This window comes from Rattus rattus, chromosome 12 (genome assembly GCF_011064425.1).
Source record: "Rattus rattus isolate New Zealand chromosome 12, Rrattus_CSIRO_v1, whole genome shotgun sequence".
Lineage (NCBI taxonomy): Eukaryota > Metazoa > Chordata > Mammalia > Rodentia > Muridae > Rattus > Rattus rattus.
Genome location: NC_046165.1, coordinates 67785148 through 67842248, shown reverse-complemented (window position 1 = coordinate 67842248; position 57101 = coordinate 67785148). Strand labels below are relative to the sequence as shown.

The following is a 57101-nucleotide window of genomic DNA, read 5'->3' as shown; positions in this document are numbered from 1 at the left end:
AAAAGACATATACTAACAGACTGGATAACTAAAGAGAACCCAGCATTTTGCTGTATACAGGAAACACACCTCAGTGACAAAGACAGACAATATTTAAGAGTAAAAGGCAGGAAAAAAGTTTCCAAAAGAATGGTCCCAAAACACAAGCTGGAGTAGCCATTCTAATATCAAATAAAATCAACTTTCAGCCAAAAGTTATCAAAAAAAGATAAAAAAGGACACTTCATATTAAAAAAATCTACTCTCAATTCATCTATGCGCCAAATATAAAGGGCACCCACATACATAAAGTAACTTTATTAAAGCTTGAAGCACACATTGCACCTCAACAATAGTAGTGAGAGACTTCAACACTCCATTCTCATCAATGGACAGATCATGGAAACAGAAAGTAAACAGAGACACAGACAAACTAACAGAAGTTATAATCAAATGGATTTAACAGATATCTATAGAACATTTCATCCTTAAAAAAAAAGAATATACCTTTTTAGCACCTCATGGTACTTTCTCCAAAACTGACCATATAATCAGTCACAAAACAGGCCTCAACAGATGCAAGAAGATTGAAATAATACCATGCATACTATCAGATCACCACGGACTAAGGCTGGTCTTCAATAACAACAATAATGACAGAAAGCCCACATACACATGGAAGTTAAACTATGCTCTACTCAATGATAACTTGATCAAGCAAGAAATAAAGAAAGAAATGAAAGATTTTTTAGAACTTAATGAAAATGAAGGTACAACATACCCAAACTTAAGGGACACAATGAAAGCAGTGCTAAGAGCAAAACTCATAGCTCTGAGTGTCTACAGAAAGAAACAGGAGAGAGAATATATCAGCAGCTTGAAGGCACACCTAAAAGCTCTTGAATAAAAAGAAGCAAATACACCCTAGAGGAGCAGATGGCAGGAAATAACCAAACTCAGAGCTGAAATCAACCAAGTAGAAACAAAAAGGACTATACAAAGGATCAACAAAACCAGGAGCTGGTTCTTTGAGAAAAGAAACAAGATAGATAAATCTTTAGCCAGACTAACCAGAGGACACAGAGAGGGTGTCCAAATTAACAAAATCAGAAGTGAAAAGGGAGACATAACAACAGAATCTGAGGAAATTAAAAAAAATCATCAGATCCTACTACAAAAGCCTATACTCAACAAAACTAGAAAATCTGGAGTAAATGAACAATTTTCTAGACAGATACCAGGTACTAAAGTTAAATCAGAATCAGATAAACCATCTAAAGAATCCCATAACTCCTAAAGAAATAGAAGCAGTCATTAAATGTCTCCCAACAAAAAAAGCCTAGGATCAGTTGGGTTTACTGGAGAATTCTATCACACCTTCACAGAAGACCTCATACCAATACTCTTCAAACTATTCCAAAAATAGAAACAGATGGAGCACTACCCAACTCCTATGAAGCCACATTTATGCTTATACCTAAACCACACAAAGACCCAACAAAGAAAGAGAACTCAGACAATTTTCCCTTATTAATATTGTCTCAAAAATACTCAATAAAATTCTCGCAAACCGAATCCAAGAACACATCAAAACGATCATCCATCATGACCAAGTAGGCCTCATTCCAGGAATGCAGGGATGGTTCAATATATGGAGATCAACATAATCCACTATATAAATGAACTCAAAGAGAAAACCAAATGATCATCTCATTAGATGCTGAGAAAGCACTTGACAAAATTCGACACCCATTCATGTTAAAAGTCTTGGAAAGATCAAGAACTCAAGGCCCATACCTAAACATAGTAAAAGCAATATACAGCAAACCAGTAGCCAACATCAAACTAAATGAAGAGAAACTTGAAGCAATTCCGCTAACATCAGGGACTAGACAAGGCTGCCCACTCTCTCCCTACTTATTCAATATAGTTCTCAAAGTCCTAGCCAGAGCAGTCAGACAACAAAAGGAGGTCAAAGGGATACAAATTGGAAGGGAAGAAATCAAAATATCACTATTTGCAGATGATATGATAGTAACTTAAGTGACCCGAAAACTTCCACTACAGAACTACTAAGCCTGATAAACAACTTGAGCAAAATGAATGGATATAAAATTAACTCAAAGAAATCAGTAGCATTCCTCTACTCAAAGGATAAACAGGCTGAGAAAGAAATTAGGGAAACAACACCCTTCACAATAGTCACAAATAACATAACATACCTCGGTGTGACTCTAACCAAGCAAGTGAAAGATCTGTATGACAAGAACTTCAAGTCTCTGAAGAAAGAAATTGAAGAAGATCTCAGAAGATGGAAAGATATCCCATGTTCATGGATTGGCAGGATTAATATAGTAAAAATGGGCATTTTGCCAAAAGCAATCTAGAGCTTCAATGCAATCCCCACCAAAATTCCAACTCAATTCTACATAGAGGTAGAAGAGAACAATTTGCAAATTCATTTGGAATAAATAACAAAAAACCCAGGATAGTGAAAACTATCCTCCACAATAAAAGAACTTCTGGGGGAATCACCATCCCTGACCTCAAGCTGTATTACAGAGCAATAGTGATAAAAACTGTATGGTATTAGTACAGAAACAGGCAGGTAGATCAATGGAATAGAGTTGAAGACCCAGAAATGAACCCACACATCTATGGTCACTTGATCTTTGAAAAAGGAGCTAAAACCATTCAGTGGAAAAGATAGCATTTTCAACAAATGGTGCTGGTTCAATTGGAAGTCAGCATGTAGAAGAATTCAAATTGATCCATTCTTATTGTCCTGTACAAAGCTTTAGTTCAAGTGCATCAAGGACCTCCAAATAAAACCGAATACACTGAAACTAATAGAAGAAAAAGTGGGGAAGAGCCTCAAACACATGGGGAAAATTTCCTGAACAAAACACTAATGGCTTATGCTCTAAGAGCAAGAATAGACAAATGGGACCTCATAAAATCGCAAAGCTTCTGTAAGGCAAAGGACACTGTCATTAGGACAAAACAGCAACCAACAGATTGTGAAAAGATCTCTACCAATCCTACATCTGATAGAGGGCTAATATCCAATATATACAAAGAACTCAAGAAGTTAGACTCCAGAGAATCAAATAACCCTATTTTAAAAAAATGGAGTATAGAGCTTTTCCTCAGAAAATTAGACATTGCACTCCCTGAGGACCCAGCTATACTTCTCCTGGGCTTATACCCAAAAGATGCTCCAACATATAACAAGGACACATGCTCCACTATGTTCATAGTAGCCTTATTTATAATTTCCAGAACCTGGAAAGAACCCAGATGTCCTTCAGTGGAGGAATGGATACAGAAAATATGGTACATCTACACAATGGTGTACTACTCAGCTATCAAAAACAATGACTTCATTAAATTCATAGGCAAATAGATGGAACTAGAAAATATCATCCTGAGTGAGGTAATCCAATCCCAACCCACAAACCCAGACAATATTGATGAAGTCAAGAAGTGCATGCTGACAGGAGCCTAATATAGCTGTCTCCTGAGAGGCTCTGCAAGAGCATGACAAATACAGAGGCAAATGCTCACAGCCAACCATTGAACTGAGATTGGGGTCCCCATTGAAGGAGTTAAAGAAAGGATTGAAGGAGCTGAAGGGGTTTGCAACCCAATAAGAACAAGACTACCAACCAACCAGAGCTCCCAGGGAATAAACCACCACCCAAAAAAACAGAACACCTGGAGAGACCCATGGCACCAGCTGCAAATGTAGCAGAGGATGGCCTTGTTGGGCACCAGTGGAAAGAGAAGTACTTGGTTCTGCCAAGGCTGGACCCTGTAGGATGATGTCATTATACAGGTGAAGGCAGGTATAGGATAGAAGGAGGCCTGTCATTGGACAAGAAGGAAGAATAGATGGGAGAAAAGTTTTAGAGAGGGGAGGAGACTGGAACAAGAAGAGAAGCAGCCGAGTGAACATGGAGGTGAATGTTAAGATTCTTCTCTACACATTTAGAGGTTGTTATGAATATTCTTTTTTTTTTTTTTTGGTTCTATTTTTCGGAGCTGGGGACCGAACCCAGGGCCTTGCACTTCCTAGGCAAGCGCTCTACCACTGAGCTAAATCCCCAACCCCTTGTTATGAATATTCTTAAGGAATGGATGTGTACAGGGCTTTGTATGTCTAGATGAGCAAATTATATATTATCAATTGAATCAGAGATTATTGTGTTGTGTGTTCTTTCATGTGGCGATTTAAGTTCAAGAGAGGGTGTGGTGGCTAGAAACCCTAACCAGCCACGGAATTGGGATGTGTATGTCTCGTATGGTGGCAACCTGCCTCGGGAACTAGACAGATAGAGAGATTGTTGTCAGGCTAAAAGAGTAGTCATTGGCAGTGTGATATGGGATGCAGCAAAGCAGGAGAGATGCTTTGCTGACTGAAATGAAGATATCTACCAGATATCTTGGGGCATTACAGTGCCAGACCTACAGCGGGATAAAAGACAGCATTTTTTTTATAATTTTACAGCAACAGTACCCCCTAGTGTAGGGGAAGGTCAGTGTGGGGAGGTGGGAAGGGGTGGGTGTTTGTGTGGCTAAACACCCTCATAGAAGTGGGAGGGTGACCAACAGATTGGGAAAAGATCTTTACCAATCCTACAACAGATAGAGGGCTTATATCCAAAATATACAAAGAACTGAAGAAGTTAGACAGCAGGGAGGCAAAAACCCTATTAAAAAAAATGGGGTTCAAAAACAGAGAATTCTGGAATGCCGAATGGCTGAGAAACACCTAAAGAAATGTTCAACATCTTTAGTCATAAGGGAAATGCAAATCAAAACAACCCTGAGATTTCACCTCACACCAGTGAGAATGGCTAAGATAAAAACTCAGGTGACAGCAATGCTGGCGAGGATGTGGAAAAGGGGAACCTTTCCATTGTTGGTGGGGTTGCAGATCACTAGAAATCTGTCTGGAGGTTCCTCAGAAAATTGGACATTGAACTGCCTGAGGATCCAGCTATACCTCTCCTGGGCATATACCCAAAAGATGCCCCAACATATAAAAAAGACACGTGCTCCACTATGTTCATCGCCCAGAAGCTGGAAAGAACCCAGATGCCCTCAACAGAGGAATGGATACAGAAAATGTGGTACATCTAAAATGGAATATTACAGCTATCAAAAACAATGACTTTGTTAAATTAAATCAAATGGTTGAACTGAAACTATCATCCTGGGTGAGAACCTAATCACAGAAAGACATACATGGTATGTACTCATTGATAAGTGGCTATTAGCCCAAATGCTTGAATTACCCTAGATGCCTAGAACAAATGAAACTCAAGATGGATGATCAAAATGTGAATGCAGATCGCTCCTGAGAGACACAGCCAGAATACAGCAAATACAGAGGCGTATGCCAGCAGGAAACCACTGAACTGAGAACAGGACCCCCGTTGAAGGAATCAGAAAGAACTGGAAGAGCTTGAAGGAGCTCGAGACCCCATATGTACAGCAATGCCAACCAACCAGAGTTTCCAGGGACTAAGCCACTTGAAAGACTATACATGGACTGAATGGACTCTGACCTCGAGGGTTGCAAATGAATATCCTAGTAAGAGCACCAGTGGAAGGGAAGCCCTGGGTCCTGCTAAGACTGAACCCCTAGTGAACTAGACTGTTGGGAGAGGGCAGCAATGGGGGGAGGGGTGGAGGAACACCCATAAGGAAGGGGAGGGGGAGGGATGTTTGCCGAAACCGGAAAGGGAATAACATTCTAAATTTAAATAAGAATTATCAATTTAATAAAAAAAAAAAAAAAGAAGTGGGAGGGGTGTATGGGATAGTGGGTTTATGGTCAGGCCACTGGGAAAGGGGATAACATTTGGAATGTAAATAAAAAAATGTACAAAAAAAAAAAAAAAGATTGGGGAAAGGCGTATTTTCCCACCTCAGAGTTCTGGACCAGAAGTAGAACTTTCCCCTTTAAGTGATTAAGGGTGCCTAGACATTTGAGACTTCAGTTAATTCTAGATGTAGTCAAGTTGAATGCAGTCACAATGTCAACCTGACTGACAATCATATCACCACAGGTCAGGATTGATTTTCAAAATAAACAATAACTGGTTCCTTATTAAATCTAAAGTCATGTAACTGTTCCAGGTGGAATGGCAAATATATATTTGCTCTTGATATTATCTTAGTATCTGACACTTAAATGTTAAGTTTTCTTATTCTCTCAATTGATATTATATCCCCCAATCATAGACAACTCAATTTTGAACCCTTTTCTGAGAATTCGGAAGACTTGAGAGTCTGTGAAATGCTGACCACGAGTTCTCTAACCTGAGGGAGAGAGAACGAAAGAGCTGCTGAGCTGGTGTGGGGAAGTAGAGGCTCCCCTTGTGGAGTAGGGTCTCAGTGTCAGGAGTCTGGTGAACACAGAGGGTACGTACACAGGAGGTGCCAGGACCCCCCAAAGGTAACCTCCACCATTAAGTACCACATCCCCTGCCTCACTACACTTAAGGCCTCCACTGAAGTGACAAAATAAAACATAAGAAGAGACTTATGCCATGGAAATCTATTTAATTTCCTATTTTCCTCTAAGGAGATGGAGAAATTGAGTATCCATAGAGTGCTTATGAGTTTGAGGGTTTTAGAGAAGAAAAAAGTCTCCACATGTCCTCACTAAGGACGTGGACTGCTGGGGTTGGGATTTAGCTCAGTGGTAGAGTGCTTGCTTAGAACATGCAAGGCCCTGGGTTCGGTCCCCAGCTCGAAAAAAAAAAAAAAAAAAAAAAGGACGTGGACTGCCATCACAAGTAGAACACAATGGATAGGTGTCATTTCAGGCATACCATCGGTAACCTAGTGAATTCTGACTGTACATCATCAGTGATGGGTTCCCAGGAAGCTGTCCAGAGGGTATAGATGTGGCGGAAACCCAAGGCTGTTGAACTGGAGATGGCATCACCATTGGAGGTTGAGGGTACATGGACACCATGGGGTTACCAGACCAATCATACAGAGCACCTGAGAGAAGAAAAACAAAAAGAGAGACCTTGAAAATGTCACCCTCACTCTCCCTGACTCACTAAGTAATTGCCTGGCCTCTGGGTCAGAGTCACCTATGAATAGGTCCAAATTCCATTGACTTTGGGTGACAGAGAAAGGTACCCACACAGAGCAGGGTGCTGTGTGAAGCAAAGGACTATGGTTAAAGGACTTCCCTCAACTGTGTGCTCTGCCCTATGTCCAGCTGATGTTACTCTCTGGGACCTGAAGAGTCCTCTCTACATAGGACACTCACCTGGGATGTGGTCTCTCTGGGATCTGTAACCCAAGATCCTGTACAGTTCTGATGCATAAGGAGAAAACAAGGGTTCAGACCTTGGCCTCTCAGTACAAAGAATTCTGTGCAGGTCCATCATGGATAACATCAATTGAAGGCAGCTATTCCAGCTCTTCCTCACACCGCTTGTAGTGAGGCGCCTGGAAAGGGACTTGGCCTTATTTTTGATCCTGGCTTGGTGCCCCATTTCATATTCAACCACTTCCCACTCTTGTAGGAAGATCCAGATTTCATGCTCAATCCACGGGCTCTCAAAAGGACCTGGTAGCGACAGAGGGAGGTGATGAGTATATCATAGGTCACACACATGTACATGCCACCTTCTCTCAGAAAGTCTGGCTGCACATTGATTACCTAAAAATGACTTCATTCAGTTATCAAGTGTTTATGTACACTGTCTTGCCAGCCCTGTTACAGCACCTACTCTGTTCTCAAATGAACAAGGGACACTCACTGGGAAAGCATATATCTCTACAGATTGAGGGAAGATATCTCAGAATTCAACCATATCCACAGCATTAGCGCTCCCAGGGAACGTTATACCTGCATAGACTCATGAGCACCTGCACTACAGGGAGACACTCAGAACCTTTGGCTCTTCTGGGTGAAGGGCAGACATCAGATAACCCTGAGTACCAGTCTAACCTTGCCACAGATGTCCACATCTGGTCTCTTATCTCTACTCTCTATCACAGAACAAAGAAACACAATAACAGAGTTTAGGGTTAAGCACAGATTGGACTCTACATACCTGAGGACCTCTGGTCTTCCTGCCTCGGCCACCTTGTCCTATTGGTTTCTTCAGTGTTTCTCACACTTTGGACTTCGTTTGTATCTCTCTGTGAAGAAATGAATAAATCAAATATTAAAACAGGTTCCATGATACAGGAATCCATCTCCAAGCTGTGAATGGACTCAGGAACCAGCCTTCTGTGGTATTACCTAAGCAATGGGCCCTTACTTCCTCATCCAAAGCTGCTGGTCCATTCTCACCTAATCAGAACTTGGCTGTGAAGTAAAGCAAGGAAAGTGTCTAGAGTGACCTGGGCAGTTGCCCTTGATCAAGTGGAAGCTAAGGAACAGAAGCACCTTTCCTTTGAGAAGACCTCATCCACTCTCTCCAGCTCACTTTCTCCCCATTATCTGCAGAAAAAAATCCCTTTCAAAATCTCCTAATAAACTCCAGCAGTGTTTCAAACATTACAAAACTGTATGAAACTATACTTTTCTGTTTCATATGACAACACATAGGTGTCTGGAAGGTGTCCATAAGGCCATTCATTCCTAAGAGGTATGGGTGTTCTCAGAAATTCAGCATAATTATTGGCTCAATCGTTGGTTATGGGTAGCCTTGGATAATTACGATAGAGACTCAATAAACTAAAATCAAGAAACCCAAGTAAAACTACATCTGATTCTTGTAACTCTGCAAACTACAGATATGGGTTCAAATTCAAGGTAGTTAACTACTTAGCCATATGTTGAGACACAAATATTCCAACTATCCAACAGACAATACGAGTGGATTCCCCCCATCTCACCTGCATGTCCTTTCCTGGGCTTCCTTGGCTGAACACAGTGAGGAAGCTAAGGTCTGCTCTGCTCTGGTGTTCACAAGAGCCTGGAGTTGGAGTTGGGAGTCTGCTTACTTCTCTGGATTACTGAGATTCTGAGAATCCTGTGTAAATGTAGTCCTTTATAAAGCTCTTCTGTTTGGTTGACTCTGTCCCACCCAACCTGTATGTGAAGGGTGGGTCAGCAACCTTAACCTGGGACATTTAATCCCACTTTGCTGAGGAATCTCGTAGGCTACTTAGCAAGGCTCCACAGTCTCCATTGAAAACTATTAAAGACACTAAGCAACACCAAGGGCAATTAATTAATTTAATTCCTTTTATGAGGCAGAGTTTATACACATAGTCCTGGGAATTGTTCAACTCACTAAAACTGAGACCAAAGTCTGGTGCACAATACACTGATCTCCCTGCCTCTGGCTCTCCCTCTGGTACCTGGGATTAAAGGTGTGGCTCAGACATTAACACATTTGCTAAATACTTTCATTTCATGTAAACGTAACCAGAAACTGAGGGGAACCGAATTTGATTCTAAGTCATTATTTGTAAATGAAGATCATCTCTTAAAACTCTCCCTAAGTCATAGTAAATGGGAATGTAGATCTTGGAAATATCTTCCCCTAGGAGCAGGAAAAGAAAAAGGGAAGCAGAAAGGAGATGGAGGAAGCAGGAAGGCATGGCCTTTGGACAAACAGGAGTGGGACATGGGGGCTTGTGATGGAGGCCACGCTAGACATGGAACTGGCCCAGGCCATAAACCTGCTGTTCTTCATCCCTTCTCATGACTCCTCAAGCCAGGAGGCCTGGGTCCTGAGGGGTCTCTGATCTCCAGAAGTCACAGTTACCTGGTCTAGCACAGTCGCCCCTCAGACTGTGTGTCCTCCTCCTTGATGGCTCAAATGACCCTTTCACAGTAGTCACCTCAGAGCATGAAGAAGACATATGTTTACATGACAACTCAGAACAGAGTAAAACACCAGTTATACAGGACCAAGGAAAAGAGTTTTGTGGCTGTCAGTCACCACTCCATGAGGAACCGCATACATCATGGAAACATTAGGAACCCCAGGTCCAGCAGATAAGGTGGAACGTGATGTTACTGTGTTTACAGTACTGCAAAGGGAATGAGAGATGATGCAGAGGGCTGTATGCATCAGGAGCCCTTATAATTGTCAAGGCCTGTCCCCCTGCATTCAGTAAACCATCCCCCTCTGACTGAAATTCATTTTGGTGTCCTTTGTGGGGTAGCTCCTGGTCCCCAGCAGTAATTAACTTTCAAGGGCAGGGAAACCTTGATGCTCTTTGCTTTCAAGTTTTCTTCACTGAGTTTGCAGACAAGCTTTCTAGGTATCCCAAGCTACCTCCACCCTATTCTGAAAGCCAAGGATTAGCACCTGTATATCTCTGACTTCCTTTGTTATCTACACATTAATGCCATGCCCTAGTGGATGGAAAATCTTGGCTGATAGAACACAGCAGAGATGAAGTATACGGAGACATTTCCCTGTGGATTTAAGCACCAGGGTAGAGAAAATCAACTGGAAGTCATGCTTGGGAAACTTTGGTGCACCCATTTCTTTTCTTCTTCCTTTAGAGACAGGCTTTTGATTCCCAGGGCTGGCCTCAATCTCCCTGAATAGCACAGGATGACCTTGAACTCCGGATGTATCCAAACTAGTTTGGGATCTTTGTGTATCCATAGGCCCAGACTGTGCCAAGTCCAATCGGAAGGAGTTAAGATTTGAGCCCTAAATCAGCACAGCCTTCCTAGGTAGCCAATATCTCATGAAAGCCCTGTATTTTCTGAGAATGAATACCGTGGGTTTCTACTAAGGCCTAATTAGGCTTTGGATTGAAGGACATAGATATGCCTAGTGCATTATATTCACAGCCTATGGAATGGATATGTGGGTATGTAGCTGCATATATATGTATATGTGCAGATGTAGAGGTGCTAAAACACAGACTTTTGGTCTGGATCTTGAGGGTCAGTGGCCATGAAAAGCTTAGGCCCAGGCATGATGCTACACACCTTTAATCCCATGAGACAAAGCCAATTACAAGTCTTAGTAAATGTCTAGCCTGGGACAGAGCAAGTTCAAGGGGAAGAAAAGCTTAAGTCCAGCTGTGGTGTACATACACACCTTTAATCCCTTCCTTCAGGAGAGAGAGACAAACAGATCTCTGAGTTTAAGGACAGTGTATAGAGCAAGGTCCAGGACAGCCAAGTTGAGGCAGTGAATGAAAGAATTGAAAACAGAAAACAGGAGGTGATGTAATAACACCTGGGGGCCGTGGTCCAGCCCCAGCAAGCAGCAGAGCTCAGCTGAATGAGCCTTGAGATCCTCACTTTAGAGTCAAGAATAGAAGGGGTTACCAGAACAATGGGTCCTGGTTAGAGCAGCTAAGAAATTAACGGTGATTAACAGGAGACCAGCATCACTGAGGTGAAGTCTTCTGGGAAGTAATTGCTGAGAGTACAAAGAAGCTGCATTCCAGGAATAGTCAAAGTTGTACCTCCTGCTGCAGCTGGACTTGATAATGTGTAAGAATCACTCAGGAGTTACTGGGTTTTAAGATATAAATGGGTCATGGAGAGCAGCTGAGCCTTGGCCCTGGAAAAGCCCAGGAAAATCTTTCTTGTGGTTGACATGGTTGTTCTTCTTTGCTGTTGGTTTGTTGGTTGTTTGTTTGTTCGTTTGTTTTAAAGTCTTTCTTTCCAGTGTCCATGAATTCGTGGTGCTATTGACCTGCTCAGGTCCTACTGGATGTGGAATTTACTGTCACCTCTCCTGCAATAATGGCAGGGTTCCTTTGTCCTCTTTTCTCAAATAAAATGAGTTAATTTCAGTGGACCTGTATGTTGCCACCTACTTTCCCGCGAGAATGGCGGGGTTCAGGTGTCCTCTTTTCTCAAATGTTTTAACTTCACAATGTATTCTTTAATTCGTCGATATCACCAAGGTTGCCCCTCTAATCCCTTCTCAGTGGGTTCCTCCATTCATCCCCTTCTCCTTTGCCTCTGAGAGGGTGGTTTCCCTGACCTCTATCCTGGAACAAAAAGTCAATGCAGGATTGAGGTGATCTTCTTGCCATGTGGCTAGACAAGGAAGCCCTCTGCTACACATGTGCTTGGGACCTCAAAGCATCCCTTGTAGTGCACTTTGGTAGGTCAGACTCTAGGCGCTCCCAGGTTATCAGTTTAGATGAGACTTTTGGTCTTCCTGTGAGGTTGCCATGGCCTTCAGGGCCTATGGAAGGCCATTTGTGAAGGTGCAGCCTGAGTTGCAGGTGATCCTCCAGGACTTAAGGGGTCATGCAAGAATTGGGGCCTAGGCTGAATGAAGGGAGCCTATGGGAGGCTACGGGTAAAGTCCTGCTGCAGCAAAAGGACCCAGTGCATGATGCCCACCAAGAACAGCAGCAGCAGTGGAGTGGGTCAACCTGAGCATAGAGTGCTATGGAGGGCTGAGCCGAAAAAGTGACCCAAGTTCTTAGGAGGAGCCCAGAAGATCATGTGTAGATCCCAGACATTCCAAGAAGAAGCTGGAAACTTTAAGTTGCCTTGGAGACCCCAAGATGTTGGAGAGGCCAGAGGCATAGATAGCCTGCCCAGGAATGATGTTAAAAAGGAGCAAACTATTAAAGAGAAAGAACTGGGTTTCAGTTGAGAAGAGTGAAAGGAGTTGGGGATCTGAAGATTGCTGTGACACATGGAGATGCAGGGTTTGGAGTTTGCAGGTTGGATTGTGGTCTTGCTTTGGTCCACTATTTCCTCACTATGACATTTTGGAATAGAAATGTCTATCCTGTCATGTTGGAGGTATGTGATGTGCGTTTGGATTTTGATTTTTTATAGCAGTACAGTTACGTCATTGGATGAAAACCAAAACAGATGTTGAACTTTCATAGACTTAACATTTGTTAGAGTTTTATACGGTTTAGGGACTTAAAATTTTTTTTAAAATATGGACCGCTTCCCGAATTTGCGTGTCATCCTTGGGCAAGGGCCACGTTAATCTTCTCTGTATTGTATGTGCTGCCAAAGTGAACACGGACCAAAACTCTTAATTGGTAAGCCAGCCCCAATTAATTGTTGTCCTTTACAAGACTACGTGGTCATGGTGTCTCTTCACAACAATGGAAACCCTAACCGAGACAAGAGGTTTGTTCTGTTATCATCACCATAAGAAGCATAGAATTCCAGCAGTGATGATGTTGGAGAAGGAGCTCAGACTTCTACAACTTCATCCCCAGGAGGAAGGAGACTGTGTGCTCAACTGGACAGGTGTTGAGCACACCCACAGTGACATACTGCCTCCAATAACCCCACATATTATCTAATTAACAGTAACCTCCTAAGAGTGCTACTTCCTCTAAGACAATGAGTCAAACACATGAGTGGCTGGGGTCTCTTCGAATTCCTACCATTGCATGTTATTCAGAGCCCCCATAGGCTTGTAGCAGTACCGTTATGCCCAAATGCATTCCTTCCGACTTCTAAATGCCTCTTATGTTACAACAGTGTCCATCCTGATTAAAAGTCCAAGGTCTATCCTAAGACTCAGACAATCGCATAAGAATTATCCCTGTTGAATCAAAATCAAATTGCACACCACATAATTCCAGCATATAATGACCTTGGATACACATCACTATGCAAATATGAGGAGGGGGCATTTTGGGGAAATACTGAAGCAAAACAAGATTGAAAACCAGTGGGGCAAATAGCAGAACCTGCATCTCCCTTTGTGCTGTCAATGCACTGCTCAGATCTCCCTCTCCCTCAGACTGCAGTGCACTTCTCTCGGGGTCAGGTTGAGCTCCCAGTTTTAAGCCCTGACACTTAGCCCAAGGCTCTGCAGTGTCTAACGACTTAGTGTTCCCGGAGCAGTTCATGCTTTATCTTCACAGATTCACACCACAGCTTTTCTAGGCCTCCGGGCACTGACACCGCTGCCTTACATCTGACCTCAGTGGGTTTCTTTAGGAGCAGAGGGAGATTCTGTAACCCCTATCTTCTATTCTTGACTCTAAATCCAGATCCAAAACTCTGAGGCTGCCAGGCTCTGCTGCATGCTGGGGCGGGAACCATGGCCTACTTGGGCAATTACATCTTCACCAGCTTTCGATTTACCATGGTTTCCTTCACAACCTACGTTTGCCTCTCCTGGAATTGACCAGGCTGACCTTGTAGTCAGAGCTCAGCTTGCTTCTGTCTCCTGAGTGATAGAATTTTCTTCTTCAAAAATCTCCAGCCACACAAAACTGATAAAATGCTGTAGGTATTAAGAGAACTTATTGGAATGATTTACAGCCTGGAGTTGAACTAACTCAACAATCAGCATATGTCTGAGGGAATATCAAGAATTTAGTTGTTGCTCAGTCCCAGGAAGTTAGGTGTTTCAGACGGTCTTGTGGATAAGATGGAATCCTGAAGAAGTCGGATCCAAGAGATGGAATTGTCAGGACAAGTAAGTAAAGAAGAACGAATGGCTCCTTTTCCCAGGGGAATTATGTGGTCCTGCACTGGATGGTAGAATCTGGATCAAAGCGGTATGCAATGACACAATTGGAAACAAGTTGTTCTTAGAATTTATCCATTCCCAGTCTAATCTGACTGCCTTGAAGGCAGTGATCTCTTTACCTCTGTGCTCTAGGATGAAAAATGTGAATCTTTCATGGTCCTAAGACTTTCATGGCCATCATGCCTCATGGCTATGATCATAGCCTGTGTCTTTCAGCCTCAAGGTCTGAATCACAAGTGTGTCCTCCAAACTTGCAATGTCGTTCCATTCATTCCAGATACAGTCACGTTGACAACTGAGAATAGCCATCAGAGGAATAAAAGCCAGAACTACCGTACTTGAACCTAAGCAGCTCATTAATTCCTTTTCATGAACTGGAAGTGTTGAAGGTGGGGTCTACCTGAAGTGTCACAACTTTCATTCTACTTATTAATCTGTTTATCTCCTTAAACATAGGACTTTCCCCACATTCCCCTGCTTCTTGTCCCATTCCTCGTCAATCTCTCCTCTTTGTCTTTTTCCTTACCCAGTTTGCTTCTTTTTATCAAAACAATTTCATAAGAATGACAAGTGGCAACCACACAACACAGTCTAGACTGCTGCTGTAAGATTTCCTCTGATAATGCTGTTAATTTAAGTCTCTTCAGTTTAGCCTCAGGCACTTCTCGCAACAGTTTCAAAATCAATCACATTCCTTGCCAAAATATTACATGAATGTTCTCTAGGCAACATACTCATATTCTACTCCTCGGTAGACTCTTGTGCCAGGGTCCCACAGTTCAGTCACTCTCAGCAACACAGTCTTCTATGGTCTTATACTATGGTTCATTAAGCAGCTTTTAATTCATGCTAATTCTTTCCGAATACAATGTCCCAAAGTCCAAGGGCCTCCAAAAAATCAAGGCCGGGCCTATCATAACAATACCTAGTCCCTGGTAGCAATTTGTATCTAAAGAAGGCTTTCTACGTCTGTGAGCAGATACTATGGCTAAGGCGACTGTGATAAAGGAAAACATTTCACTGGGACTGGCTTACAGTTGTTCCATTATCACCATGGTGGAAATCAAGGTACAATACAGAGACACTTTACTGAAGAAGGGGCTGAGAGATCTACATCTTGAACTCCAGGCAGCAGAAAGGCACTGTGGACAACATGTGACATAGCTTCAACATAGGATAACTCAAAGCCCACCCTGCCTCTCAGGGACACATTTTGTCCAACATGTACACATATTATTCAGAAAGACCACTGCTTCGAATAGTACCAGTACTGTGGGCCAAGCATGCAAATATGAGTCTGTGGAGGCCTTCCCTACTCCCACCACCTCAATTCCTGTTCAAGACATTCATTTATGTTGTCCCTCAGTTTCCCTTCCCCATTAAAGTCAGCAGGAGCAATGACTTCCATCATATATCTTCAAGATGAGTGGTTTCCCAACCCCATATCTGAAGTGATTCATGCAATTCCTCAGGTTTTTGTAACCATAAAATTGCTGTCCTTGAGACTTCATAAAAGTTTTCTTCCTAATATTAAAAACCAGAAGGCAGATATCTGATACTTTTGATATCTTTAGGTGATTCCTATGTTACATTAGCTCCATTAACTCCAACCACATCACGGCCAATAATGAACAATCTCTCCTCTAACCACAGTAAGTGGATGCACTCTCCAGTGAGTATGACATGTGCAGGCTACAGAGAATTTCCTTTTTCTGTGTCCTTCATATAGACTTGTAGCAGGAAATGTGACCCTGACGAGAGGCTACTTTTACCACCTCTAAAGATCAGGGAAAAGTATATTTTCCCATTTCAGAGATCTGTACCAGAGGTAGGACATCTGACTTCAAGTGATTAAGCTAAACTCCTCAGAAGGATGCCTAGGACTTTGAGATTTAGTTAATTCTAGATATAATCAAGTTGAAGGAAATCACAATATCTGTTGGGAGCTGTGTCCTTAAACCCTCCATTATTGATGTTAATATTATAGTTAGAGTTAGGTATGACTGGGTTCATTAAGAGGTCAGGACAATGGAATATCCCCAGCCAGCTGCAGAAAGCTAATACAAATTTGTTGGTCAGGATGCCTAATGATATGACAAACTTGTGACCTTTCTGAGAAACCAACATCCTCTTCATGTCAACCAATTGCCTGAGGTGTTGAAGTCAGATGATTTCCTGAGCACAAGAGCACAGTGTCTTTGGCCTGTGTAAATGTTTCCCGATTCCCCCCTCCCTCTGTTATCTCCTCTATGGTATAAATTCCACCTTGGGAAAAAATAAAATTTTTCTCCTTGATCAGACTCTTCTCTAGGCCTCCTTCTTTGTGTCTCTTGTCCCCATTCTCTCCTAGGTGGTCCCCAACCTCGGCTGACTGACCTTTAGGACAGGGCACACTGGTGCCCAATGTGGAGCCCTGGAAAATTTTTGGAGGGGAAGGAGGAACAAAAATAGGATTAGGGGCCATGAGGTCTGGGGATGAGGAATGTACAGGCTCTTTTAACAATTTTATGCTAAATATAATCCCTGTATCAGCACCTGATTGAAGAATTCTAAGGCCCCAAGTATATCCACGTGTCCAATCCTGGTTTTGACCCTAATAGGTAAATTTAATATTTAGGGGAATGCACCAACACCTTGTTTTAGAATTAGAACCGTCACAATGGGAATCTGGGACACACATAGTAGTAGGACGGGAGGTATTATATATCAAACAACACAGTGCATTAGGTGATAAAATTCTTAAGAGAAGGGGAAAGTGGCCAGCAAGAAAGCTAGGGGTGTCCAGGTGAGAGCTGGAGGAACAAGCAGGTCAGGTGACAAATACCATTCAGTCACACAGCTAAACTAGGAAGCCTTCTTGGGATGAAAAGGCCAGTGCAAATAAGGAGCACAAGCTTTGTGCCTGTGAAACAAGAAGGCGAGAGGAGGGGCAGCTGGAAATATCAATCTGACTGACAATCATATCACCTCAGGTGGAAAGACCCTCACTCAAGTCTCAGGATAGCGCGCTCCAGGAAACTCGAGAGACCTTCTTGATGCAAAAGGAAGAGGCACTTTAATGACAGAGCTCCGGGCCAACACGTGTCTCATGCAGGAGATAGAGGAGTCGACCCCGAAGCTCAGAAATCAGGGGTTTATATAGGAAAAGTTAGGGAATTTGGCGCAGTTACACATAATTGGCTGATTCAAGCAGTGGCGGGCTAATTTTGGCCCTCGATTACATCAGCGAGTAGTACCTGTAAGTTAACATTCCGGTGACGTGGTAGGGCAGTTTATTTTGGTTAGTAGGCAGTCAACTTAACCTCAGAGAGGTAGGGAGGAAGGGGAGAGTAGGCGATTCCAGATGGTCCACGGCCTTGTGGAGATTGTTTATCCCTTATGGTCAGCTATTTTTTTTGATGACTTGGCAGCCTTATTTCAGGCTTGTTCAGGCATGTGCAGGCCTACCTCTTTCTGTTTCTTTCCATTTCCTGCTTGAGTATAGATTTTGTGCTTTTTAACTACAGGTACTTAAATTTTAACTCCTTCAAGGTCAGGATTGATTTTCAAAATAAACAATAACTGGTTCCTTATTAAATCTAAAGTGATGTAACTGTTCAAGGTGCAATGGCAAATGAACTATGTATATGAAACCAGGCCACGATTAGACCTACCATGATATAACAATCCCTCTTCCTTCTATAAATGAGTTACAAATTTAGGATTGTGGCAAAGTACCTTGACAGACATTCTTTGGGTACCGAACACTTAAATTTTTCATATTTTCTCAATGGTTATTATATATACTGTGTTATATATAATAGACAACTCAATTTTGTATCTGTTTTCCTTGTATTCTGAGGAATTTGAGTCTGAGAACAATGGACCCTAGTTCTACAGCAAGAGAGAATGAATCACTGAGCTGATGTCTGGGAAGTAGAGGTTCTCCTTGAGGAGCAGGAGCCAAAGTGTTGAGAGTCTGATAAACAGAGGGAACATTAGAGGTGCCAGACCCCATAAAAAGGAACCTCCAACATTAAGTACCACATCCTTTGCCTCTCTACACTTATGGCCTCCACTGAAGTGACAAAATAAAACGTAAGACAGTTATGCCATAGAAATTTATTTAATGTCCTATTTTCCTCTAAACACATACAGAAATTGAGTATCCATAGAGTGCTTACTATGAATAGCATCCATAGAATGCTTTTTTAGAAAAGAAAAAAGTCTCCACATGTCCTCACTAAGGTCTTGGGCTGCCATCACAAGTAGAGCACGGCAGCTGAAGGTTGGTGTCTCCAGGAACAGAGGCAGGAAGTACAGGCGGAACTGACAATGGATAGGTGTCCTTCCAGGCATACCATCTGCAATCTAGTGAATTCTGATTGTACATCATCAGGGATGGCTTCCCATGGAGCTGCCCAGATGGTATAGATGTGGCAGAAGCCCATGGCTGTTGAACTGGAGATGGCATCACCATTGGAGGTTGAGGGTACATGGACACCATGGGGTTACCAGACCAATCATACAGAGCACCTGAGAGAAGAAAAACAAAAAGAGAGACTTTGAAAATGTCACCCTCACTCTCCCTGACTCACTAAGTAATTGCCTGGCCTCTGGTTCAGAGTCACCTGTGAATAAGGTCCAAATACCATTGCCTTTGGGTGACAGAGAAAGGTACCCACACAGAGCAGGGTGCTGTGTGAAGCAAAGGACTATGGTTAAAGGACTTCCCTCAACTGTGTGCTCTGCCCTATGTCCAGCTGATGTTACTCTCTGGGACCTGAAGAGTCCTCTCTACATAGGACACTCACCTGGGATGTGGTCTCTCTGGGATCTGTAACCCAAGATCCTGTACAGTTCTGATGCATAAGGAGAAAACAAGGGTTCAGACCTTGGCCTCTCAGTACAAAGAATTCTGTGCAGGTCCATCATGGATAACATCAATTGAAGGCAGCTATTCCAGCTCTTCCACACACCCCAAGTATTGAGGCGCATGGAAAGGGACTTGGCCTTCCTTTTGATATTGGCTTGGTGCCCCATTTCATATTCAACCACTTTCCACTCTTGCAGGAAGATCCAGATTTCATGCTCAATCCACGGGCTCTCAAAAGAACCTGCTAAGGACAAAGGGAGGTGATGAGTATATCATACGTCACACATATGTACATGCCACCTTCTCTCAGAAAATCTGGCTGCACATTGATTAGCCAGAAATGGTTTCATTCAGTTTTGGAGTGTTTATGGATGCTGTCTTGCTAGACTTGTTACAGCATGTACCCAACTTTTAAATGGATGAAGTACACTCACTGGGAAAGCATAGGTGTCTCCCAGATTGAGGGAAGACAGCTCAGAATTCAACCATATCCACAGCATTAGTGCTGCCAGGGAATGTTGTACCTGCCTAGACTCATGAGCACCTGCACTACAGAACGACACTCAGAATCTTTATCTCTTCTGTGAGAAGGGGAGATGTCAGATAACCCTGAGTGCCTGTCTAACCTTGCCACAGATAACCAAATATGGTCTCTTACATCTACTTGCTATCACAGAACAAGAAACATAACAAAAGAGTTTAGGATTAAGAGTGAATTGATAGAATCCCACAGTTCCCTGTACCCAAATCCCATGGTAAAGAGAGCTGAACACCCAGGAGTGCAGACATCCTGAGACCGCAGGACAGACTGCCACCTCTGCACACCTCAGCCCACATCCCTGGTCCAGGGGGAAACTGCACAGTGCCTCCGGAAACAGGGATATAGGAACAGAGAGCCGCAGGACCCATGGTTCTGTTCTGTGCCCAGGACTGAACTGAACCAGCCAAACAGCTCCCTGCACCCAAATCCCATGGGGGAGAGAGCTAGACCCTCAGAAGTATAGATACTCCTGAGAAGTCAAAGGAGACTACCCTCTGCCCACAGTCCAGACCCAAGAGGGAATCACCTAGTGACAACTGTGCCCCCTGGGTGCAAGGACCTAGGAGCAATCAGGGGCAGGAACCTTTGTTTCCTGCCCACACCTAGAGCTGAAAGACAGTCTCCAGCAGTGCCATCACACCTGTAATCAGAGCACCTGTTCTCAGGAAAGGCTGAAAGAAAACAGGAAAAGAGTTCTATAGGAGTACTGACACAGAGGCCTACAGCAGGGCCAAGTCACTCTCAGAAACAGCAAGACAAGCAAACACCAGAGACAACCCAATGGCTAGAGGCAAGCACAGGAACCTAAGCAACAGAAACCAAGACTACTTGGCATCATCAGAGCCCAGTTCTCCCACCAAAGAAAATACTGGATATCCAAACACATCAGAAAAGCAAGAGTTAGATTGAAAAATCACATTTTTTTTATAATGATGGAGGACTTTAAGAAAGACATAAAGAATTCCCTTAAAGAAATGCAGGAAAACACAAGTAAACAAGTAGAAGCCCTTATAGAGGCAACACAAAAATCCCTGAAAGAATTACAGGAAAATACAACCAACAGGTGAACGAATTGAAAATGGAAATAGAAACAATAAAGAAAGCACAAAAGGAGACAACCCTGTATATAGAAAACCCAAGGAAGAGACAAGGAGCCATAGATACAAACATCACCAACAGAATTTAAGAGATAGAAGAGAGAATCTCAAGGGCAGAAGATATCATAGAAAAACATCCACACAACTGTCAAAGATAATGTAAAACACAAAAAGCTGCTAGCCCAAAATATCCAGGATATCCAGGACACAATGAGAAGATCAAACCGAAGGATAATAGGTATAGAAGAGAGTGAAGACTCCCAGCTCAAAGGACCAGTAAATATCTTCAACAAAATCATAGAGGAAAACTTCCCTAACCTAAAGAAAGAGATACAAGCATACAAGAAGCCTAAAGAACTCCAAATAGATTGGACCAGAAGAGAAATTCCTCCTGTCACATAATAGTTAAGACACCAAATGCACAAAACAAAGAAAGAATATTAAAAGCAGTGAGGGAAAAAGGTCAAGTGACATATAAAGGCAGACCTATAAGAATTACACCAGACTTCTCACCAGAGACTGTGAAAGCCAGAAGATCCTGGACAGATGTCATACAGACCCTAAGAGAACACAAATGCCAGCCCAAGTTACTGTATCCAGCAAAACTCTCAATTAACATAGATGGAGAAACCAAGATATTCCATGACAAAATTTACATAATATCTTTCTACAAATCCAGCCCTACAAATGACAATAGATGGAGAACTCCAACATACAGAGAGAAACTACACCATACAGAAAGCAAGAATATAATTTCCTTGCAATGAAACCAAAAGAGAGACAAACAAACATAATTCCACCTCTAACAATGAAAATAAGAGGAAGTGACAATCACTATTCCTTAATATCTCTCAACATCAACAGACTCAAGTCCCCAGAGGACCCAGCATTTTGCTGCATGCAGGAAACACACCTCAGAGACAAAGACAGTCACTACCTCCAAGTAAATGGTTGGAAAACAACTTTCCAAGCAAATGATCCGATGAAACAAGCTGGAGTTGCCATTCTAATATCAAACATAATTGATTTTCAACCAAAAGTCATTAAAAAAGATAAGGAAGGACACTTCATATTCATCAAAGGAAAAATCCACCAAGATTAACTCTCAATCCTAAATATCTATGCTCCAAATGTAAGGGCACCTACATTCATAAAAGAAACCTTACTAAAGCACACATTGCACCTCACAAGATAATAGTAGGAGATTTCAACACCCCACTCTCATCAACGGACAGGTCATGGAAACAGAAATTAAACAGAGACATAGAGAAACTAACAGAAGTTATGAACCAAATGGATTTAACAGATATTTATAGAACATTCCATTCTAAATCAAAAAGATATACCTTCTTCTCAGCACATCATGGAACCTTCTCCAAAATTGACCATATACTCAGTCACAAAACAGGTCTCAACAGATACAGGAAGATAGACATAATCCCATGCATCCTATCAGATCACCACACACTAAGATATGTCTTCAATAACAACAATAATGACAGAGCATACATACATACGTTTTCTACAGCTTTTAGGTGTGCTGTCAAGCTGCTGACATATGCTCTCTCCTGTTTCTTTCTACAGGCACTCAGAGTTATGAGTTTTCCTCTTAGTACCACTTTCATTGTGTCCCATAAGTTTGGGAATGTTGTATCTTCATTTTCATTAAATTCTAAGAAGTCTTTAATTTCTTTCTTTATTTCTTCCTTGACCAAGTTGTCATTGAGTAGACCAAGTAGAAACAAAAAGGACTATACAAAGAATCAACAAAACCAGGAGCTGGTTCTTTGAGAGAATCAACAAGAGTGATAAACCCTTAGCCAGACTAAGCAGAGGACACAGAGAGAGCATCCAAATTAACAAAATCAGAAATGAAAGGGAGACATAACAACAGAACCTGAAGAAATTTAAAAAAAAATCATCAGATTCTACTACAAAAGCCTATATTCAACAAAACTGGAAAATCTGGAGGAAATGGACAATTTTCTAGACAGATACCAGGTACCAAAGTTAAATCAGGAAGAGATAAACCATCTAAACAACTCCATAACTCCTAAAGAAATAGAAACAATCATTAAAAGTCTCCCAACCAAAAAAAGCCCAGGACCAGATGTGTTTAGTGCAGAATTCTATCAGACCTTCATAGAAGACCTCATACCAATGCTGTCCAAACTATTCCACAAAATAGAGACAGATGGAGCTCTACCAAATTCCTTCTATGAAGCCACAATTACTCTTATACCTAAACCACACAAAGACCCAAGAAAGAGAGAAAACTTCAGACCAATTTCCCTTATGAATATTGTCGCAAAAATACTCAATAAAATTCTTGCAAAGCAAATCCAAGAACACATCAAAATGATCATCCATGATGATCAAGTAGGCTTCATCCCAGGGATGCAGGGATGGTTTAATATACGGAAATCCATCAATGTAATACACTATATAAACAAACTTAAAGATAAGAACCACATGATCATTTCATTAGATGCTGAGAAAGCATTTGACAAAATTCAACACCCCTTCATGATAAAAGTCCTGGAAAGATCAGGAATTCAAGGCCCATATCTACACATAGTAAAAGCAATGTTCAGAAAACCAGTAGCTAACATCAAACTAAATGGAGAGAAACTTGAATCAATCCCATTAAAATCAGGGACTAGACAAGGCTGCCCACTCTCTCCCTACTTATTCAATATAGTACTCGAAGTCCTAGCCAGCAATCAGACAGCAAAAGGAGGTCAAAGGGATACAAATTGGAAGGGAAGAAATCAAAATATCACTATTTGCAGATGATATGTAGTATATTTAAGTGACCCCAAAAGTTCCACCAGAGAACTAATTAACCTGATAAACAACTTCAGCAACGTGGCTGGGTATAAAATTAACTCAAACAAATCAGTAGCCCTCCTCTACTCAAAGGATAAACAGGCTGAGAAAAAAATTAGGGAAATGACACCCTTCACAATAGTCCTAAATGATATAAAATATCTTGGTGTGACTTTAGCCAAGCAAGTGAAAGATCTGTATAACAAGAACTTCGAGTCTCTGAAGAAAGAAATTGAGGAAGATCTCAGAAGATGGAAAGATCTTCCATGCTCATGGATTGGCAGGACTAATATAGTAAAGATGGACATTTTGCCAAAATCAATCTACAGATTCAATGCAATCCCCATCAAAATTCCTACTCAATTCTTTATAGAGATAGAAAAAGCAATTTGCAAATTCATTTGGAATAACAAAAAACCCAGGTTAGTGAAAACTATTCTCAACAATAAAAGAACATCTGGGCGAATCACCATCCCTGCCTTCAAGCAATATTACAGAGCAGTGGTCATAAAAACTGTATGTTTTTGGTACAGAGACAGGCAGATAAATCAGTGGAACAGTATTGAAGACATAGAAATAAATCCACACACCTATAGTCACTTGATCTTTGAAAAGAAGCTAAAACTATCCAGTGGAAGAAAGATAGCATTTTCAACACAGGTGCTGGTTCAACTAGAGGTCAGCATGTAGAAGAATGCAAATAGATCTATTCTTATCACCATGTACAAAGCTTAAGTCCAAGTGGATCAAGGACCTCCACATCAAACCAGATACTCAAATTAATAGAAGAAAAAGTGGGGAAGCATCTCGAACACATGGGCACTGGAGAAAATTTCCTGAACAAAACACCAATGGCTTATGCTCTAAGATCAAGAATCGACAAATGGGACCTCATAAAACTGCAAAGCTTCTGTAAGGCAAAAGACACTGTCATTAGGACAAAACGGCAACCAACAGATTGGGAAAAGATCTTTACCAATCTTACATCTGATAGAGGGCAAATATCCAAAATATACAAAGAACTCAAGAAGTTAGTCCGCAGGGAGACAAATAGCCCTATTAAAAAATGGGGTACAAACCTAAACAAAACATTGTCAGCTGAGGATTATCGAATGGCCAAAAAGCACCTAAAGAAATGTTGAACATTCTTAGTCATCAGGGGAATGCAAATCAAAACAACCCTGAGATTCCACCTCACACCAGTGAAAATGGCTAAGATAAAAAACTCAGGTAACAGCAGATGCTGGTGAGGATATGGAGAAAGAGGAACACTCCTCCATTGTTGGTGGGATTGCAGACTAGTACAACCATTCTGGAAATCAGTCTGGAGGTTCCTCAGAAAATTGGACATTCCACTACCTGAGGACCCAGCTATACCTCTCTTAGGCATATATGCAAAAGATGCTCCAACATATAACAAGGAAACATGCTCCACTATGTTCATAGCAGCCTTATTTATAATAGCCAGAAGCTAGAAAGAACCCAGATGCCCTTCAATAGAGGAATGGATTCAAAAAATATGGTACATCTACATAATGGAGTACTACTCAGCTATCAAAACAATGACTTCATGAAATTCATAGGCAAATGGAATGAACTAGAAAATGTCATCCTGAGTGAGGTAACTCAATCACAGAAAAACACACTTGGTATGCACTCATTGATAAGTGGATATTAGCCAAAAAGCTCGAATTACCCAAGATGCAATCCATAGACCACAGAAAGCTCAAGAAGGAGGACCAAAATGTGGATGCTTCCACTCCTTCTTAAAAGGGAAAAAATATTCATATGAGGGGATATGGAAGCAACATTTAGAGCAGCAACTGAAGGGACGGCCATTCAGAGCCTGCCCCACATGTGGCCCATATACAGCCACCAAAAGTAGATAAGATTGATGAAGCTAAAAAATGCATGCTGAAAGGGACCGGATATAGATCTCTCTTGAGAGACACCTCCAGAGCATGTCCAATACAGAGGTCAATGCTAGCAGTAAACCACTGAACTGAGAACAGGACCCTCTTAGGGGTATTAGAGGAAGTATTGAAAGACTTGAAGGAGCTTGCAATCCCAGAGCTTCCAGGAATATACCGAAATACTACTGAAAGAATATACATGGGCTGACCCAGGGGTCCAACTGCATATGTAGCAGAAAATAGCCTTGTTGGGGCACCAGTGGAAGGGGAAGCCCTTGGTCCCACCAAGGTTGGAACCCCTTGCAGGGGAATATGGGGGGGGGAGCAGTAAGGTGGATGTATGGGGGGAATACCCATATGGCGGGGGGAGGGGTTGGGGGCTTAAGGACAGGAAACTGGGAAGGGGAACATCATTTGAAATGTAAGTAAAGAAATAGATCTAATGAAAATTTTAAAAAAAGAATTATGATTAAGCAAAGATTTGATTTTAAATACCTAAAGAGTTTTGTCCATCATGGGTCAGGCTCCATGTCTTATTTGCTTCTTCAGTGTCACTCACACTTTGGACTTTGTTTGCTTCTCCCTGTGCAGAAATGAATAAATCAAATCTTAACAGTTTTCACGCTACAGGAATCCCTGTCTCCCAGCTGTGAATGGACTCAGGAACCAGCTATGCAAAGGACTCTTCTTTCTTCAAACACAGCTGCTGGTCCATTCTCACCTAATGGCAACTTGACTGTGAATTTAAACCAAGGACAGTCTAGGGTGAACTGGGCGTGTGATCAAGTGGAAGCTAAGGAACAGAAGCACCTGTCTTTTGAGAGGACCTCAGCCACTCTCTCAAGCTCACTCTCTCCCCGTTATCTGCAGGGGAAAAAAATCCCTTTCAAAAACTCCTAATAAACTCTCCCTGTGCTTTAAACATAAGGCATCAAGAACCTTTTGAAACTATACTTTTCCATTCTATATCAGAGGACATGGGTGTCTGCAAGGTGGCCATGATGTCATTCACTCTTAAGAAGTATGGGGATCCCAGAAGTTCAGCATCATTCTTGGCTACATAGTTGGTAGTGGGAATGCACTGGATAATTAAGAGGCTGATTCAATAAACTAAAATCAAGAAACCTAAAAACAAAATAAATCTGGTTCTTGTACCTCTGCAAAAACAGTCACTGAACAGTTGACCTCCAAGACTTCCTGTCTGAGAACCAGAGGATCCTGAGTGGGCATCATCAATGATGGGTTCCCATGAAGGTCTCCAGAAGATGCAGGTAGGCCAGAATCCCAAGGTTGTTGTAATGGAGGTGGCATCAACATTGGAGGTTGAGAGTACATGGAGAGCAGGGGGTTACCAGACCAATCATACAGAGCACCTGGGAGGAGAAGAAACAGAGCGAGTGAGAGAGAGTGAGCATCAAAATGAAACCTTCATTCTCCCTGACTCACTATAAGTAATTGCCAGGCCTTTGGCTCAGAGTCACCTATGAGTAAGTCCAAATTCCATTGGTTGGAGGTGACAGAGAAAGATAAACACACACAGAGCAGGCTGCTATGCGAAGTAAAGGCCTTTGGCAAAAGGACTTCCCTCAATTGTGAGCTCGAATCTATGTCCATGGGATGCTACACTCTGGGACATGAAGAGTCCTGTCTACACAGCAGACTCACCTGGGACTTGGTTTTCCTGGGGTCTGTGTCCCAAGATCTTGTATAGGTTCCATGCATAAGGAGAAAACAAGGGTTCAGTCCCTGGATGCTCATTACAAAGAGTTCTGTGTAGGTCTCTCATGGAGAGCATTAGTTGAAGGCAGCTATTCCAGGTCTTCCTCAGGCCCCGCTTATACAGGCGCCCACAAAGGGCCTTGACCTTCTTTTGGATCTTGCCTTCATGCCCCATTTCATACTCAACCACTTCCCACTCCTGCAGGAAGATCCAGATCTCATGCTCAATCCATGGCCTCTCATAGGAACCTGCTAGGGACAGAGAGAAGAGATGAGTATATCAAATGTCACACACATGTACATGTCACCTTTCTTGGACTCTTTTGGCACATTGAATGGCCCAAAATGACATCATTCATTTATAAAGTCAAATGAACACTGTCTTGTCAGCCCTGTTACAGCACCTACCCAGCTCTTACATGGATGAAGTACACTCACTGGGAAAGCATAGGTGTGTACATGTATAGGGAAGCCATCTCAGGATTCAACCATATCCACAGCATTAGAGCTCCCAGGGAACGTTATACCTGCATAGACTCATGAGCACGTGCACTACAGGGAGACGCTCAGACCCTTTGGCTCCTCTGGGTGAAAGGCAGACATCAGATAACCCTGAGTGCCAGTCTAACCTTGCCACAGATGTCCACATCTGGGCTCTTGCATTTACTCACTGTCACGGAATAAAGAAGTATGCTAGCAGAGTTTCGGGTTAGCACAGGTTGGACTCTACATACCTGAGGGCCTTTGGCCTTGCCTCGACCTCCTTCTCCTACTGGTTTCATCAGTGGTTCTCGCACTTTGGACTTGGTTTGCTACTCTCTGTGGAGAAATGAATAAATTAAATTTTGAAAGAGGAATCCTTCTCTGAGCTGTGAACGGACTCAGGAACCAGCCTCCTGTGTCATTAGCTAAGCAATGGACCCTTACTTCCTTATCCACAGCTGCTGTCCATTCTCAGGTAATGGGAACCTGGCTGTGAAGTAAAGCAAGGACAATCTAGGGCGACCTGGGCAGTTGCCCTTGATCAAGTGCAAGCTAAGGAACAGAAGCACCTCTCTTTGAGAAGACCTCAGCCTCTCTGTCCAGCTCATTTTCTCTCCATTATCCTCATCGAAATAAATGTCTTTAAAACCTAACAAACTCCAACAGTGCTTCAAACATCACAAGGTTCAGACAAACTCTGTGAAATGATCCTTTTCCATGTCATATGACAACACTTAGGTGTCTGGTAGGTGTCCTGTGCCATTCACTTCTGAGGGGTATGGAGATCTCAGAAATTCAGCATCATTCTTGGCTCAATAGTTGGTTGTGGGCTATCCTTGGATAATTAAAAGATACTGACTCAATAAATCAAATATTGGAACCCACGGAAAAACACATCTGGTTCTTCCTACTCTGCAAATTACAGGCATGGGTTCAAATCACGACAATTAACTATGTTTATCCATACCTTGAGACACAAATATCCTAACTATTCTATAGACAATATGAGTGGATTCCCTGGAAACTCACATGCATGTTGTATCTTGGGTTGCCTTGGCTGACCACAGTGAGGAAGCTAGGGTCTGCTCTGTCCTGGTGTTCACGAGACCTGAAGTTGGAGTTGGAAGTTGGCTTACTTCCCTGGACTACTGAGAGTCTGACAATCCTGTGCAAATGTGGTCTTTATAAAGGTCTTCTGTTTGATTGACTCTGCCCCACCCAAACTGTATGTGTAGGGTGGGTCAGCAACCTTAACCTGGGACCTTTAATCCCACTTACTTTGCTGAGGAATGAACCAGGGTGACGATCAGGATCTCGTAGGCTACTTAGGAAGGCTCCACAGTCTCCATTGAAAACAATTATAGAGACTGAGGAACACCAAGGGCAATTAATTTAAGTTCCTTTTAGGAGGCAGAGTTTATACACATAGTCCTGGGAATTGTTCAACTCACTAAAACTGAGACCAAAGTCTGGTGCACAATACACTCATCTCCCTGCCTCTGGCTCTCCCTCTGGTACCTGGGATTAAAGGTATGGCTCAGACATTAACCCATTTGCTAAATACTTTCATGTCACGGAAACATAACCAGAAACTGAGGGGAACTGAATTAGATTCTATATCGTTATTTGTAAATGAAGATCATCTCTTAAAAGTGTCCCTAAGCCACAATCATTGGGAATGTAGATCTTGGAAATATCTTCCCCTAGGAGCAGGAAAAGAAAAAGGGAAGCAGAAAGGAGATGGAGGAAGCAGGAAGGCATGGCCTTTGGACAAACAGGAGTGCGGGGACATGGGGCTTTGTGATGGAGGCCACGCTAGACATGGAACTTCGGGCCCAGGCCATAAACCTGCTGTTCTTCATCCCTTCTCATGACTCCTCAAGCCAGGAGGCCTGGGTCCTGGAGGGGTCTCTGATCTCCAGAAGTCACAGTTACCTGGTCTAGCACAGCCGTCCTCAGACTGTGTGTCCTACCTCCTTGATGGCTCAAATGACCCTTTCACAGTAGTCACCTCAGAGCATGAAGAAGACATATGTTTACATGACAACTCAGAACAGAGTAAAACACCAGTTATACAGGACCAAGGAAAAGAGTTTCCTGTCTGTCAGTCACCACTCCATGAGGAACCGTAGACATCATGGAAACATTAGGAACCCCAGGTCCAGCAGATAAGGTGGAATGTGATGTTACTGTGTTTACAGTACTGCAAAGGGAATGAGAGACCATGCAGAGGGCTGCCTGCATCAGGAGCCCTTATAATTGTCAAGGCCTGTTCCCCTGCATTCAGTAAACCATTCCCTTCTGACTGAGATTCGTGTTGGTGTCATTTATGGGGTGGCTACTGGACCCTAACAGTAATTAGTTTTCAAGGGCAGGGAAACCTTGATGCTCTTTGCTTTTACGTTTTCTTCACTGAGTTTGCAGACAAGCTTTCTAGGTATCCCAGGCTACCTCTACCCCATTCTAAAAGCCAAGGATTAGCACCTGTATATCACTGATTCCCTTTGTTATCTCCAAAATAATGCCATGCCCTAGTGGATGGAAAACCCTTGGCTGATAGAACACAGCAGAGAGAAAGTGTACTGAGACCTTTCCCTGTGAATTTTAAGCACTGGGGTTGAGAAAATCAAGTGGAAGTCATGGGTGGGAAACTTTGGTCAGCTGTTTCTTTTCTTCTCCCTTTAGAGACAGGCTTTTGATTGCATATGGAGGGACTCAATTTCCCAGAAAATCACAGGATGCCCTTGAACTCCTGATGTCCCCAAACTTGTTTGGGATCTTTGTTGACCCATAGGCCTAGTAGCTTTGCCAAGTCCAATAGGAAGGAGTTAAGATTTGAGCCCTAAATCAGCACAGCCATCCTAAGTAGCCAATATCTCATGAAAGCCCTGTCTGTTCTGAAGGTGAATACCATGGGTTGTTACTAAGGTTTAATTAGGCTTTGGATTGAAGGACATAGATATGCCCTAGTGCATTATGTTCAGAGAGCTTATGGAATGGATAAGTGGGTATGTATGTGCACATATATATGGTTATAGTTATATATAATTATATATAGTTATATTGAGATGTATACAAAAGTCCTAATATAGTTATACCAAGAACAAAGCAACTATTCTAAGGAAAACTTTTAATTGGTGCTGATTTAGTTTCAGAGGTCTCGTGGTTTTCCTTTCTTGTCCCAGGGAGTGGCAATTTTAGGAGAGGTGGTGTTGTTTAAATACATCTGTCCAGGAACCTGAACTTGTTTTTTGTGTTTTCAGTTGAACAAGGAATAGTTTGTTCTTTAAATCTGGAATGGATTGAGGTCCTGAAATGGAGGGCACACATGTGATCCAGATCTAGAGGCTCTAAAACACAGGTGGATCTTGAGGGTCAGTGGCCATGAAAAGCTTAGGCCCAGGCATGAGGGTACACACCTTTAATCCCATGAGACAAAGCCAATTACAAGTCTTAGTAAATGTCTAGCCTAGGACAGAGCAAGTTCAAGGGGAAGAAAAGCTTAAGTCCAGCTGTGGTGTACATACACACCTTTAATCCCTTCCTTCAGGAGAGAGAGACAAACAGATCTCTGACTTAAAGGACAGTGTATAGAGCAAGGTCCAGGACAGCCAAGTTGAGGCAGTGAATGAAAGAATTGAAAACAGAAAACAGGAGGTGATGTAATAACACCTGGGGGCCGTGGTCCAGCCCCAGCAAGCAGCAGAGCTCAGCTCAATGAGCCCTGAGATCCTCGCTTTAGAGTCAAGAATTGAAGGGGTTACCAGAACAATGGGTCCTGGTTAGAGGAGCTAAGAAATTAATGGTGATTAAGAGAGCAGATTCACTGAGGTGAAGTCTTCTGGGAAGTAATTTCTGAGAGTACAAAGAAGCTGTGTTCCAGGGATAGTCAAAGTTGTACCTCCTGCTGCAGCTGGACTTGATAATGTATAAGAATCCCGCAGGAGTTACTGGGTTTTAAGATACAACTGGGTCGGGCTGGAGAGATGGCTCAGCGGTTAAGAGCACTGACCGCTCTTCCAAAGGTCCTGAGTTCAAATCCCAGCAACCACATGGTGGCTCACAACCATCTGTAATGGAATCTGATGCCCTCTTCTGGTGTGTCTGAAGACGACAGCTACAGTGTACTTATATATAATAAATAAATCTTTAAAAAAAAAAAGATATAACTGGGTCATGGAGAGCAGTTGAGCCTTTGCCCTGGGAGAGGCCAGGAAAAGCCCTTTGTTGTTGTTCTTTGTTTTTTTTTCTTTCTTTTTTAAATTACAGTTCTTGCTTCCTTGGGTTTATGAATTTGTGGTACTCTTCTCTTACTTACGTTTCACTGAATGTGGTAGCTTGGGATACATAGAAAGCTTATCTGCAAACTCAGTGAAGAAAACTTGAAAGCAAAGAGAGGGAAGAGTTCCCTGCCCTGGAAAGTTAATTACTGTTGGGGCCCAAGAGCTGCCTCACAAATGATGCCAACACCAAACTCAGTTAATGGGAAGTGATTTAATAAATGCACTTCCTGATAGTGATCAGTCATGGCTGTACCTTAGAATTTGGGGGCTGAGACTAAGTCCCCCTTGAACATTTCTCAGGGCCAGCTCATAAAGGAGAAAACCACAGTGAGCTCCCATTTAGGTGCAGGAAGTGCTGCCCCATGTCAGCTTTGACTCAAGCTATTAAGGGTAGATTGACAGATCAGTTCTAATTGACCTTTGTTCTGTAAGAAGAGCTTATGGTTGTCTTCTCTCCTATGACTAACAAACCTCAAAACAGAGAATATATGTGAACATCAAGACCCTGCCCTGAGTCAGGTTATGTTCTGCATCAATGATTGGCAGGCATGAAACAAAATGGCTACAGATATGGTAGGGGGGGCAGGGCCCGATAATTACAAAGACTCCTGATGCAGGCAGCCCTCTGCATCGTCTCTCATTCCCTTTGCAGTACTATAAACACAGTAACATCACGTTCCATCATATCTGCTGGACCTGGGGTTCCTAATGTTTCCATGATCTCTACGGTTCCTCATGGAGTGGTGACTGACAGACAGGAAACTCTTTTCCTTGGTCCTGTATAACTGGTGTTTTACTCTGTTCTGAGTTGTCATGTAAACATATGTCTTCTTCATGCTCTGAGGTGACTACTGTGAAAGGGTCATTTGAGCCGTGAAGGAGGGAGGACACACAGTCTGAGGACGGCTGTGCTAGACCAGGTAACTGTGACTTCTGGAGATCAGAGACCCCTCCAGGACCCAGGCCTCCTGGCTTGAGGAGTCATGAGAAGGGATGAAGAACAGCAGGTTTATGGCCTGGGCCCGAAGTTCCATGTCTAGCGTGGCCTCCATCACAAAGCCCCATGTCCCCGCACTCCTGTTTGTCCAAAGGCCATGCCTTCCTGCTTCCTCCATCTCCTTTCTGCTTCCCTTTTTCTTTTCCTGCTCCTTGGGGAAGATATTTCCAAGATCTACATTCCCAATGATTGTGGCTTAGGGACACTTTTAAGAGATGATCTTCATTTACAAATAATGACTTAGAATCAAATTCGGTTCCCCTCAGTTTCTGGTTACGTTTACATGAAATGAAAGTATTTAGCAAATGTGTTAATCTCTGAGCCATACCTTTAATCCCAGGTACCAGAGGGAGAGCCAGAGGCAGGGAGATGAGTGTATTGTGCACCAGACTTTGGTCTCAGTTTTAGTGAGTTGAACAATTCCCAGGACTATGTGTATAAACTCTGCCTCCTAAAAGGAACTTAAATTAATTGCCCTTGGTGTTCCTCAGTCTCTATAATTGTTTTCAATGGAGACTGTGGAGCCTTCCTAAGTAGCGTACGAGATCCTGATCATCACCCTGGTTCATTCCTCAGCAAAGTAAGTGGGATTAAAGGTCCCAGGTTAAGGTTGCTGACCCACCCTACACATACACGTTGGGTGGGGCAGAGTCAATCAAACAGAAGACCTTTATAAAGGACCACATTTGCACAGGATTGTCAGACTCTCAGTAGTCCAGGGAAGTAAGCCAACTTCCAACTCCAACTCCAGGCTCTATTCCACACCAGAACAGAGCAGACCCCAGCTTCCTCACTGTGAACAGCCAAGGAAGTCCAGGAAAGAATATGCAGGTGAGATGGGGGGAATCCACTCCTATTGTCTGTAGAATAGTTGGGATACTTGGGTCTCCTCATATAGAGAAATATAGGTAACTACCTTGAATTTGTCTGTAATTTGCAGCGTTACAAGAACCAGAAGTATTTTTCTTGGTTTCTTGATTTTAGTTTATTGAGTAAGTATCTTGATTATCCAAGGCTACCCACAACCAACTAGCCAAGAATGATGCTGAATTTCTGAGATTCTCCATACCCCTCAGAAGTGAATGGCAAAGGACACTTTCCAGACACCCAAGTGTTGTCATATGAAATGGAAAAGGATCATTTCACAGACTTTGTCTGAACCTTGTGATGTTTGAAGCATGGCTGCAGTTTGTTAGGTTTTAAAGACATTTATTTCAATGCAGATTGTGGGGAGAAAGTGAGCAGGAGAAAGAGGCTGAGGTCTTCTCAAAGAGAGGTGCTTCTGTTCCTTAGCTTCCACTTGATTAAGGGCAACCGTCCAGGTCACCCTTTACTTCAGAGCCAGGTTCCCATTAGGTGAAAATGGACAGCAGCTGTGGATGAGGAAGTAAGCGTCAATTGCTTAGCTAACAACACAGGAGGCTGGTTCCTGACTCTGTTCACAGCTAGGAGACCGATTCCTGCAGCTTGAAACCTATTTTAATATTTAATGTATTCATATCTTCACAGAGCGAAGGAAACCAAGTCCAAAGTGTGAGAACCACTGATGAAACCAGTAGGAGAAGGAGGTCGAGGAAACAAGGCCGAAGGCCCTCAGGTATATAGAGTCCAATCTGTGCTAACCCGAAACTCTGCTAGTATACTTCCTTATTCTGTGACAGTGAGTAAATGCAAGAGCCCAGATGTGGACATCTGTGGCAAGGTTAGACTGGCACTCAGGGTTATCTGATGTCTGCCTTTCACCCAGAGGAGCCAAAGGGTCTGAGTGTCTCCCTGTAGTGCACGTGCTCATGAGTCTATGCAGGTATAACGTTCCCTGGGAGCTCTAATGCTGTGGATATGGTTGAATCCTGAGATGGCTTCTCTATACCTGTACACAACTATGCTTTCCCAGTGAGTGTACTTCATCCATGTAAGAGCTGGGTAGGTGCTGTAACAGGGCTGGCAAGACAGTGTTCATTCGACTTGATAAATGAATGATGTCATTTTGGGCCATTCAATGTGCCAAAAGAGTCCAAGAAAGAAGGTGACATGTACATGTGTGTGATGTTGATATACTCATCTCTTCTCTCTGTCCCTAGCAGGTTCCTATGAGAGGCCGTGGATTGAGCATGAGATCTGGATCTTCCTGCAGGAGTGGGAAGTGGTTGAGTATGAAATGGGGCATGAAGGCAAGATCCAAAAGAAGGTCAAGGCCCTTTGTGGGCGCCTGTATAAGCGGGGTCTGAGGAAGACCTGGAATAGCTGCTTTCAACTGATGATATCCATGAGAGACCTACACAGAACTCTTTGTAATGAGCATCCAGGGACTGAACCCTTGTTTTCTCCTTATGCATGGGCCCTATACAAGATCTTGGGACACAGACCCCAGGAAAACCAAGTCTCAGGTGAGTCTGCTGTGTAGAGAAGACTCTTCAAGTCCCAGAGTGTAGCATCCCATGGACATAGATTCGAGCTCACAATTGAGGGAAGTCCTTTTTCCAAAGGCCTTTACTTTGCATAGCTCTGTGTGTGTGTCTATCTTTCTCTGTCACCTCCAGCCAATGGAATTTGGACTTATTCATAAGTGACTCTGAGCCAAAGGCCTGGCAATTACTTATAGTGAGTCAGGGAGAATGAAGGTTTCATTTTGATGCTCACACACTCTCTCTCACTCGCTCTGTTTCTTCTCCTCCCAGGTGCTCTGTATGATTGGTCTGGTAACCCCCTGCTCTCCATGTACTCTCAACCTCCAATGTTGATGCCACCTCCATTACAACAACCTTGGGATTCTGGCCTACCTGCATCTTCTGGAGACCTTCATGGGAACCCATCATTGATGATGCCCACTCAGGATCCTCTGGTTCTCAGACAGGAAGTCTTGGAGGTCAACTGTTCAGTGACTGTTTTTGCAGAGGTACGAGAACCAGATTTATTTTGTTTTTAGGTTTCTTGATTTTAGTTTATTGAATCAGCCTCTTAATTATCCAGTGCATTCCCACTACCAACTATGTAGCCAAGAATGATGCTGAACTTCTGGGATCCCCATACTTCTTAAGAGTGAATGACATCAGGGCCACCTTGCAGACACCCATGTCCTGTGATATAGAATGGAAAAGTATAGTTTCAAAAAGGTTCCTGATGCCTTATGTTTAAAGCACAGGGAGAGTTTATTAGGAGTTTTTGAAAGGGACTTTTTCCCTTGCAGATAATGGGAAGAAAGTGAGCTTGAGAGAGTGGCTGAGGTCCTCTCAAAAGACAGGTGCTTCTGTTCCTTAGCTTCCACTTGATCACATGCCCAGTTCGCCCTAGACTGTCCTTGGTTTAAATTCACAGTCAAGTTGCCATTAGGTGAGAATGGACCAGCAGCTGTGTTTGAAGAAAGAAGAGTCCTTTGCATAGCTGGTTCCTGAGTCCATTCACAGCTGGGAGACAGGGATTCCTGTAGCGTGAAAACTGTTAAGATTTGATTTATTCATTTCTGCACAGAGAGAAGCAAACAAAGTCCAAAGTGTGAGTGACACTGAAGAAACAAATAAGACATGGAGCCTGACCCATGATGGACAAAACTCTTTAGGTATTTAAAATCAAATCTTTGCTTAATCATAAATTCTTTTTTTTAAAATTTTCATTAGATCTATTTCTTTACGTTTCAAATGTTGTTCCCCTTCCCAGTTTCCTGTCCTTAAGCCCCCAACCCCTCCCCTCACCATATGGGTATTCCCCCCATACATCCACCTTACTGCCCCCCCCATATTCCCCTGCAAGGGGTTGCAACCTTGGTGGGACCAAGGGCTTCCCCTTCCACTGGTGCCCCAACAAGGCTATTTTCTGCTACATATGCAGTTGGACCCCTGGGTCAGCCCATGTATATTCTTTCAGTAGTATTTCGGTATATTCCTGGAAGCTCTGGGATTACAAGCTCCTTCAAGCCATTCAATACTTCCTCTAATACCCCTAAGAGGGTCCTGTTCTCAGTTCAGTGGTTTACTGCTAACATTGACCTCTGTATTGGACATGCTCTGGAGGTGTCTCTCAAGAGAGATCTATATCCGGTCCCTTTCAGCATGCATTTTTTAGCTTCATCAATCTTATCTACTTTTGGTGGCTGTATATGGGCCACATGTGGGGCAGGCTCTGAATGGCCGTCCCTTCAGTTGCTGCTCTAAACGTTGCTTCCATATCCCCTCATATGAATATTTTTTCTCTTTTAAGAAGGAGTGGAAGCATCCACATTTTGGTCCTCCTTCTTGAGCTTTCTGTGGTCTGTGGATTGCATCTTGGGTAATTCGAGCATTTTGGCTAATATCCACTTATCAATGAGTGCATACCAAGTGTGTTTTTCTGTGATTGAGTTACCTCACTCAGGATGACATTTTCTAGTTCATTCCATTTGCCTATGAATTTCATGAAGTCATTGTTTTGATAGCTGAGTAGTACTCTATTATGTAGATGTACCATATTTTTTGAATCCATTCCTCTATTGAAGGGCATCTGGGTTCTTTCTAGCTTCTGGCTATTATAAATAAGGCTGCTATGAACATAGTGGAGCATGTTTCCTTGTTATATGTTGGAGCATCTTTTGCATATATGCCTAAGAGAGGAATAGCTGGGTCCTCAGGTAGTGGAATGTCCAATTTTCTGAGGAACCTCCAGACTGATTTCCAGAATGGTTGTACCAGTTTGCAATCCCACCAACAATGGAGGAGTGTTCCTCTTTCTCCATATCCTAACCAGCATCTGCTGTCACCTGAGTTTATTATCTTAGCTATTCTGACTGGTGTGAGGTGAAATCTCAGGGTTGTTTTGATTTGCATTTCCCTGATGACTAAGGATGTTGAACATTTCTTTAGGTGCTTTTTGGCCATTCGATAATCCTCAGCTGACAATGTTTTGTTTAGGTCTGTACCCCATTTTTTAATAGGGCTATTTGTCTCCCTGCGGACTAACTTCTTGAGTTCTTTGTATATTTTGGATATTCGCCCTCTATCAGATGTAGGATTGGTAAAGATCTTTTCCCAATCTGTTGGTTGCCGTTTTGTCCTAATGACAGTGTCTTTTGCCTTATAAAAGCTTTGCAGTTTTATGAGGTCCCATTTGTCTACTGTTGATCTTAGAGCATGAGTCATTGGTGTTTTGTTCAGGAAATTTTCCCCAGTGCCCATGTGTTCGAGATGCTTCCCCACTTTTTTCTTCTATTAATTTGAGTATCTGGTTTGATGTGGAGGTCCTTGATCCACTTGGACTTAAGCTTTGTACATGATGATAAGAATAGATCTATTTGCATTCTTCTACATGCTGACCTCCAGTTGAACCAGCACCTGTGTTGAAAATGCTATCTTTCTTCCATTGGATAGTTTTAGCTCCTTTTTCAAAGATCAAGTGACTATAGGTGTGTGAATTTATTTCTGCGTCTTCAATTCTGTTCCACTGATTTATCTGCCTGTCTCTGTACCAATACCATACAGTTTTTATGACCACTGCTCTGTAATATTGCTTGAAGGCAGGGATGGTGATTCCCCCAGATGTTCTTTTATTGTTGAGAATAGTTTTCACTAACCTGGGTTTTTTGTTATTCCAAATGAATTTGCAAATTGCTTTTTCTATCTCTATAAAGAATTGAGTAGGAATTTTGATGGGGATTGCATTGAATCTGTAGATTGATTTTGGCAAAATGTCCATCTTTACTATATTAGTCCTGCCAATCCATGAGCATGGAAGATCTTTCCATCTTCTGAGATCTTCCTCAATTTCTTTCTTCAGAGACTTGAAGTTCTTGTTATACAGATCTTTCACTTGCTTGGCTAAAGTCACACCAAGATATTTTATATCATTTAGGACTATTGTGAAGGGTGTCATTTCCCTAATTTTTTTCTCAGCCTGTTTATCCTTTGAGTAGAGGAAGGCTACTGATTTGTTTGAGTTAATTTTATACCCAGCCACTTTGCTGAAGTTGTTTATCAGGTTAATTAGTTCTCTGGTGGAACTTTTGGGGTCACTTAAATATACTACATATCATCTGCAAATAGTGATATTTTGATTTCTTCCCTTCCAATTTGTATCCCTTTAACCTCCTTTTGCTGTCTGATTGCTGGCTAGGACTTTGGGTACTATATTGAATAAGTAGGGAGAGAGTGGGCAGCCTTGTCTAGTCCCTCATTTTAGTGGGATTGCTTCAAGTTTCTCTCCATAGTTTGATGTTAGCTACTGGTTTGCTGTACATTGCTTTTACTATGTTTAGATATGGACCTTTAATTCCTGTTCTTTCCAGGACTTTTTATCAGGAAGGGGTATTGAATTTTGTCAAATGCTTTCTCAGCATCTAATGAAATGATCATGTGGTTTTTATATTTGTTTGTTTATATAGTGTATTACATTGATGGATTTTCGTATATTAAACCATCCCTGCATCCCTGGGATGAAGCCTACTTGATCATCATGGATGATCATTTTGATGTGTTCTTGGATTTGCTTTGCAAGAATTTTATTGAGTATTTTTGCGGCAATATTCATAAGGGAAATTGGTCTGAAGTTTTCTCTCTTTCTTGGGTCTTTGTGTGGTTTAGGTATAAGAATAATTGTGGCTTCATAGAAGGAATTTGGTAGCGCTCCATCTGTTTCTATTTTGTGGAATAGTTTGGACAGCATTGGTATGAGGTCTTCCATGAAGGTCTGATAGAATTCTGCACTAAACACATCTGGTCCTGGGCTTTTTTTGGTTGGGAGACTTTTAATGATTGTTTCTATTTCTTTAGGAGTTATGGAGTTGTTTAGATGGTTTATCTCTTCCTGATTTAACTTTGGTACCTGGTTTCTGTCTAGAAAATTGTCCATTTCCTCCAGATTTTCCAGTTTTGTTGAATATAGGCTTTTGTAGTAGAATCTGATGATTTTTTTTTTTAATTTCTTCAGGTTCTGTTGTTATGTCTCCCTTTCATTTCTGATTTTGTTAATTTGGATGCTCTCTCTGTGTCCTCTGCTTAGTCTGGCTAAGGGTTTATCACTCTTGTTGATTCTCTCAAAGAACCGGCTCCTGGTTTTGTTGATTTTTTGTATAGTCCTTTTTGTTTCTACTTGGTCTACTCAATGACAACTTGGTCAAGGAAGAAATAAAGAAAGAAATTAAAGACTTCTTAGAATTTAATGAAAATGAAGATACAACGTTCCCAAACTTATGGGACACAATGAAAGTGGTACTAAGAGGAAAACTCATAACTCTGAGTGCCTGTAGAAAGAAACATGAGAGAGCATATGTCAGCAGCTTGACAGCACACCTAAAAGCTGTAGAACACGTATGTATGTATGCTCTGTCATTATTGTTGTTATTGAAGACATATCTTAGTGTGTGGTGATCTGATAGGATGCATGGGATTATTTCTATCTTCCTGTATCTGTTGAGACCTGTTTTGTGACTGAGTATATGGTCAATTTTGGAGAAGGTTCCATGATGTGCTGAGAAGAAGGTATATCTTTTTGATTTAGAATGGAATGTTCTATAAATATCTGTTAAATCCATTTGGTTCATAACTTCTGTTAGTTTCTCTTTGTCTCTGTTTAATTTCTGTTTCCATGACCTGTCTGTTGATGAGTGTGGGGTGTTGAAATCTCATACTATTATCGTGTGAGGTGCAATATATGCTTTAGTAAGGTTTCTTTTATGAATGTAGGTGCCCTTACATTTGGAGCATAGATATTTAGGATTGAGAGTTAATCTTGGTGGATTTTTCCTTTGATGAATATGAAGTGTCCTTCCTTATCTTTTTTAATGACTTTTGGTTGAAAGTCAATTTTATTTGATATTAGAATGGCAACTCCAGCTTGTTTCTTTGGTCATTTGCTTGGAAAGTTGTTTTCCAACCATTTACTTGGAGGTAGTGACTGTCTTTGTCTCTGAGGTGTGTTTCCTGCATGCAGCAAAATGCTGGGTCCTCTGGGGACTTGAGTCTGTTGATGTTGAGAGATATTAAGGAATAGTGATTGTCACTTCCTCTTATTTTCATTGTTAGAGGTGGAATTATGTTTGTTTGTCTCTCTTTTGATTTCATTGCAAGGAAATTATATTCTTGCTTTCTGTACGGTGTAGTTTCTCTCTGTATGTTGGAGTTTTCCATCTATTGTCATTTGTAGGGCTGGATTTGTAGAAAGATATTATGTAAATTTTGTTTTGTCATGGAATATCTTGGTTCCTCCATCTATGTTAATTGAGAGTTTTGCTGGATACAGTAACTTGGGCTGGCATTTGTGTTCTGTTAGGGTCTGTATGACATCTTCCAGGATCTTCTGGCTTTCACAGTCTCTGGTGAGAAGTCTGGTGTAATTCTTATAGGTCTGCCTTTATATGTCACTTGACCTTTTTCCCTCACTGCTTTTAATATTCTTTCTTTGTTTTGTGCATTTGGTGTCTTAACTACTATGTGACAGGAGGAATTTCTCTTCAGGTCCAATCTATTTGGAGTTCTGTAGGCTTCTTGTATGTTTGTGGGCATCTCTTTCTTTAGGTTAGGGAAGTTTTTTTCCATATTGTTTCCATATAATGTTGAATATATTTACTGGTCCTTTCAGTTGGGAGTCTTCACTCTCTTCTATACCTACTATTCTTAGGTTTGATCTTCTCATTGTGTCCTGATTTCCTGGATGTTTTGGGCTAGCAGCTTTTTGTGGTTTACATTATCTTTGACAGTTGTGTGGATGGTTTTCTATGATATCTTCTGCCCTTGAGATTCTCTCTTCTCTCTCTTGTATTCTGTTGGTGATGTTTGTATCTATGGCTCCTTGTCTCTTCCTTAGGTTTTCTATATACAGGGTTGTCTCCTTTTGTGCTTTCTTTATTGTTTCTATTTCCATTTTCAATTCGTTCACCTGTTGGTTGTATTTTCCTGTAATTCTTTCAGGGATTTTTTTGTGTTGCCTCTCTAAGGGCTTCTACTTATTTACCTGTGTTTTCCTGCATTTCTTTAAGGGAATTCTTTATGTCTTTCTTAAAGTCCTCCATCATTATAAAAAAATGTGATTTTCAATCTAACTCTTGCTTTTCTGATGTGTTTGGATATCCAGTATTTTCTTTGGTGGGAGAACTGGGCTCTGATGATGCCAAGTAGTCTTGGTTTCTGTTGCTTAGGTTCCTGTGCTTGCCTCTAGCCATTGGGTTGCCTCTAGTGTTTGCTTGTCTTGCTGTTTCTGGGAGTGACTTGACCCTGCTGTAGGCCTCTGTGTCAGCACTCCTGTAGCACTGTTTTCCTGTTTTCTTTCAGCCTTTCCTGAGAACAGGTGCTCTGATTTCAGGTGTGTATGGTGCTGCTGGAGACTGTCTTTCAGCTCTAGGTGTGGGCAGGAAACAAAGGGTCCTGCCCCTAATTGCTCCTAGGTCCTTGCACCCAGGGGGCACAGTTGTCACTAGGTGATTCCCTCTTGGGTTTGGACTGTGGGCAGAGGGTAGTCTCCTTTGACTTCTCAGGAGTATCTATACTTCTGAGGGTCTAGCTCTCTCCCCCATGGGATTTGGGTGCAGGGAGCTGTTTGGCTGGTTCAGTTCAGTCCTGGGCGCAGAACAGAACCATGGGTCCTGCGGCTCTCTGTTCCTATATCCCTGTGTCCAGAGGCACTGTGCAGTTTCCCCTTGGACCAGGGATGTGGGCCCAGGTGTGCAGAGGTGGCAGTCTGTCCTGAGCTCTCAGGATGTCTGCACTCCTGGGTGTTCAGCTCTCTTTACCACGGGATTTGGGTACAGGGAACTGTGGGATGGTATCAGTTCACTCTTAATCCTAAACTCTTTTGTTATGTTTCTTGTTCTGTGATAGCAAGTAGATGTAAGAGACCATATTTGGTTATCTGTGGCAAGGTTAGACAGGCACTCAGGTTATCTGACATCTTCCCTTCTCACAGAGGGGATAAAGGTTCTGAGTGTCGTTCTGTAGTGCAGGTGCTCATGAGTCTAGGCAGGTACAACATTCCCTGGCAGCACTAATGCTGTGGATATGGTTGAATTCTGAGCTGTCTTCCCTCAATCTGGGAGACACCTATGCTTTCCCAGTGAGTGTACTTCATCCATTTAAGAGTTGAGTACATGCTGTAACAAGTCTAGCAAGACAGCATCCATAAACACTCCATAACTGAATGAAACCATTTCTGGCTAATCAATGTGCAGCCAGACTTTCTGAGAGAAGGTGGCATGTACATGTGTGTGACCTATGATATACTCATCACCTCCCTTTGTCCCTAGCAGGTTCTTTTGAGAGCCAGTGGATTGAGCATGAAATCTGGATCTTCCTACAAGAGTGGGAAGTGGTTGAATATGAAATGGGGCACCAAGCCAATATCAAAAAGAAGGCCAAGTCCCTTTCCATGCGCCTCAATACTTGGGGTGTGTGGAAGAGCTGGAATAGCTGCCTTCAACTGATATTATCCATGATGGACCTGCACAGAATTCTTTGTACTGAGAGGCCAAGGTCTGAACCCTTGTTTTCTCCTTATGCATCGGAACTGTACAGGATCTTGGGTTACAGATCCCAGAGAGACCACATCCCAGGTGAGTCTCCTGTGTAGAGAGGACTATTCAGGTCCCAGAGAGTAACATCAGCTGGACATAGGGCAGAGCACACAGTTGAGGGAAGTCCTTTAACCATAGTCCTTTGCTTCACACAGCACCCTGCTCTGTGTGGGTACCTTTCTCTGTCACCCAAAGGCAATGGTATTTGGACCTTATTCACAGGTGATTCTGACCCAGAGGCCAGGCAATTACTTACAGTGAGTCAGGGAGAGTGAGGTTGACATTTTCAAGGTCTCTCTTTTTGTTTTTCTTCTCTCAGGTGCTCTGTATGATTGGTCTGGTAACCCCATGGTGTCCATGTACCCTCAACCTCCAATGGTGATGCCATCTCCAGTTCAACAGCCATGGGCTTCTGCCGCATCTATACCATCTGGACAGCTCCATGGAAGCCATCACTGATGATGTACAGTCAGAATTCACTAGATTGCAGATGGTATGCCTGGAAGGACACCTATCCATTGTCAGTTCCGCCTGTTTTTCCTGCCTCTGTTCCTGGAGACACCAACCTTCAGCTGCCGTGTTCTACTTGTGATGGCAGCCCAAGACCTTAGTGAGGACATGTGGAGACTTTTTTTTTTTTTTTTTTTTTTTTTTTTTTTTTTTTTTTGGTTCTTTCAGAGCTGGGGACCGAACCCAGGGCCTTGCGGTTGCTAGGCAAGCACTCTACCACTGAGCTAAATCCCCAACCCCAGCAGTCCACGTCCTTAGTGAGGACATGTGGAGACTTTTTTCTTCTCTAAAACCCTCAAACTCATAAGCACTCTATGGATACTCAATTTCTGTATGTCCTTAGAGGAAAATAGGACATTAAATAAATTTCTATGGCATAACTGTCTTACGTTTTATTTTGTCACTTCAGTGGAGGCCATAAGTGTAGAGAGGCAAAGGATGTGGTACTTAATGTTGGAGGTTCCTTTTTATGGGGTCTGGCACCTTTAATGTTCCCTCTGTTTATCAGACTCTCAACACTTTGGCTCCTGCTCCTCAAGGGGAACCTCTACTTCCCAGACATCAGCTCAGCGACTCATTCTCTCTTGCTGTAGAACTAGGGTCCATTGTTCTCAGACTCAAATTCTTCGGAATACAAGGAAAACGGATAGGAAATTCAGTTGTCTATGGGTGATGTATACAATACCCATTGAGAGAATATGAAAAATGTAAGTGTTGGATACCCAAAGAATGTGTCTTTGCTACAATTATAAATTTGTAACTCATTTACAGGAGGAAGAGGGATTGTTATATCATGGTAGGTCTAATTGTGGCCTGGTTTTATATACGTAGTGCATTTGCCATTCCACCTGGGAACAGTTACATCACTTTAGATTTAATAAGGAACCAGTTATTGTTTATTTTGAAAATCAATCCTGACCGGAGGTGATATGATTGTCAGTCAAGTTGATATTGTGATTGACTTCAACTCGATTACATCTAGCAATAAGGAATATCTCAAATTCCTAGGCATCCTTCTGAGGAGTTTAGCTTAATCACTTGAAGTCGCAAGTTCTACTTCTCGTCCAGATCTCTGAGTTGGGAAAATATACCTTTCCCCAATCTTTAGAGATGAAAAACCAGCCTCTTGTCAGGGACACGTTTCCTGCTATAAGTCTATATGAAGGCCACAAAAGAAGGAAATTCTCCATTACCTGCACATGTCATACTCACTGAAAAGTGCAACCATTGACTGTGGTTAGAGGAGAGATTGTTCATTTTTGGCTGTGATGCCTTTGGAGTTACTGAAGCTAACACGGGAGTCACCTAAGGCTATGAAAAATATCAGATATGTGCCTTCTGATTTTTAATATTAGGAACAAAACTTTTATGAAGTCTCAAGGACAGCAATTTCATGGTTGGGGCTTACAAAAACCTGAGGAATTTCATGAAAAGTTTCCAGATATGGAGGTTAGAAACCACTCATCTTGAAGATATGATGGAAGTCATTGCTCCTGCTTTGACTTTAATGGGAAGGAAACCGAGGGACAACATAAATGAATGTCTTGAACAGGAATTGAGGTGGTGGGAGTAGGGAAGGCCTCCACAGACTCATATTTGCATGCTTGGCCCACAGAACTGGTACTATTCGAAGCAGTGGTCTTTCTGGAGAATATGTGGCTCTGTTGGCAAAAGTGTGTCACCCAGGGGCAGAGCAGGCTTTGAGCTCTCCCATGCTTAAACTATGACACATGCTGCACACAGCGCCTTTCTGGTGCCTGGGGATCAAGATGTAGATCTCTCGGCTCCTTCTTCAGTAACGTGTCTCTGTATTGTACCTTGATTTCCACAATGGTGAGAATGGAATAGCTGTAAGCCAACCCCAGTGAAGTGTTTTCCTTTATCACAGTCGCCTTAGCCATAGTATCTGCTCACAGATGTAGAAAGCCTTCTTTAGATACAAATTGCTACCGGGGACTAGGTATTGTTGTGATGGGTCCAGCCTTGATTCTTTTGGAGGCCCTTGGACTTTGGGACATTGTATTAGGAAAGAATTAGCATATTTTAAAAGCTGCTTAATGGACCATAGAAGACTGTGCTGCTGAGAGTGATATGAATTGTAGGGCCTAACCCAAGTGTCTTCTGGGGAGTAGAATATGAGTGTGTTGCCTAGACATCATTCATGTAATAGTTTGACGAGGAATGTGTTTGTTTTTGGTCCTGTTGTGAGAATTGCCTGAGGCTAAATACATTAACTGCATTATCAGAGGAAATCTTACAACAGTGGACTCTAGACTGTGTTGTATGTTTGCCACTACTCATTGAGAGATTGAGGAGGAATGGGACAAGAAGCAGGGGAATGTGGGAAAAGTCCTATGTTTAAGGAGATAAACAGATTAATAAGTAGAATAAAAGTTGTAATGACTTCTAGGTAGACCCTACCCAGCTACACTTCCAGTTCATGAAAAGAATTAATGAGCTCTTTAGGTTCAAGTATGGTAGTTCTGGCTTTTATTCCTGTGATGGCTATTCTCAGTTGTCAAAGTGACTGTATCTGGAATGAATGGAATGACATTGCAAATTTGGAGGACACACTTGTGTTCCAGATCTTGAAGCTGAAAGACACAGGCTATGATCATGGCCATGAGGCATGATGGCCATGAAAGTCTTAGGACCATGAAAGATTCACACTTTTCATCCCAGAGCACAGAGGTAAAGAGATCACTGCCTTCAAGGCAGTCAGATTAGACTGGGAATGGATAAATTCTAAGAACAACTTGTTTCCAATTGTGTCATTGCATACCGCTTTGATCCAGATTCTACCATCCAATGCAGGACCACATAATTCCCCTGGGAAAAGGAGCCATTCTTTCTTCTTTACTTACTTGTCCTGACAATTCCATCTCTTGGATCCGACTTCTTCAGGATTCCATCTTATCCACAAGACCGTCTGAAACACCTAACTTCCTGGGACTGAGCAACAACTAAATTCTTGATATTCCCTCAGACATATGCTGATTGTTGAGTTAGGTCAACTCCAGGCTGTAAATCATATCAGTAAGTTCTCTTAATGCCTACAGCATTTTATTAGTTCTGTGAGTCTAGAGAGTCTTGAACAAGAAAATCCTATCACTTTGCAGACAGAAGCAAGCTGAGCTCTGGCTACAAGGTCAGCCTGGTCAATTCCAGGATAGGAAAACTTAGACTGTGAAGGAAACCATGGTAAGTCGAAAGCTGGTGAAGATGTAATTGCCCAAGTAGGCCATGGTTCCCGCCCCAGCATGCAGCAGAGCCTGGCAGCTTCAGAGTTTTGGATCTGGATTTAGAATCAAGAATAGAAGATAGGGGTTATAGAATCTCCCTCTGTGCCGTAAGAAACCCACTGAGGTCAGATGTAAGGCAGCGGTGTCAGTGCCCGGAGGCCTAGAAAAGCTGTAGTGTAAAGCTGTGATGATAAAGCATGAACTGCTCTGGGGACACTAAGTCATTAGACACTGCAGAGCCTTGGTGTATCTGCCAAGGCAAGCTTAAAACAGGCAGCTCAACCTGACCCCGCGTGAAGTGTACTGCCCTCTGAGGAGGTGGAGATCTGAATAGCGCTTTGACAGCACACATGGATATGCAGGGTATGTTGGTTTCCCTGCTGGTTTTCAGTCTTGCTTTGGTTCAGTGTTTCTCTAAAATGACCCCCTTTTCATATTTGAATAGTGATGTATATCCTATGTCATTATATGCTGGAAGTATGTGGTCTGCTCTTTGATTTTGATTCAACAGGGATAATTCTTATGAGATTGTATGATTCTCAAGGTGTAAGGACTTTTAATGAGGATGGAGGCGTTGTAACATAAGAGGCGTTTAGAAGTTTGAATGAATGCATTTCTTCATAAAAGTACTTCTACAAGCCTATGCAGGCTGTGAGTATCATGTGATCATTGTAATAGGATCAGCCACTCATATGTTTGAATCATTGTCCTATCGGAAGTTATACTCTTCAGACAGCATGTGGGGTTGTTAGAGGCAGTATGCCACTATGGGGGTGCTCAAGGTATGTCTAGTTGGGCACACCGTTTCCAATTCCAGGAAATGAAGTTGTAGAAGTCTCAGCTCCTTCCCCAGCAACATCACTGCTGGAATTCTATGCTTTCTACAATGATAATAACGGACTAAACCTCTTGTCTTGGTTAGGGTTTCCATTGCTGTGAAGAGACACCATGACTAAAAAATCTTATAAAGAACAACAATTAATAGGGGATGACTTACAGTTTCAGAGTTTTGTTCCATTACAATCAAGGAAGGAGCCAAGTCAGCGTCTAGGGTGGCATGATGCTGGACTAGCTGAGAGTGCTACATCTGCGTCCAAAGGAAGCCAAGAACAAACTGATTTTAGGCAGCTGAAAGGAGGGCCTCAAATCCTACACTGACCATGATACACTCCCTCCAACAAGGTCACAGCTATTGCACAAGACCATACCTCCTAATAGTATCACTCCTTGAGCCAAGCATATTCAAACCACCACATTCCATCCCTGGCCCCTTGGTTAAACACATGATTCTCTGGGGGCCATACCTAGCCATAGCAAAATGCTTAAAATTTAGTCCAACTCCAAAAGTCCCCACAGTCTATAGCACTCTCAAAAATCAAGGTTTGATGTTCATCCAACGACTTAACTGTAGTGCTGTATAAAATCAAAATAAAAAAGCAGATCACATTCCTCCAATGTCACAGGTGATATATCTCTACCTCTATCTATCTATCTATCTATCTATCTATCTATCTATCTATCTATCTATCTTATCTACCTATCTCTATTCCAAAATGTCACAGTGAGGAAATAGTGAACCAAAGCAAGACCACAATCCAACTCAACTTGGCAAACTCCAATCTCTGCATCTCCATGTCTCTTGTCAAAGCTGTCTTCAGATCTCCAACTCCTTTCACCATTCTTGACTGAAACCCAATTCTTTCTCTGTAATGGTTCCACTCCTTTTTAACATCTTTCCTATGCCTCTGGCCTCTCCAACACCTTGGGTCTCCAAGGCAACTTAAACTTTACAACTTCTTGTTCCAATGTCTGGAATCCACACATGATCTTCTGGGCTCCTCCAAAGGGCTTGGGTCACTTTTCCGGCTCTGTCCTCTGTAGCACTCTATGCTCAGGTTGATCCACTCCACTGCTGCTGCTGTTCTTGGTGGGCATCCCTTGATATTGGCCCCTCTAATATGCTAGGTCCTTTTGCTGCAACTAGACTTTACCCATAGCTTTTCATAGGCTCCCCCCCCCCGTTTTTTTTAATTAGATACTTTTTATTTATATTTCAAATGTTATCCCCTTTCCCTATTTCCTGGCCATAAACCCCTATCCCATCCCCCTCCCCTTCTATAAGGGATTTCCCCCTCCCCAACCACCCTCCAACTCTTGCCCTTCCCCCCTCCCCCAACATTCCCCTGCATGGGGCGTGGGGAGTTCAACCTTGGCAGGACCAAGGGCTTCTCCTCCCATTGGTGGTCAACAAGGCCATCCTCTGCTACTTATGCAGCTGGAGCCATGGGTCTGTCCATGTGTAGTCTTTGGGTAGTGGTTTAGTCCCTGGAAGCTCCAGTTGGTTGATGTTGTTTTTATGGGGTTGTAAGCCCCTTCAGTTCCTTTAAACCTTTCTCTAATTCCTCCAACAGGGACCCCATTCTCAGTTCAGTGGTTTGCTGCTAGCATTCGCCTCTGTATTTGTCTCTGGCAGAGCCTCTCAGGAGACATCTATATCAGGCTCTTGTCAGCATGCACTTCTTGGCTTCATAGATAGATATTATCTTGTTTTGGTTGCTGTATGTATATGGGCTGTATCCCCAGGTGTGGCAGGCTCTGAGTGGCCATTCCTTCAGTCTCTGCTCCAAACTTTGTCTCCATATCCTCTCCTATGAATATTTTTGTTCCCCCATTAAGAAGGAATGAAGCATCTGCACTTTCCTCATTCTTCTTCTTGGGCTTCATGTGCTCTTTGGATTGTATCTTGGGTAAATCGAGCTTTCAGGCTAATATACACTTATTAGTGAGTGCATACCAGGTTGGTTTTTGTTTGTTTGTTTGTTTGTTTTTTGTTTTTTTTTTGTGATTGGGTTACCTCACTCAGGATATTTTCTAGTTCCATCCATTTGCCTATGAATTTCATGAAGTCATTGTTTTTGATAGTTGAGTAGTACTCCATTGTGTAGATGTACCACATTGTCTGTATCCATTCCTCTGTTGAAGGGCATCTGGGTTCTTTCCAGCTTCTGGCTATTACAAATAGGGATGCTATGAACATAGTGGAGCATGTGTTGTATGTTGGAGCATCTTTTGGGTATATGCCCAGAAGAGGTATAGCTGGGTCCTCAGATAGTGCAATGTTCAATTTTCTGAGGAACCTCCAGACTGATTTCCAGAATGGTTGTACCAGTCTTCAATCCCACCAACAATGGAGGAGTGTTCCTCTTTCTCCACATCCTCGCCAGCATCTGCTGTCGCCTGAGTTTTTGATCTTAGCCATTCTGACTGGTGTGAGGTGGAATCTCAGGGTTGTTTTGATTTGCATTTCCCTGATGACTAAGGATGTTGAACATTTCTTTAGGCACTTAGCCATATGGAAATATTCCTCAGCTGAGAATTCTTTGTTTAGCTCTGTACCCCATTTTTTTGATAGGGTTATTTGTTCTCTGCAGTCTAACTTCTTGAGTTCTTTGTATATATTGGATATTAGTCCTCTATCAGACATAGGATTGTTAAAGATCTTTTCCCAATCTGTTGGTTGCAGTTTTATTCTAAGGACATTGTTTGTTGCCTTGCCGAAGCTTTGCAGTTTTCACATGTTTGGTTTCAGGGTCAGTTGGTGTCTAAGACTCTAAATAAAGAGATATAACAAGAAGTAGCCAGGTGATGCTGGCCCACACCTTTAATCCCAGTGCTCAGGAGGCAGAGGCAGGTGGATCTCTGAGTTCAAGGCCAACCTGGTTTACAGAGTGAGTTCCAGGACAACTATGGCTTCACAGAGAGACCCTGTCTCAAACAAACAAACCAGGGGCTGGAGAGATGGCTCAGTGGTTAAGAGCACTGATTGCCCTTCCAGAGCTCCTGAGTTCAAGTCCCAGCAATCATATAGTGGCTCACAATAATCTGTAATGAGATCTGATGCCCTCTTCTGGAGTGTCTGAAGACAGCTTCAGTGTACTTTTACTTAAACTAGAAAAATAGAAAAAGAAAGACCAAAACAAACTAAAACACACACACACACACACACACACACACACAGAGAGAGAGAGAGAGAGAGAGAGAGAAAACATAGTGCAGATTAAACATTATATGTAAGTATAATAGTTATATACAAATATATGCATCTTTAATGTTTAGAAAATATTTTTCAATTAAATCAAGAGAAAAATAGTGTTGGTGAAATCTGTTCATTAAAAGGCCAGAAAATATCTTTGTGGCTTCTTGCTCATAGAGGTGATTTATATTTTTTTTATTTATTCACTTCACATCTCAGATCACTGCCCCAGTCCAGCCACAATCCTTCCCTCCCTCTCCCCTTCTCTTCTCCTCTGAGCACATAGGAACCCCTCTGAGTATCCTCCACCATTCATAATAGCCAGAAACTGGAAACAACCTAGATTTCTGTTTTTTATTGCACAAGTACAGAGCGATTCCATGCTACTGAATACCATACTTCAAATAGCAACACCATGCAAGACAAGCTTTCTCTTTTCATGGTCCGCCCGCTGTGCCAAGAAGAATGCTGTAGATAATGTCTTACTGCAAGATACTTTTATAAACCAGCGACTTTTAAGACAATATTCCTACCTATTAACTCAATAGGTCAGTCAGATAGATGGCTAATCAAATACTGTGGTGTGTTTGTGAGCAGATTGTGGACAGAGCTCACTGTGTATGTGTGCTCGTATGTTAGAGAATGTTGCATGTATCGTGCACATGTGTGGGGTATCTTCCTTAATTGCTCTCCACCATTTTAAGGCAGGGTATCTCACTGAAGCTAAAGGTAGCCTATTTGGCTAGGCTGGCCAGCCAACTCCAGAGACCTCCTGTCTCTGCCTCCCCGCTTCAGATTGCAGGCACATGCCACCACATCCCGTTTAAAATAGTCATGGGTGCTGCTCCCCCATTAGGTCCTCATGCTATCCTCCCAGTCCCCATCTTCAAACGTGAAAACTACTCCACCAGAAATCAACTGTGGGTAAGCACAGGGCTTCCATACCATAACACTTAGTCCAATTTGCAGAACTCAGAAAAGCATCCACACCCACCCAAGACTGCAAAGAACTCAGGAAGCATCCACAGTCACCAGTGACTGAATAGTGGCTCTTTGGTGACTTTAAGTGCATTTTAAAAACATTTCAAGATGTTTTATCTGAATTCTCTTAGCATGGGTTTCTTCATAACCCTTCTCTCTAAAGACCGACACCCTGCCCCCTAAGCTGTGCCGAGCCAGCATTTATGTATCTAGAATTTTCCAAAGGAGTTAACTGTGGTCCAGGCTCCAAATGGAAAGTCAATGTATTTGAAACATCAGTGATTACTCACTGCACTGTACAGCAAGCAGAATGAACCATGTATGTGTATGCACATGCAAGACTGAGTATGGAAATTACTTTCTACCCCTTTAACACTGGAGACAGAAAATGTGTGAGGTGTGGCCCCAAATTCACCATCAGATTAACTTATAAAAAGAAATGAGGGGTTGGGGATTTAGCTCAGTGGTAGAGCGCTTGCCTAGGAAGCGCAAGGCCCTGGGTTCGGTCCCCAGCTCCGGAAAAAAAAAAAAAAAAAAAAAAAAAAAAAAAGAAATGAAATGAAAATCCGTGATGTCTGCTGAATAAGGGTGGACGCAGAGTGGCAGTGAAGAAGGGAGGCAAACCCTGCATGGCCACTACTCATTGGTTTATAAAAAGAAGGAACCCAGCAAAGGCTCCAGTGCGGCGTGTACGGCAGAGAGAATCCAGCCCCTCCCAGATCAGCCCCTGTACATAAATAGCCTCCCTAGGGCACAGTGCTCAAGTGGGTGGAAAACAGAGGAGACACCCACAATCAGCCACGCGTTCTTACACAGGGAGTAAAACCAAGACAATTTTATTTACACTTTAGAAAGCAAAATGGTCACACACAAACACACACACAAAGAAACCCGGTCCGGAAGCTTGAAGTGTTTTATTTTGTACTCTCTTTGAAGTGTAGGTCCTCCATGATTGCATAAACATTTCCCTGGTGATAGTAGTGATCCGCCCGCAAAGAAACTTTGAAACTTCAAGTATCTGAAACGCACGTGACTCCCCCCGAGTTTTCTCTAGCGTACAGTCTCACAGTGATTAATTCATCATCTAGACATCCTCACAGTGATTAGTTGGCCGACACGGAAGGTGGATTTGTTTTAAAGGAAAGGAAAATCTTAGCTAATTAAACATCTCCCTGATCAGTAATCATTTTAACAGTACTATTTTTTTTTTAATGAAAGGCAAAAATGTGTGCACGTGGGGGAGGGGTGTAAATCCTTTCACCATCCAGGTTAAGCACAAAATGTCATCAGAGAAACACCTACGGCTGTACCTGTCACACTACCACCTTCCTTCTCTGCTGAAGGGCTTTCCAGGGTTCCTACGTCTCCACCTGCCTCTACCAGGAATGTCTGTGGCCCTGTCCCACGGAACCAGCACTGGAGGACAACTGTTCTCTTCCGCTTTGCCCTGCAGCCTGCGGTTGGATGTCCTGGACTTCACATGCAATTCCAGAAGCTCAGGCAACACTAGATAGATTCCCTCTAAGTCTTTTTTTAGTACAGTTTGGCAAATATCCCAAAATGAAATTCAACTCTAAGTTAAAAGTATCAAACGGAGATAGACCTTAAGTGCCTCTGTGGCTCTCTGCGCTGCTTGGAGAGCTTAGGAATGGAAACCCAATTGTCCCCCCACCGAAGGGCTGCTGGCACCTGTTGCTTCATCACCACAGAATAGTAACTGCAGATGGAGGAGGTCCAGCAAGAGCAACCACTGCTCGGAACATCTTTAAAGGCCAACAGCCCGGTCCCCTCCCCCCACCTAGATCTCAGACATGCTGGTGTCACCCCCACTCTATCCCATATAGACAAGAACAGCAAGCATTAAAACCAGACCGATCCAGTTTGTTCAGTGTTTCCCTCAGGGGACTCCAGCACTGTCAGGTTTTTTTTTTTTTTCTCTTTCTACCTGTTGATTTGAAATGCTTTTTGGTTCTGTTTTGTTTTGTTTTGGTTTGGTTTTGGTTTCTAAGGGGTAAAGAGAAGGTTTATAAAGGTATCTGGAGAGACTGTGGCTAGATGGCCAAGTCACCTGGTCTGGCTCGCCCGCTGCTGGACTTGCTGGACCTTTCTGGGTCCAGGAGGACCAACGGTGGGGAGTGCATCTCCACTGTGGTCTCCAAAGCCTGCTCTCCCTCCTCTGGTGTCACCACCAAGGCACTCTCCTCTAAGCTGCTGCCACTGCTGTCAGTGAGCCCCTTGCGGCCATGAGGACTGGAGGCTGCAGAAGAGGGCTTGCTGGCTGGAGTCTGCGGCTCTGCCCCTAGGCTGGCCCAGTTCTGCTCTGTCGTCAGGTGGTGGCCATTGCAGTGCTTGACCGGGTGGCCTCTGCCTTGCGCATCGTTTAGGGTCACCACTGTGAAGTCTGCTGGTAGCAGTGGGGTCCCAGGAAACCCTGTGGCCTTTGCCTGTACTGTGGGACAGGCGGGGTGTGTGTAATAAGGTGGCAACCCAATGGAGACGCTGGGAGGGCCAGAGTTGGCGGCCGCGGATAGGGGGTCCAAGGGCTTGTGCCTGACTTCTGAGGCATCTGGGTTGAAGTGGTTGGTAACTCCCTGCTTGAGCTTCTTCCAGCCCAGGTGGTAAATCTCTAGCATGTTGAGCACCAGTGACGCACAGGCCACAGCCAACATGAAGATAACAAAGATGGTCTTCTCCGTGGGCCTGGAGATGAAGCAGTCCACGGTGTTGGGGCAGGGCCAGCGGTCGCAGCGGTAAAGCGGCTGCAGCTGGAAGCCATATAGAAAGTACTGGCCCGCGATGAACCCCACTTCGAAGAGCGTCTTGAAGATGATGTTGAAGACGTAGGTCCGCAGCAGCGCGCCTGCGATGCGCACCTTGCCACGGTCATCGCGCAGTGGCGGGTCCCGCGGGCTCCCTGTACGCATTGGTTCCCGACCACGGCCGTGCTGAGGGTTGTCTCTCCTCAGCAGCTCCTCCTCCCGCTCTTTCTTCTTCTCCTCCATGCGCACGATGTGTAGCACGTGGCCCAGATAGATGAGGGTGGGCGTGGACACGAAGATGATTTGCAGCGCCCAGAAGCGAATGTGCGAGATGGGGAAGGCACGGTCGTAGCAGACGTTTTCACAGCCTGGCTGCTGTGTGTTGCAGGTGAAGTCCGACTGCTCATCACCCCACACCTCCTCGGCTGCCGCCCCCAGCACCAGAATTCGGAAGATGAACAGGACGGTCAGCCACACCTTGCCAATGACTGTAGAGTGCTCCTGCGCATTCTCCAGCAGCCGCCCCAGGAAGCTCCAGTCGCCCATTGCTCCCGACTGCTAACCTGCAAGGGAAGCATAGCTGTTAAGACTGGGGAGAGCAGGTCAGCGCAACATTGGGGCAGTGTTGCTTCTGGTCCCACCAACTTCAGATCTGAAGCAAGTGGAGGCCTGGAGTAGACTACATGTAATCCCCAAACCAAGGAGCCTGTCCCTCCCCCAACCCCAGTAATTCCTTGTATTTCTATTACCACCACCACCACCACCACCACCACCACCACCCTTCTTTAGTGGTAAAGCTGTGCTAACAACCTGAGTTAGATTCTGGGAATTCACTTGGAAGCACAGAACTGACTGCTGAAAGTTGTCCTTGACCCCTACACACTGGCCATGGCACCACATATATCGTACATATAGATACACAATAACAGTAATTAATTTGAAATGTGGGGTGGTAGCGATTGCTTTGTATTTGCATTTTCTTGTCCTTATCCCTCAGACAATACAGTATGGCAACAATTTCCATAGCATTTCCCTTGTATTCGGTATTTCACTGCATCCAGAGACGATGCACTACAACGGGATGGGATAGGTTCTCTGCAAATACTTTGCCATTTTATAGGAGGGGCCTGGATACTGGTGATTTTGGACTCTGTGCGGGTCTTAGAGCCAATCCACACAGACACTGTACATATCCTGTCTCGCCAGGCAGGTGACATTGGCACCAGTCTCTGATACTACTCAACAGATGTCACAGTAGGCAACTGCTGGCGCGAGTGGCTTGACCGCCCCCACCCTTCACTTCAGTGCTGGAGAAAATGGGGGTGAAGGAACGAGGAATGAGTCCCCTGCCTCTAACTCTGGGTTCCTTCTCTCCAGAATGACTCGCATACAGCTAGGGGCCTGGCTAACTCCTGACTTGGGCCTTTCTGTCCCCATGACATTAGAGAACATTTGCAAAGGGCTGCCCTTCTGGGGCACTGTCGAAATTCTCGCCTTGCTAATCAACCACCTTACCTACCATCCACTTCCTTTTTCTTCTTCATAATGCTTAAATTAAGGCTTTCTTCTACTATTATAAAGTAATATTTCGAGTACTATAAAAGCAGGCATACCAGAACTAGAAGGCAGCTTTAAGAGAAAAATACATTGGCATTATTCAGGAGGTAGGAGGGTTGCCAAAAGTTCAGTCATCCGTTTTATTTAACCCTTTCCAGGACATCTATGACTACATATCAACACCTGTCTCAAAACAAACTAACAAACCACTGGTAACATTCTCCTTGATGATATTGTTTGTCAAAACCACCGATTAAACATTCTTTATCCAAAAAAGGATGAAGAGGCTTAGAAGGGGGTGAGGTGAGTGGGCAAACACCTTAACCTTGGCACTAGTGGGTGCAGGTGGGAGAGCAGAAGGCCCAGATCACCCTTGGCTCATACAGTAAGTTTGAGACCAGCTTGGGATACATGGGG

At 43.0% G+C, this 57101-nt stretch overlaps 3 protein-coding genes and 1 pseudogene across 3 annotated transcripts in view; 1 reads left to right on the top strand and 3 right to left on the bottom strand.

The window, feature by feature from the left end:
- Nucleotides 1-12854: 12854 nt before the first annotated feature.
- On the bottom strand, nt 12855-12947 carry LOC116914183 (annotated as a pseudogene).
- Nucleotides 12948-14597: 1650 nt separating this feature from the next.
- Nucleotides 14598-28156, bottom strand: LOC116913205. The gene is made up of 6 exons (XM_032917389.1): nt 28109-28156; nt 27321-27573; nt 19214-19516; nt 18677-18935; nt 16686-16739; nt 14598-14715 (listed from the first exon to the last, which is right to left on the bottom strand). The coding sequence occupies exons 1-6, from the start codon at nt 28154-28156 to the stop codon at nt 14598-14600; spliced, it is 1035 nt and encodes a 344-aa protein (XP_032773280.1).
- A 133-nt stretch (nt 28157-28289) lies between these two features.
- LOC116913204 lies at nt 28290-44213 on the top strand. Its single transcript, XM_032917387.1, is given in 5 exon segments — nt 28290-28332; nt 35222-35524; nt 43339-43641; nt 43922-44047; nt 44050-44213. Coding segments are annotated over 5 exon segments (939 nt in total).
- A 10084-nt stretch (nt 44214-54297) lies between these two features.
- Gja3 (gap junction protein alpha 3) overlaps nt 54298-57101 on the bottom strand; it is a 24769-nt gene continuing 21965 nt past the window's right edge. Inside the window, exon 2 of the mRNA XM_032918110.1 lies at nt 54298-55690. Within this exon, the coding sequence (XP_032774001.1) occupies nt 54420-55673 (1254 nt within the window). The 5' untranslated portion in view covers nt 55674-55690 and the 3' untranslated portion in view covers nt 54298-54419. The remainder of the gene's footprint in view (nt 55691-57101) is intronic.

Bases quoted from the DNA above. Each gene is read 5' to 3' on its own strand.
- LOC116913205 (XM_032917389.1), bottom strand. From the start codon at position 28,156: ATGAAACCAGTAGGAGAAGGAGGTCGAGGCAAGGCCAAAGGCCCTCAG. The intron at 27,574-28,108 runs GTATGTAGAGTC...ATCTTCCTGCAG, and splicing joins GCAAGGCCAAAGGCCCTCAG to GAGTGGGAAGTGGTTGAGTA. The intron at 18,936-19,213 runs GTGAGTGTCCTA...TTCTTCTCTCAG, and splicing joins CCAGAGAGACCACATCCCAG to GTGCTCTGTATGATTGGTCT.